The 72,089-nt window shown below is 35.3% G+C and overlaps 4 protein-coding genes and 1 long non-coding RNA gene across 12 annotated transcripts in view; 3 read left to right on the top strand and 2 right to left on the bottom strand.

Annotated features, from left to right (window-relative positions):
- Positions 1-372: 372 nt before the first annotated feature.
- LOC110710143 lies at positions 373-22,758 on the bottom strand. Of its 3 annotated transcripts, none has more exons than XM_021888398.1 (9): positions 22,438-22,758; positions 6,496-6,788; positions 5,912-6,398; positions 3,985-4,250; positions 3,654-3,857; positions 3,253-3,345; positions 2,989-3,105; positions 2,510-2,908; positions 373-708 (listed from the first exon to the last, which is right to left on the bottom strand). In XM_021888398.1, the coding sequence occupies exons 2-9, from the start codon at positions 6,685-6,687 to the stop codon at positions 676-678; spliced, it is 1,791 nt and encodes a 596-aa protein (XP_021744090.1). In that variant the 5' UTR covers positions 6,688-6,788; positions 22,438-22,758; the 3' UTR covers positions 373-675. The 3 variants fall into 3 exon arrangements, with proteins under 3 accessions (XP_021744090.1, XP_021744091.1, XP_021744089.1); XM_021888399.1 differs by having other exon boundaries at positions 2,989-3,096; positions 3,985-4,256; XM_021888397.1 differs by having other exon boundaries at positions 3,985-4,256; positions 22,438-22,757.
- Positions 22,759-33,972: 11,214 nt separating this feature from the next.
- LOC110710308 (probable serine/threonine-protein kinase tsuA) lies at positions 33,973-36,929 on the top strand. 6 transcript variants are annotated; one of them, XR_002509147.1, is made up of 4 exons: positions 33,973-34,196; positions 34,420-34,528; positions 34,944-34,992; positions 36,790-36,929. XR_002509147.1 is itself a non-coding variant. In XM_021888588.1 (4 exons), the coding sequence occupies exons 1-4, from the start codon at positions 34,033-34,035 to the stop codon at positions 36,834-36,836; spliced, it is 330 nt and encodes a 109-aa protein (XP_021744280.1). In that variant the 5' UTR covers positions 33,982-34,032; the 3' UTR covers positions 36,837-36,929. The 6 variants fall into 6 exon arrangements, 3 of the variants coding, with proteins under 3 accessions (XP_021744280.1, XP_021744281.1, XP_021744282.1); XM_021888588.1 differs by lacking the exon at positions 34,420-34,528 and adding an exon at positions 35,492-35,556 and having other exon boundaries at positions 33,982-34,196; positions 34,944-34,997; XM_021888589.1 differs by lacking the exon at positions 34,420-34,528 and adding an exon at positions 35,492-35,556 and having other exon boundaries at positions 33,983-34,196.
- A 7,603-nt stretch (positions 36,930-44,532) lies between these two features.
- On the top strand, positions 44,533-46,941 carry LOC110710459. The gene is made up of 2 exons (XR_002509163.1): positions 44,533-45,677; positions 45,771-46,941. It is a non-coding gene; the product is annotated as an uncharacterized LOC110710459 (long non-coding RNA).
- A 21,051-nt stretch (positions 46,942-67,992) lies between these two features.
- LOC110710443 (arp2/3 complex-activating protein rickA-like) lies at positions 67,993-68,421 on the top strand. The gene has a single exon (XM_021888736.1). The coding sequence runs from the start codon at positions 67,993-67,995 to the stop codon at positions 68,419-68,421; it is 429 nt and encodes a 142-aa protein (XP_021744428.1).
- Positions 68,422-70,265: 1,844 nt separating this feature from the next.
- LOC110710375 (probable disease resistance protein RXW24L) overlaps positions 70,266-72,089 on the bottom strand; it is a 4,829-nt gene continuing 3,005 nt past the window's right edge. The window contains exons 2-3 of the mRNA XM_021888667.1: positions 70,939-71,001; positions 70,266-70,750 (exon numbers count right to left, since the gene is read on the bottom strand). Of these exons, the coding sequence (XP_021744359.1) occupies positions 70,993-71,001 (9 nt within the window). The 3' untranslated portion in view covers positions 70,266-70,750; positions 70,939-70,992. The remainder of the gene's footprint in view (positions 70,751-70,938; positions 71,002-72,089) is intronic.

Consider the following 72,089-nt stretch of genomic DNA (forward strand, 5'->3'; position numbering starts at 1 on the left):
CATTAGGCATCAAAATCCGTGGCATTAGGCCTAATGCAACGGCCATGTACCGTGGCATCTGCTGGCGTTGCAGTAGGTCTAATGCAACGGCTTATGACACCTAATGCCACGGCACCACTGATCCGTGGCAATAGACCAATACCTGTTGCAACGGCATAACTTATCAGTGGCTATAGAGTACTAACTAATAATTATGATGAAATTGAACCTATTGCAACGGCATAACTTATCCGTGGCAATAGAGTACTGACTAATAATTATGATGAAATTGAACCTATTGCAACGGATGAAGCTAATTAATACAATGGTAGGAGTACGTATCTACTGCAACAGATTAATCATTGGGTTTTTTTTTTTTTTTGTTGGGGGGGGGGGATGGAATGGTAATATAATATTAATTAGTCGGTACAAATCTAAATATACTAACATAAACAAATTAAAGTATCATTTATATATAATAATTATAATGCAAAATACGTACATTACAAAATATTACTTGCCTATTTTTGATATGACATACCGTACTAATAATAAATAAAAGTTAGATAATTAATTTGATCATCCAAAATACAAATTGTCAACATATATATAAGCCGAAATATCCAAATCTTCACAAAGCCGGAACTTGAATAAGAGTCGCCAACATATATGCACCATTTGTTAGATGGCTAGTCACTATACTTCCGCTCCATTTGACTCCCCATGCACCTACACGTAAAATTGAAAAAAATAAAAGAAATATAATTAAACTAAATTATAAATTATAATAGACCAAGGCCACAATCAACATAGCTCAGATTATGGTTGTTTAAAAGATGGCAACAAAGAAATTTTTTTTTTTTACACAGAAAGGAAAATATTATTAATTTATAGTAGCAGTAGCCACATTAATTACCAAAAGATAAGCATTCCAAGTTTGAAAAACAAAATAGCACCCCGGAATATAACAAAGTACTAGCTAAATAACCAACAAGAAATAGAACTAAGTAGTAGTCAAAGGTATTCTGGAATCAAAAGCACCAGATTCATGCACTGTAGGTGAACTAATTAAGTTGCCACCATTATTTCTGGAAGGGGCACATTAGGAAAATTGTTAGAAGTGTGCACCTAAGAGAAGCTAAAAACTGTAAGTCTGTAAAGATGCCAAAATTTATACCAAGAATTTCCTTATCATTCTTCTCCCATAAAAAAAAAAAAAAAAAAAAAAAAAAAAAAAAATCAAAACGGTGCAGAAAATTAATGCCCCCGTACATTGCTTAAATTTTTTTTTATACTGCGCCTGATTATGACCAAAAACAGTAACAGGAACAACCCAGCTAACCCCCCCCCCCAAATAGCCTATGTCTGAGACTCTGAGGAACACCGTCCATGAAAACGAGTCTAGTGCCTCTCCATTAGCACAACACAAGGACACACATAAGGAGATAACACGTAGCCTTCAAGCCAAAAAATTCTCACAAGTATTAAGTTTCTTCAAACATGCGTATACAGTATACACATACCATGGCATGCTATAAAAAAGGTGGAGCTTTTTCAAGTATTAAGTTTCTTCAAACATGCGTAACCTTTCTCAAAAAGGTGGAAATAGGAAAAAGTTGAGGGTTAGGAATTGGATATAAAAGGAGCAGAAGTAAATAACCTGAAGAACTAGCTATCAAGTTTGTATGCTCCTTTCCAAGTCCCACTCATAAAAAAATCCTTCTAAACCGAAAAATCCCGTGCCACTACTTCCTATGGGATGTCATTAGCAGTCAAGGTGTTCTCAAATACCGAGGCCCCTAAGCAATTTAGCACTGAGGTTCGTAATTAGGCAATATTTTTTTAATCAGATCACTAATTTGTTGTGTAACTCTATATATTAGGACTGGATTACTTGCATCATGGTTGTAGCCCGCCTATAGTTCATAGAGATGTGAAACCCGCTAACATTTTTCTAAACAAAGAATTTCGAGCAATGGTAGCTGATTTTGGGTGGTAGAAAGGGGGTTTTGGTGCTTCTTACTTGGTTGGACAGGTATTTGTAGGGAGTTTCAGTTTGGAAGATACTTTTTGGATTAGCATGAGACTAATTAACTTTATGTAATTATGAATTATGTTTCTTACTCTGAGAAATGATGTAGTGTGTAGTTACATTCCTGTTAGTCCTAAACTTAAAACTGCAATTCTGATCCCTAAAAAAAAAAAAAAAAAAGGCGCATGAAAAAGGCGATGTTTACAGCTTTGGGGTTGTTCTGTTGGAGCTAATGACAGGGAAAACAACAATAGTAAACAGAGATGATGAGCGCAGCTATTTCAAGTAGTACGACTTCAAGTAGTATGATGAAAACAGAAAGTGCGAGTAGTAACTCAAGAATCTAACTTAAGAATCTTGTCCTTATTGATTGATAATTTAGAAATGCAGCAGGCTATAAAAAGACATCAACAACAGCAACATTTCAACAGTAGGTTCCCAGGTCACCAGCAAACAAAAAAAATCTAGAGATAAGCAATAGAAAATATTTTATGTTACCTGATTAATTGTGGCACCAGATTTAGAAGATTGCCCATTTTGGTCAACAAGAAGATGTGGCGCACTAGATGCATCCTTTGGAGCCGATGGAATCGCAAAATCAGGAATAACAAGATTGATCCCAGGGTTAGCATCCCAAAGTTGAGTCAAAATTGCAGTTGTTGCGCTTGGTGCAAGTTGTTGTACTAATTGAGATTGCATACTTTCTAAAAATTCTGTCGGGAATATGAAATCTGACTTTTTATCTTTTTTCTTCAAATCCGACTTTTTTACACCTTTTCCTTGTAAGCGTACACGGCTTTTGCGCTTAGGATCTGGAATCACTTCAGAGTAAGGGTCCTTGGAGTTACTACCATCTTGATCTTCATGTTGGGAAGACTCCAAAGCATCCATTTTAGCCTATTTAGGGAAATAAAGCCACCTACTTATTATTTATCAAAATTAAACAAATATAACATACATCTAAAATGTTAACTCACAATATTCTCTTCTATTTTTTCATGGTTGGTAAGGTATTTCCTTCCCACCGTTCTTTTTCTTGACTCCTTATAGACCCTTGTTTGAGAAGGTTCTTGCTTATCAGGATCCTGTTGTTTCTGTGGAAACATAAATACATAAAATTGAAGTGATTATTACAAATAATTAAAGGACAGGGGTGAAAATCTCATGTAGTACATGTAGTGATTGTAAAATAAAGATTATAAAGTTAATAAAATTGCCTAGAAATGAGATGAATTATTTACCAACTTATGGCGTAAAATTGCGTAAGAGTTACGGCCCATAGTGTGCATATCATCTAACAGTTGGCGATTGTCTTTGTTGATTTTACTGATTTCCTATGTGAAAACACAATCAAGATTTATAAATTTGAACCACGTAAAATATCGAATAAGTATCTATTTTCTAATATTAATACAATAGGAAAGATGGTAGCAAAAATCATGTAAATAGTTTATATCAGGCCTCATAACCCAAGAAAGACATAATCTATATCAGGCTATGAAAGTAAATAGTAGCTTGCAAAGTAAAAACAACTCCGAAAACAAAGGCGATCATAAAAACAGTAAACTGAAAGAGTGACTTTTTTTGTCATGAAACTATGTCAATATTGCACAAAACCAGCTCAAAACCATATACATAATACCTCAGCCTCTTTAGAATGCCAGTATTGCAAAAGCTCTCTAAATTGAGGTTCTGAAATTGTGTCTGGCTTATGAAACCATCGTAAAGCATCAGTGGGATATGCAGAGAAGTAGTTCCTCTTAGTAAAGCATTTATGAGCTTTCCAGCTTCCATTGATAGCCTGCATCACCCATTCTCTTCCTGCTTCAGGAACCATATATTTTTCCTAAACAAATCATGAATATAAAACATTAGTATGTAACATGTATGTAGCATATGGAGGTCCAATTATTAACGAGGAATTAATTATGTAGAAAATGAAATCCAACAAAATGAATTATAATACTACGTACTTGGACATACTCCCACATTTTGTGAAGTGTGGGTAGACTTGGAAAGTTAATATAATTTAGTGGTGCAAGTTCAGAATCCCTTGCCACAATACCCAAGAATTGCTTGAACTCCTGAACAATTTCCCGTGTAGGTCCAACTGGTTGGCCAAGTGAGTTTAAAATAATAACTTCACGCTCGTCTCTTGTTCGTGCATGAACCTTGGGTAGCATTGTTGGACCTCGATGCCTTTTTCTGTTAGGAGCTTTTTCAAGTTCTTTTTCTGGTTCTGTTTCTGTGCACATTTGTAAGAAACATGTTACAAGATAGAGGTCTGTTTTTTTCATTGAGAAGGTGTCTAGGTTGCTTGTTTTTGTGTTTTTGAAAATCTATTTTGTGGAACAGGCTCCTACTCAGTCTATACACATAATAGAATACAACTATACACAAAAATGATGGATTCCTCTGCTCAATAGACCCTGGTTCAGTGCCTGTAGACCCAAACAGTCCACAGATGTATGTCCAACATACAAAAACTTATGATTATTTGAATCTTAGAAGTTGTAGGATGCACTGTGGCAGGCTGGGAACATATGCTTTTTCCACCACAACATACAATAACTTATCGTCAAAATTATTCCCGGCAATTTTTTACTTAAAAGGTTTTTGCTAAAGCTGAAAAGACCAACATGAACACGCACTGAGCATTGAATGTTCAGTCAAATCAAGAAAAAAAATTCAAGATACTTCACAAAAATTACAATAAATCACATCATAAGAAGACAGATTTTTATTCAGGCAAAAGAAGACAAACTTAGAAAGCCAACAATCTACTAAATTTCCAAATTTGTAGTCTTCTCTATAATCACATAGAAACATGACAATAAGATCACACTCATAAACAGATAGTCATCCATCTAAATATCCAGGAAATTAATAGAAATATGACGAAGAATTGAACCGCAAGTCTCATTCCGAGCAATAACATTCCACAAGAAAAGGGCTCTGAATCAGATAATATCTGAATTCTCTTTTACAGCTACAGATTAAGTTTTAGACAAACATAGAAAAGCGGATGGAGGGGATTTTCCATCTATCATGAATTGCTTGAGGGCGATGTGTTGGTCTTTCATCTAATTGAACGTACAAAATTTAAGGCAAGCTTCTCAGATTAGTACTCAGTTACTCACTACATAGTACAAAAATATTTGAGTCCTAACGGAAAAATGCAGGTTTACCTCCTACATATGCATGTCACTCTCACTAATTTTTTATCCGAATTTCCAAAATTTACGCTAAGACAGAAGAAATACCAAAGTTAATGAGAGTGATGTGCATATCTAGGAGTTTAACTGGGAATCCCCTAAGTCTTCGCTGATAATTATAGTTCATGCTCGAATATTCTGTTTCTTGTGTCTAACATAGTTATGACATGAAAGCACATGGGCAACTATATAAATGAACTAAACACAAACAAGAGAGTGGTTTGATGGTAATTGGAATCCTGAAGTCCATGCCCTTCGTAGTTTTGTTGACCTAGTTTTGATGACTGAGCTCAAAAGGATTATACCAGAAAAAGAGGTCTGTAAAACCCCCTATTAGCTCTCCTGTAATACAAATTTGTGTATTATTATTTAACAGGCACCAATTCATTCAGTTTGTGATATGTCATCAGATTATTTCTAATTTACGCATATAATAGTAAAACCATAGTATGTTCAGAAGAAATTTAAGATTTTCAGTGGGCATCCAAATAACCAAATCTTTGGCATAAAATTAAAAAAAAATCCCCATGTAGATGGAAAACACATAAAACAGGAGGAAAAAAGAAAGGAAAAACAAGAGGAAAAAATAAAGGAAAAACAGGAGGAAAAAAGAAAGGGAAAAAAAAGCTAAGGGACTGAACAAGAAGGAGAGGTAGTTGGGGAGGAAGTAAGAGAAAAACAATACCTTGCATTCCTTCCCTTCCATAGTTAGATAGAAGGTCATCTTCTAATTCTTGAACACCTTCATGTTCATTACCAACATCATCATCATTCTCATTCAGTGCATCCGCTTCATCAAGCCACCTACTTAGTGCATCCGCATCATCATTGTCATTCTCATTAAATGCAGCGCCACAAATCCTTGTGTTTCTTGTAAGAGAATCATTCAATGACTGATAACTAGCTACAAATGCGTCATTATTTTCTTTTTGCTTTTTCCGGAACTCGAGGTACGCTGACATGGAACCAGGAGAACAGAACGCTCGTTTTGATCCCTTCTTTTCTGAGATAACTTGCTCCTTCTTTTGGATGCATTGATCTTGAACTCTAGCAACCTTAAGTGAGTGAATGTTCTGAACTTCATCAACAGCATGCTTCTTACGGCTATTCACTTCCACAACATCAGCCATAGTTTTGGGGCGAAGTGATGATTTATTTACTTGCTTTGGAACCTATAAAACAAAGGGAAAATAAAGCATTACTAATTACATGTAAACCGTGATAAACAATAAAAACAGCCTGTATAAATGAAAAAATAGAAGTACACACCTGTTTACTGGCTTTTCTTTTTCCAGAAGTGAGATTGTCAGTTTCAACCTCATTTTCACCATCATATTCCGACGTAGAGGCATCATCCTCATTTTCTGGTGTACTATTCAGCATTGCACTTGGACAAAATAATGCTTTTGTTTTGTCTTCAAGTATCTTATTAGCAAGAGATGTCGTTCCTAGGGCTTCCATTCTTTCTGCATTGTCTTTCAGTTTTTGAAGCCGTTGCAGCTCATATTCAATTCCGTAAGCTGATTTTTGGAAGCAGAAAATTTAGGTCTACTCCGTTTCATCTGGGAAAAAAAATGGAAGTATGTTAATTTTGAATGTAAATATAATAAACTGAAACGAATTACAATGTAAAATAAGCTCATTTATAACATAGAGTGAAGTATTAAAAAAATGTATGTTAATACCATCTGAAAACTCTCTAGGAGGGATTTGAATAGCATAATGCCACCCTTCTCTATTCAAATCTTCTACATAAAACACTTGATTTGCTAAGATAAAATGTTCTTCTTTAGAAACGGTCTTATTCATATTAAACGTAATGAGGTCATCATCATCCTTTTCTGAGTGAAACCATTGACATCTAAATAAGACAACACTGAAATGACCATGATAGGATATCTCAATGATTTCTGTTACTGAACCAAAATAATTAACATTTCCCACAATAGGATTTTGATCTTTGGAGCTTGCAAAGCTATGTGTAGTGGCTATTAGAGTGACGCCACTGTTTTGAGTTACGTAATTTGCATCTCTCTTTGTGGTATGAAACCTATAGTCGTTAACTGAGTACCCTGTGTGCTTTTTGGCAACATGAGAGGGACCTTTTGATAACCACAAAATATGGTCCTGGATATTATCATGGCCTTCTTTAAGAATCAAATCAACTTTCTTCCTAAACCAATCCATGAAATCTTTGCTATGGTCTTAAGCACTTTTCCATTTTCTTTTCCTTTTAGTACTTACACAAATCTTATGCTCACTATAAAAATAAAATATTTATCTTACTAAGGCGACAAAGTTAGAATGAAAACATTTAAAAATAATAATAATAATAATAATAATAATAATAATAATAATAATAATAATAATAATAATAAACCTATATTATGGTTACAAATCTTACCTTATATATTTCTCAACTTCCTCACAATCACAATTGAACAAGACATAACGATGCGCTTGTGCCCATGTAATGCGATCAATTATGTGTCCACGATTTTTTTTCATTGAGGTCCTTCCTTTTCCTTTGATAGGACGTCCTACCTTCGGGAAAAATGATTTTGAGGTATCACACTCATTAACTTCGGGTGTGGCTTTGCTTGATCGTTTCAAAAATCTAGCTATGAAAGCAACACATTCTTTAGCTTGGTATCCTTCTGCCATTGAGCCTTCTGGGCGAGCGTTGTTTTGAACATCTTGTTTCATTTCATGAAGATTCCTCTCAATTCCATACATACACCTTGAACTCACAGGTCCACCCAACTTAATTAATTTGGTCTACTAAGTGTATGGGTAAATGTTCCATTATATCAAAAAAAGCAGGTGGAAAAATCCTCTCAAGTAGGCATAGAGTTTCAACTATCTCGGATTGCAATTTTCCAAGACCTCGAGGATCAATAGTTTTACTCCATACACCTTTGAAAAAAGCACAAATTCTTATCAAAGGACTAGCAACATCTTGGGTAATATTGTCTTCACAGCAATTGGAAGATGATAATTCATCATAAAATGAGCATCGTGGCTTTTGTAGCCTGCTATTTTCCTTTCTCCAACTTGCACACAACGACTAAGGTTGGGAGCATAACCTTGAGGAAGCTTAGCATTTTTTATAACCTGGCAGAACTTACGCTTTTGCTCCAATGACATCCAAAAGCGAGATCTTGGAAATTCTTCACTACCATCTTCCAATTCTATTGGTTGGAGCTCTGGCATCAGATTAAGTTCTACCAAATCTCGACGAGCACTCACATTATCCTTGGTCTTCTGAGAAATGTCTAATAACGTCGCAATGACATTATCAAAGACATTTTTCTCAATATGCATTACATCAAGATTATGGCGATTAGAGCAATGCTTCCAATATGGCAAATCAAAAAATATGGGTTTCTTTCTCCACGGAGTCGGATCATCCACATCACGCCTTGGTTTCTTTTGCTTCTTTCCAAATGCATTTGGAAAATCACGCAACATATTCTCAATATCAATTCCATTCAATGGAATAGGTTGACATCTTTCCTCAAGTTTTCCGTCAAAATTCCTCTTATCACGATGCCAAGGGTGAGATGGATCCAAAAATTTACGATTTGACCTATACACATTCTTACCACTACAAGGCAACCATTCAGAATCTGTTTCGTAATGACATTCAGGGCATGCCAAGTATCCTTTTGTGCTCCACCTAGACAACATTGCATAACCCGGAAAATCACTCATGGTAGTCATCAATGCTACATGCATGTCAAACCTTTGATTAGTCGAAGCATCATAAGTTTCCAACCCAAACTCCCACAAATCCTTTAATTCCTTGATAAGTGGCTGCAAATATATGTCAATGTCATTGCCAGGGGAAGACGGGCCGGGAATTAGTAAGGCAAAGCATCAGATACTCGGGCTTCATAATCATCCAAGGAGGCAAGTTATAATTAATCAACATAACTGGCCATGTACTATGGACAATGCTCATTGAGTTGAATGGGCTAAATCCATCTGTGGCTAACCCAAGCCTCACATTGCGTGGGTCATCAGCAAACTTTGGATATAAAGAATCAAATTCCTTTCATGCTTGACCATCAACTGGATGATGTAAAAGATGATCATTTTCATGGCCATTAGCATGCCAAGTCATGTATCTCGCCGTCTCTTGACACATAAATAGCCGTTGAAGCCTTTTCTTTATTGGAAAATACCTAAGAATCTTTTGAGGAATCCTATACGTCTTTCCATTTTCATTTTGTATGTCATTCTCTGTGTCAGTTGATTTCCATCTTGGCGTCTCACAAACATGGCAGCTTGTTGCATTTTCATGCTCTTCCCAGTATATCATGCAATCATTTGGGCATGCATCTATTTTAGTGTAATCTAACCCTAACATTTTCAAAACACTTTTTGCTTCATTAAATGAAGCTGGTAGTTTTGCATCAGGTAACACCTCCCTTATAAGCTCCAATATATCTCCAAAAGCAGCATTAGTTAGCTTATATGATCACACTTCAAAATAAAAAGCCGAATCATGAAGGAAAGTTTTGAATGATTTTTACAACCGACATACAATTCTTCCTAGCCCTCTTCAACTAACTTATAAAACTTTTTTGCCTCGTCATTTGGCCCATTTGTAAAAGCATCACGTGCATCATGCAACAAGCCTACTATGTCATCATTAAAATCATTTGGGTTTGACCCTTCATCATTATCCAAAATAGTCTGTTCCCTTTCAATGCTAATGTTGATCCCTAACTCTGATAACTTATCCGTTTGAGGAACAAAACCATCACAAATAAGGTGATCTCTCACAACACTTTCATGACGCCAAAAACGATAGTGACAACTTTCACAAGGACAACAAATTTGATTTCCTTGAGACTTGAAAGCAAAAGCCTTTTGTACATATTCATCTACTCCCCGCTCATATTCATCACTCCATTTGGCAAACATCCACCACTCTTTAGTTCCACTATCCATACCTTAGGATAAGATTTAAGAGGGTTACTTTAATTAATTTTTCCTGTAAAAACATTTATCAAGTGTATTTCTATTGCCACTAGGAAGAAAGAGAACTACTCTAAAAATCAGAATACTTAAAACTAGTGTATTTCTATTGCCAAGGACAACTTTATCAAGTGTAATAAGCAAGGAGTATCAAAGTTATATTCATACAAATTTATGACCCACTTTACATTAATCTAGTAACAATGAAAAAGAAATGAGATATTAAAAAGAGCCAAGTGTAAATAGTAAAGAAAATTAAAAAGCCTTAAACTAATAATATTGGGGAGAATCCATATCAAAGTATAATCATTCTTCTAGTATTTTAAGAGCCACCATCAAATAAACAATACAAATCAAGATAAACCATATTTGCAGAAACTATCTGCCTTAAATAGAAAACTTAAGAGGCATTTGGGTAATTATGATTTGGTGTAGTAGTTCAATTAATATATAAAAGAGTAGCTAAAACAAAGAGTTCATATACCCTTATTTAGGGACTTCATTTCCATTCTGATAAGGCAGGCAACTTATGGGACAAAAGCTCTCCGGTCTAAACATAGAGGAGCTGCAATCTCTAGAAGAGCAACTAGAAATGAGTCTTTAAGGGGTTCGTATGAAAAAGGCAAGAAACTCATTACTTGAGAGTCTAAGTAGCTAGTTAACTTCAGTTTCAATATGAAAATTAGCTAGTTGTCTTAATTCACTGAACAATGCATCCTATTGTACTTACAACAAGGTACAACTTTGATAAGTGCATAATATACCATATTTTTGGTCCCTAATATTAGTATTATTATTGCCTTTTGTTTATTATTTTAGGAATTTATTTACTTTTATAATTTTAGTTCTTAGTTTATGTTAATATTTTATTTTATAGCTATTTTTTTTATAATTGATACTTAACATTTTGTCGTGTGTTTATGGTAGGATAAAGTGGAAGACAAAACCTACTCAACAACTTCAAATAGAGAACAAGAGAGGCCACTTATAACATTGTTTGCAAAAGAAAGGAAAAAAAAAAAAGAAAAGAACAACAACAAGTAGCACGTGATATACAACATCAAGCAGCAAAAAAGTAGAATAAAAGGATGGAAAAAGAAGAGAAGATCAGAAGAAAAATCATCAGTCTTCCGTCAAAACCGAGGCTCCAACCTCCATGCTTATCTTCAACCCTCCTCTCCGAAATTCAAGCAAAAGATGAAGAATTATCTTATACTACAATTTTATCTCTTTGAAATCGAGAAAACCTATGTTGTTCTCAATTATAAAAACCTCCAATCATCCACCCCAGGGTGACACACAAGCAGAACCACAATATTGAGAGTGGTGAGAACGAGTTTATAGTCCAAGTGTGATCAAAGAGCTACGGTGTCGAGGATTATTGGAGGCGAGTGTGCGAAATCGGCGGAGGATCAAGTGTAGCGGCTACCTTGGTGTAATACTAATTCATGAGTTTCTCCCTACTTTAATCCTTGATTATCTAGTTTGGTAGATTAGGCTTATTCTATTATACTTGTTAATTGGATGACATTTTGCCTTCGATTTTTCAAGATTTTGGTCTCACTATTAAACGTTGAGTTTATTAGTATTTTAATATTGAGTTTGGTATTTATTCAATTCATATGATCGTTGGTTTAATTTGAAGGTTTAATCTTTGTATGTGTGATAGTATACGATTACATTTATAAATCTAGCTATGAAAGCAACACATTCTTTATCTTGGTATCCTTCTGCCATTGAGCCTTCTGGGCGAGCCTTGTTTTGAACATCTTGTTTCATTTCATGAAGATTCCTCTCAATTCCATACATACACCTTGAACTCACAGGTCCACCCAACTTAATTAATTTGGTCTACTAAGTGTATGGGTAAATGTTCCATTATATCAAAAAAAGCAGGTGGAAAAATCCTCTCAAGTAGGCATAGAGTTTCAACTATCTCGGATTGCAATTTTCCAAGACCTCGAGGATCAATAGTTTTACTCCATACACCTTTGAAAAAAGCACAAATTCTTATCAAAGGACTAGCAACATCTTGGGTAATATTGTCTTCACAGCAATTGGAAGATGATAATTCATCATAAAATGAGCATCGTGGCTTTTGTAGCCTGCTATTTTCCTTTCTCCAACTTGCACACAACGACTAAGGTTGGGAGCATAACCTTGAGGAAGCTTAGCATTTTTTATAACCTGGCAGAACTTACGCTTTTGCTCCAATGACATCCAAAAGCGAGATCTTGGAAATTCTTCACTACCATCTTCCAATTCTATTGGTTGGAGCTCTGGCATCAGATTAAGTTCTACCAAATCTCGACGAGCACTCACATTATCCTTGGTCTTCTGAGAAATGTCTAATAACGTCGCAATGACATTATCAAAGACATTTTTCTCAATATGCATTACATCAAGATTATGGCGATTAGAGCAATGCTTCCAATATGGCAAATCAAAAAATATGGGTTTCTTTCTCCACGGAGTCGGATCATCCACATCACGCCTTGGTTTCTTTTGCTTCTTTCCAAATGCATTTGGAAAATCACGCAACATATTCTCAATATCAATTCCATTCAATGGAATAGGTTGACATCTTTCCTCAAGTTTTCCGTCAAAATTCCTCTTATCACGATGCCAAGGGTGAGATGGATCCAAAAATTTACGATTTGACCTATACACATTCTTACCACTACAAGGCAACCATTCAGAATCTGTTTCGTAATGACATTCAGGGCATGCCAAGTATCCTTTTGTGCTCCACCTAGACAACATTGCATAACCCGGAAAATCACTCATGGTAGTCATCAATGCTACATGCATGTCAAACCTTTGATTAGTCGAAGCATCATAAGTTTCCAACCCAAACTCCCACAAATCCTTTAATTCCTTGATAAGTGGCTGCAAATATATGTCAATGTCATTGCCAGGGGAAGACGGGCCGGGAATTAGTAAGGCAAAGCATCAGATACTCGGGCTTCATAATCATCCAAGGAGGCAAGTTATAATTAATCAACATAACTGGCCATGTACTATGGACAATGCTCATTGAGTTGAATGGGCTAAATCCATCTGTGGCTAACCCAAGCCTCACATTGCGTGGGTCATCAGCAAACTTTGGATATAAAGAATCAAATTCCTTTCATGCTTGACCATCAACTGGATGATGTAAAAGATGATCATTTTCATGGCCATTAGCATGCCAAGTCATGTATCTCGCCGTCTCTTGACACATAAATAGCCGTTGAAGCCTTTTCTTTATTGGAAAATACCTAAGAATCTTTTGAGGAATCCTATACGTCTTTCCATTTTCATTTTGTATGTCATTCTCTGTGTCAGTTGATTTCCATCTTGGCGTCTCACAAACATGGCAGCTTGTTGCATTTTCATGCTCTTCCCAGTATATCATGCAATCATTTGGGCATGCATCTATTTTAGTGTAATCTAACCCTAACATTTTCAAAACACTTTTTGCTTCATTAAATGAAGCTGGTAGTTTTGCATCAGGTAACACCTCCCTTATAAGCTCCAATATATCTCCAAAAGCAGCATTAGTTAGCTTATATGATCACACTTCAAAATAAAAAGCCGAATCATGAAGGAAAGTTTTGAATGATTTTTACAACCGACATACAATTCTTCCTAGCCCTCTTCAACTAACTTATAAAACTTTTTTGCCTCGTCATTTGGCCCATTTGTAAAAGCATCACGTGCATCATGCAACAAGCCTACTATGTCATCATTAAAATCATTTGGGTTTGACCCTTCATCATTATCCAAAATAGTCTGTTCCCTTTCAATGCTAATGTTGATCCCTAACTCTGATAACTTATCCGTTTGAGGAACAAAACCATCACAAATAAGGTGATCTCTCACAACACTTTCATGACGCCAAAAACGATAGTGACAACTTTCACAAGGACAACAAATTTGATTTCCTTGAGACTTGAAAGCAAAAGCCTTTTGTACATATTCATCTACTCCCCGCTCATATTCATCACTCCATTTGGCAAACATCCACCACTCTTTAGTTCCACTATCCATACCTTAGGATAAGATTTAAGAGGGTTACTTTAATTAATTTTTCCTGTAAAAACATTTATCAAGTGTATTTCTATTGCCACTAGGAAGAAAGAGAACTACTCTAAAAATCAGAATACTTAAAACTAGTGTATTTCTATTGCCAAGGACAACTTTATCAAGTGTAATAAGCAAGGAGTATCAAAGTTATATTCATACAAATTTATGACCCACTTTACATTAATCTAGTAACAATGAAAAAGAAATGAGATATTAAAAAGAGCCAAGTGTAAATAGTAAAGAAAATTAAAAAGCCTTAAACTAATAATATTGGGGAGAATCCATATCAAAGTATAATCATTCTTCTAGTATTTTAAGAGCCACCATCAAATAAACAATACAAATCAAGATAAACCATATTTGCAGAAACTATCTGCCTTAAATAGAAAACTTAAGAGGCATTTGGGTAATTATGATTTGGTGTAGTAGTTCAATTAATATATAAAAGAGTAGCTAAAACAAAGAGTTCATATACCCTTATTTAGGGACTTCATTTCCATTCTGATAAGGCAGGCAACTTATGGGACAAAAGCTCTCCGGTCTAAACATAGAGGAGCTGCAATCTCTAGAAGAGCAACTAGAAATGAGTCTTTAAGGGGTTCGTATGAAAAAGGCAAGAAACTCATTACTTGAGAGTCTAAGTAGCTAGTTAACTTCAGTTTCAATATGAAAATTAGCTAGTTGTCTTAATTCACTGAACAATGCATCCTATTGTACTTACAACAAGGTACAACTTTGATAAGTGCATAATATACCATATTTTTGGTCCCTAATATTAGTATTATTATTGCCTTTTGTTTATTATTTTAGGAATTTATTTACTTTTATAATTTTAGTTCTTAGTTTATGTTAATATTTTATTTTATAGCTATTTTTTTTATAATTGATACTTAACATTTTGTCGTGTGTTTATGGTAGGATAAAGTGGAAGACAAAACCTACTCAACAACTTCAAATAGAGAACAAGAGAGGCCACTTATAACATTGTTTGCAAAAGAAAGGAAAAAAAAAAGAAAAGAACAACAACAAGTAGCACGTGATATACAACATCAAGCAGCAAAAAAGTAGAATAAAAGGATGGAAAAAGAAGAGAAGATCAGAAGAAAAATCATCAGTCTTCCGTCAAAACCGAGGCTCCAACCTCCATGCTTATCTTCAACCCTCCTCTCCGAAATTCAAGCAAAAGATGAAGAATTATCTTATACTACAATTTTATCTCTTTGAAATCGAGAAAACCTATGTTGTTCTCAATTATAAAAACCTCCAATCATCCACCCCAGGGTGACACACACCACAATATTGAGAGTGGTGAGAACGAGTTTATAGTCCAAGTGTGATCGAAGAGCTACGGTGTCGAGGATTATTGGAGGCGAGTGTGCGAAATCGGCGGAGGATCAAGTGTAGCGGCTACCTTGGTGTAATAATAATTCATGAGTTTCTCCCTACTTTAATCCTTGATTATCTAGTTTGGTAGATTAGGCTTATTCTATTATACTTGTTAATTGGATGAAATTTTGCCTTCGATTTTTCATGATTTTGGTCTCACTATTAAACGTTGAGTTTATTAGTATTTTAATATTGAGTTTGGTATTTATTCAATTCATATGATCGTTGGTTTAATTTGAAGGTTTAATCTTTGTATGTGTGATAGTATACGATTACATTTATAAATCTAGCTATGAAAGCAACACATTCTTTAGCTTGGTATCCTTCTGCCATTGAGCCTTCTGGGCGAGCCTTGTTTTGAACATCTTGTTTCATTTCATGAAGATTCCTCTCAATTCCATACATACACCTTGAACTCACAGGTCCACCCAACTTAATTAATTTGGTCTACTAAGTGTATGGGTAAATGTTCCATTATATCAAAAAAAGCAGGTGGAAAAATCCTCTCAAGTAGGCATAGAGTTTCAACTATCTCGGATTGCAATTTTCCAAGACCTCGAGGATCAATAGTTTTACTCCATACACCTTTGAAAAAAGCACAAATTCTTATCAAAGGACTAGCAACATCTTAGGTAATATTGTCTTCACAGCAATTGGAAGAAGATAATTCATCATAAAATGAGCATCGTGGCTTTTGTAGCCTGCTATTTTCCTTTCTCCAACTTGCACACAACGACTAAGGTTGGGAGCATAACCTTGAGGAAGCTTAGCATTTTTTATAACCTGGCAGAACTTACGCTTTTGCTCCAATGACATCCAAAAGCGAGATCTTGGAAATTCTTCACTACCATCTTCCAATTCTATTGGTTGGAGCTCTGGCATCAGATTAAGTTCTACCAAATCTCGACGAGCACTCACATTATCCTTGGTCTTCTGAGAAATGTCTAATAACGTCGCAATGACATTATCAAAGACATTTTTCTCAATATGCATTACATCAAGATTATGGCGATTAGAGCAATGCTTCCAATATGGCAAATCAAAAAATATGGGTTTCTTTCTCCACGGAGTCGGATCATCCACATCACGCCTTGGTTTCTTTTGCTTCTTTCCAAATGCATTTGGAAAATCACGCAACATATTCTCAATATCAATTCCATTCAATGGAATAGGTTGACATCTTTCCTCAAGTTTTCCGTCAAAATTCCTCTTATCACGATGCCAAGGGTGAGATGGATCCAAAAATTTACGATTTGACCTATACACATTCTTACCACTACAAGGCAACCATTCAGAATCTGTTTCGTAATGACATTCAGGGCATGCCAAGTATCCTTTTGTGCTCCACCTAGACAACATTGCATAACCCGGAAAATCACTCATGGTAGTCATCAATGCTACATGCATGTCAAACCTTTGATTAGTCGAAGCATCATAAGTTTCCAACCCAAACTCCCACAAATCCTTTAATTCCTTGATAAGTGGCTGCAAATATATGTCAATGTCATTGCCAGGGGAAGACGGGCCGGGAATTAGTAAGGCAAAGCATCAGATACTCGGGCTTCATAATCATCCAAGGAGGCAAGTTATAATTAATCAACATAACTGGCCATGTACTATGGACAATGCTCATTGAGTTGAATGGGCTAAATCCATCTGTGGCTAACCCAAGCCTCACATTGCGTGGGTCATCAGCAAACTTTGGATATAAAGAATCAAATTCCTTTCATGCTTGACCATCAACTGGATGATGTAAAAGATGATCATTTTCATGGCCATTAGCATGCCAAGTCATGTATCTCGCCGTCTCTTGACACATAAATAGCCGTTGAAGCCTTTTCTTTATTGGAAAATACCTAAGAATCTTTTGAGGAATCCTATACGTCTTTCCATTTTCATTTTGTATGTCATTCTCTGTGTCAGTTGATTTCCATCTTGGCGTCTCACAAACATGGCAGCTTGTTGCATTTTCATGCTCTTCCCAGTATATCATGCAATCATTTGGGCATGCATCTATTTTAGTGTAATCTAACCCTAACATTTTCAAAACACTTTTTGCTTCATTAAATGAAGCTGGTAGTTTTGCATCAGGTAACACCTCCCTTATAAGCTCCAATATATCTCCAAAAGCAGCATTAGTTAGCTTATATGATCACACTTCAAAATAAAAAGCCGAATCATGAAGGAAAGTTTTGAATGATTTTTACAACCGACATACAATTCTTCCTAGCCCTCTTCAACTAACTTATAAAACTTTTTTGCCTCGTCATTTGGCCCATTTGTAAAAGCATCACGTGCATCATGCAACAAGCCTACTATGTCATCATTAAAATCATTTGGGTTTGACCCTTCATCATTATCCAAAATAGTCTGTTCCCTTTCAATGCTAATGTTGATCCCTAACTCTGATAACTTATCCGTTTGAGGAACAAAACCATCACAAATAAGGTGATCTCTCACAACACTTTCATGACGCCAAAAACGATAGTGACAACTTTCACAAGGACAACAAATTTGATTTCCTTGAGACTTGAAAGCAAAAGCCTTTTGTACATATTCATCTACTCCCCGCTCATATTCATCACTCCATTTGGCAAACATCCACCACTCTTTAGTTCCACTATCCATACCTTAGGATAAGATTTAAGAGGGTTACTTTAATTAATTTTTCCTGTAAAAACATTTATCAAGTGTATTTCTATTGCCACTAGGAAGAAAGAGAACTACTCTAAAAATCAGAATACTTAAAACTAGTGTATTTCTATTGCCAAGGACAACTTTATCAAGTGTAATAAGCAAGGAGTATCAAAGTTATATTCATACAAATTTATGACCCACTTTACATTAATCTAGTAACAATGAAAAAGAAATGAGATATTAAAAAGAGCCAAGTGTAAATAGTAAAGAAAATTAAAAAGCCTTAAACTAATAATATTGGGGAGAATCCATATCAAAGTATAATCATTCTTCTAGTATTTTAAGAGCCACCATCAAATAAACAATACAAATCAAGATAAACCATATTTGCAGAAACTATCTGCCTTAAATAGAAAACTTAAGAGGCATTTGGGTAATTATGATTTGGTGTAGTAGTTCAATTAATATATAAAAGAGTAGCTAAAACAAAGAGTTCATATACCCTTATTTAGGGACTTCATTTCCATTCTGATAAGGCAGGCAACTTATGGGACAAAAGCTCTCCGGTCTAAACATAGAGGAGCTGCAATCTCTAGAAGAGCAACTAGAAATGAGTCTTTAAGGGGTTCGTATGAAAAAGGCAAGAAACTCATTACTTGAGAGTCTAAGTAGCTAGTTAACTTCAGTTTCAATATGAAAATTAGCTAGTTGTCTTAATTCACTGAACAATGCATCCTATTGTACTTACAACAAGGTACAACTTTGATAAGTGCATAATATACCATATTTTTGGTCCCTAATATTAGTATTATTATTGCCTTTTGTTTATTATTTTAGGAATTTATTTACTTTTATAATTTTAGTTCTTAGTTTATGTTAATATTTTATTTTATAGCTATTTTTTTTATAATTGATACTTAACATTTTGTCGTGTGTTTATGGTAGGATAAAGTGGAAGACAAAACCTACTCAACAACTTCAAATAGAGAACAAGAGAGGCCACTTATAACATTGTTTGCAAAAGAAAGGAAAAAAAAAAAGAAAAGAACAACAACAAGTAGCACGTGATATACAACATCAAGCAGCAAAAAAGTAGAATAAAAGGATGGAAAAAGAAGAGAAGATCAGAAGAAAAATCATCAGTCTTCCGTCAAAACCGAGGCTCCAACCTCCATGCTTATCTTCAACCCTCCTCTCCGAAATTCAAGCAAAAGATGAAGAATTATCTTATACTACAATTTTATCTCTTTGAAATCGAGAAAACCTATGTTGTTCTCAATTATAAAAACCTCCAATCATCCACCCCAGGGTGACACACAAGCAGAACCACAATATTGAGAGTGGTGAGAACGAGTTTATAGTCCAAGTGTGATCGAAGAGCTACGGTGTCGAGGATTATTGGAGGCGAGTGTGCGAAATCGGCGGAGGATCAAGTGTAGCGGCTACCTTGGTGTAATCCTAATTCATGAGTTTCTCCCTACTTTAATCCTTGATTATCTAGTTTGGTAGATTAGGCTTATTCTATTATACTTGTTAATTGGATGAAATTTTGCCTTCGATTTTTCATGATTTTGGTCTCACTATTAAACGTTGAGTTTATTAGTATTTTAATATTGAGTTTGGTATTTATTCAATTCATATGATCGTTGGTTTAATTTGAAGGTTTAATCTTTGTATGTGTGATAGTATACGATTACATTTATAAAGTAATTAAACTAGCTAGTTATTGTTAGACGCGGCGTTTGATGGTAATTAGAGTATACAACATAATTTAATTAGTATGAGCGGCTCATGATAATTGTTTTAAGTGTATGAATTGATCGATAAAAGTTGTTTATTGGGTTGGTAATATTTTAGCAAGATTCTAGTAGTTCTAGTGAGCAGAATAATGGATAATCCGCTGCGGGAATCCGGCAACCTAAATGCTAAATAGAGTATTGAATGAGACTAAAGGAATGGAAATAAGAGGTTAATTTGTGTCCAATTTATCAATGATCGAACCTCAACTATGTCGGATACTTGTTTGTCACTTGTAAATATTAGACTTATTCTAGTCTAGTTCGTATTAGTTTTATTAGTTTAGTACTCTCCTTAAACAAACCCCCCAATCCTATGTACATATGTGAATAAATGTATAGTATGCAAGTTTCCGTAATATATCTAGTTAAACCTTGTTTTAGGAGTTGAAAAGTCTCCTCGTGGGATCGACCCTTGCTTACCTTTTTTTTTTTCTTTAAAATTCATGGTTGGACTTGATTAAGTATACTAGTTAATCTGTGAATATAGTTATATAATTATTTTGAAGTTTTGTATTTAGATGATGCAAGTTTATTGGATTGTCTAATGTTAACTAATATTACCTATAGAATTATCTTTATGACAGAATATATGTGAATGTGCTGGGAGACAATAATACTATACGTGTAAGTAAGCTAAGCTCTCATGATCCTTTAATAAGTTGACTAATGTTCAGTGCTACCATAATTAATAGACTACTCTTGCAATTTACCAGCTCTTACCCACGGTACAAATTAATTAATCCACCTTAAATGATTTTTTTTCCCAAGTGTCTGTTCTTCGCGGCAACTCAAATCTTCTTTTGCCATATTGAAGAAAATTTGAAACTCCCATCCTGTTTCAATCTGTATACAATATATAAGTTTTGTCGGAATATGTTTCATGACTTTAGAACTATGACAAGTGATATATCTTTAAAGATACTATTATAAATAATTATATCTGCACAAGCCTGAAAGCTACCATATATGTCTTTTCCTTTATCATTCTAGCTTGATTCATCACCTTACACAAGTGACTTATTGCTGCTATTATTGTGAGAATTATAATTCAAAGAAGCATGTGCTTAATTAATTTTATAGGTGATTTTTGCTGACAGATGCTAAGAGATATGTGTCTAAGGTCGAATTAACACTCAAATGAATTGACTAATGGTAGTTAGTGGGGTTGCTTACACTATGTGTGGGTTGATTGTTTTAGATTAGCACTCACAATTGAGATACTTAATTTTACCACATATTTATTTGATGAATTTTTATATACCTTGCTGATTCTGGTAATCGGTTCCACAGGTTTTGGTAACAATATTATGTGATTTGTATGCATCTGCACGAATAAATTTTTGTGGCTGTAATTTCTCTGAAGTTTGTATTTTCAGTTGAGTTCCTATAATGGTATTGTTTGTTCTCAGGCCCAATATTTATTTTTGCAAGCATTAATCTGGTCTGATAACTCTAATAAAAGAACTTAAAAAAAAAAACTGAAACAAGTATGCTATATAACTTACACGAACAACCAGCACCCCGAAACACCTAGGGAAAAATTACGACGTACAGTACGAGTGCAACCACTTTTATGCAACGTAAACAAACCCAGACTCAATAATACTAAACAGAGGCATCAACAAAAAGTACAGAACATCAGAACCAACCAGGAGACTAATTTTATGCAGACATGCAACAGGATTACTGCAACAAGCTTTGGATCAAAAATGTAATTCAATCTCAGCATACTCATGGATATTACCATAGTCATAACATAAATGTTATGACAAATTATTTTGCTCCACAGGATTCGAAAGCCCAGAAAAGCGAACATCAAAGCAGATATTACACATTAGATCACATTAAACGAAGATAAGAATGCTTTCGTATAAAAATTTCATACTATGCTGCATAAATAAACCAAAAAACTCTTAGAAAGAAATTCTTACTATAAAAACATATTATACTTACAACAGGGTAGTAAAGACTACTAGCCAAATAGGGTTGACTTGTTTGATATTGCAAAACGAAATCAGCCAAAAAAAAGAACAAGTCTTACCCCATTAACCAAATCAGCCACCCCAAATCATTATATCTTCTTAATATCCATTTATATGAAATTCTCCCAAAAAACCCCATTAGACTACTCCAATACAATCAATATTCAGTACTTCTAGGTTTCAAAAAAAATAAAATAAAAAAATCAATTTTGCTAAACAAAATCCATTAGCCGTTTAATTCTAAGAGTTAATAGAGCAGAAACTTCATCTTCCATGGCATCAAATACAAATTTCCAAACACAAAAGCAAAAACTTCAAATTTAATTAACCCAAAACGATAATTTGTTGAATACCTTGAAGAGAATTTCGAGAAATCAGCTCAAGGAAGGGACATGCAAGATGAAATTGAGGCCGCCTGTGCCGCTATCAGCCACCACCGCCGGAGTGCCGCCTTCGTGATTTCTTTGCTTATTTTCCTCTTACAATTTTGGAGTATTTTTTTTCGTGATTTTCGTCTCAAAATTTGAAGTATTTTTGGAGAATTGAATTTATGAGATCTGAGAAGATGGGGAAAATGGTGAGAAATTGACAATTGGGAAAATGGAGAAAAAGGGGTATTGAAAGGTACTGTATGTACTTCTGTACAAGAGAATTAAGAATAGAGGGAAGCAAATTCTTACACGTGTTGTTCAAAATATTTGGTGAAAAAAATAGAGGGAAGAAATGCGCGCTTCATTCTATATTTTCATAATGATACAGCACATGCCGTTGCAATAGCTCTCATTTATGTTAAAATAGCTAGGCTATTGCAACGGTTCTTTACAGCCGTGGCAATAGCTATACCTCTAAGAACATTAGTGTTAAATCCGTGGCAATAGCCTACTCTATTGCAACGGTAATTAGAATACCGTTGCATTAGCCTTTATTAGGCCGTTGCATTTGGTCAAAAATGTAGTAGTGCTCGAAGATGTTTCTGAAGGTAAGGTAAAGCGTTGACCGGCTGTAACAGGTAGACGAAAATCAATCAGCTGCTTGTGAGATGCACAGACTGTTGATCGGATGTACCCACTTGGGAAGCAAGGGAATTTGCTGGAAAAGTACCTGAACGGTTCTTGGAAGTTCTATTTGTTGGGTGCATGGGCGAATGACCGGCTGTAACCACTTGAAAAAGAAGAGGCAGTTCTGGAAGATTCCCAGGCGGTTAAGAGGTTCTCTTGTTTGCGAGTTGCACAGACGGTATACCGGCTATGTCAAGCGGAAATAGCAGGAAATTTTGTGAAGTTAAAGGCAGACGGAATCAGAGTTTCTCTCTAAAGTCTTCTCTTTCTCTCTCTAAGATTTTTTCAAACAAGTCCTAAAATGAGAGGGGGAAGGAGGGGAACCTTACTTATAAAGGGGTTGGGAATAGGGGCATCCCTATAACTTCCCCAGAAGATGAATAGTTAGAGACTGTTCACCCATCCGCCTGTGACACTTGTCACAAACGTGGCATGTCACATGGCCCCTGTGAGGGGAAAATGATTTGGGTAAAAATACCCATGCCATGTTGCCCAATCAGAATGGGACACGTGTCACCTCATGACACACCCAATAAAAGCCACTCACAAATTGACACATGGCACTCGAACTTAGCAAGGTAAAACGACGACCTTTAAGGCCCAATTCCCGAGACAGCCCATCAATCCTAGGTTTTCATAACCTACGATAGTGGCATGAATCCCAAGACTCTATAAATAGGGAGATGTTCTCACCTAGGGAATACACATTCACTTTCACAATCAGTTGCGAAATAGAAGAGAGAGAATTTACTCAGAAACCGAGGCAGTCAATGATTGTTGGATAATTAATTCTCGCATCAGAGAATATTCTCAATCTCGGAATCCGAGAATATACTACTTTACTTTCCCCCACTTTTTACATTCTCCGAACACGTTCTAACTTGATCGTCGGAGGTGGAACTCCACCCAACCGGAGTCTCCGTTGTTATGCAGGTACAGGCGTCCGAAGTCCAGTCTTGGTGTTGTAACTTTCCCGAGGGACATAGAAAACCCTGAAACACTGAGTGTGCATAAGAATGATTTTAATTTATTCATCTATCATATATAAATTTGCATAATAGACATAAATAAATGCATATAAAAAAAATAATAGTATGAGGCACGTAAGTGTACCACCCTATAAGATAAACTATAATTCTCATTTTTAATATAGATTTTGGTACTAATTTTATATGTGTTTAGCCAACCATCATAGGGTTACTCGGTTAGTGTTATAGGGGTTACCCAGTTAGTGTTATAGTTGTTGCTTTGTCAGTGTTGTACTTTGTTATTTAAGGGTTACTAGATAATGTTAGGTTTTACAGTAATTCAACAACAAGAACTACTTAAGAATGTGGGAACAAAACCTAAAAATGATGTATAATTTCAACTTAATTATAAAACAACCAATACTAATCAAAGTATTACAACCAAAGCACCAAAAGATTAATGTATTACAGAAATTACAAAGAAAAACACTAATGTGAAAGATACTAAACTTGCCTCAATTCCAAGCCTTTAAAGATGATCATGAACATGAGAATACCGATAACCACTTGAGTCTCAAACCTTGATACTCTGTATTAGGCGTGTATACACTTTCCTAAAGAGGTTAATTTCCCCCAAAACGGTGCTTGGGTTCAATCCGGAAATCCTCTTTGAGATACAAAAGACAGCACTTCGTTCTTAGCACAAAGAATCGAAATATAGATGATAAATTTACAAATTTGGCTAAATTGATAGATATTTCAACAAGAGTTTGCAAGATTCTTGAGAGAAAAGTGTGGAGAATCCTTGGAGAAGAAAATATAACTGAAGATATCTTTTTTAGGAAAAACTAACTCCCTTTAATAAGAGGAAATAACCGCACGAAAATCGCAGACAAGGGAAGCAGCGCGGGCGCGATTCACGACGGCGCGGGCGCGCCTCCCCGATTCTGCCAAATCCTGCCTTGATCCAGAGAGTTGACGCGATTTTGTCGCGCTTTCAACGCGGGTCGCGCCTACTTGGCGCGGGCGCGCCACTTCAAAATTAAAATTTCTTCACTGGATCCAGCAAGTCAGCGCGATTTTATCACGCCTTGATCGCGGTTCACGCCCTATATAAGAGACGCACAATCCTTACAGATTCATACACTCTAAATTACTAACTGATAAGTATAATAAGACTCTATTCACTTCATCTTAAAGATATAATATTTGGAAAAAATAATTTCATTTAGTATAAATAAGTTCTATTTGGTATTTTTAATTTCAGTTTAGGAAAATGCAATTACTTTAAAGAAGAAATATAATAAAGAAACAATAAAAAAAAATTATCAACAAAAAAATTTCAATTCAATAAAATTAATTTTAGTTCAGTAAAAATAATTTAAGTTCAACAAAAATAATTTTAGTTTAGTAAAAATAGTTTCATTTTAGCAAATATAAGGTGAAGTGAACAGAGCTTAGAAGTTTCTCTATCAATATAATAGGGGTTAGTTAGTTAGTGTCATAGGGGTTACTCTGTTTTTTTTACAAGCGGTCACACGGTGTGACCATCCGCACACAAAATATGTTGTAGATTTTGTATATGTCGTCACGAGTGATATGTAAGAATGATATGCATTTTATTTTTCTTCTCTTATATGCTTGTATATTTAATTTTTTTTATTTACTATTATATATATGCACTAAAAATATAAAATGATTACATATAATTCAAAAAAGACGGATAATCAAATAATTGACAAGCCTAAACATCATTCCGAGGTTAAAGTTTTAGAAAAAAAAATAAATTATACTTCGTACTAAGCTTTAAGTTAGTGGCTTTGCAAATTTTTTAGACGGGTAAATTTTTGATTGTAGAAGGTGCGATAGGTGTGAGGTGATGATCAGGTGAATTCATCATGTAATAAATAAAGGTAGTAAGTGATGGGACCAAAAATCCTATCTTTAAAAATTTGATGTTAAACTTTAAGTGTTTTTAGAAGCCGTAGAGGAGAAAAAAGATACGAAAATATAAGTGATATACGAAGTACAATATATAATGATCATGTTATTATAATGGTAAACTTTTCCAAGAATATATTGAGTTAAGAGAACGGAGATAGTCATTTACAAGGCAAATTTTTATATGTGGCTAGCCAAACCATGTGGCAGGGGTTACTCGAGTTACTCAATCAGGGGTTACTTGAGGGGTTCAGTCAGGGGCTACTTGAGGCGTTCGGTCTGGGGTTACTTGAGGGGTTCGGTCAGGGGTTAGTTACTCGGTCATGGGTTACTTAAGGGGTTACTCGGTCAGGGTTTACTCGGTCATGAGTTACTCGATTAGGATTTACTTGAGGGGTTCGGTCAGGGGTTACTTGAGGGGTTCGCTCAGGGGTTAGTTACTCGGTCATGAGTTACTCGGTCAGGGGTTACTCGAGGGGTTACTCGAGTTACTCGTTCAGGGGTTTAATTTACTCGAGGTCAGGGGGGTTCGGTCAGGGGTTACGAGTTACTCGGTTAGGGATTACTTGAGGGGTTACTCGGTCTGGGTTACTTGAGGGGTTACTCGGTCAGAAGTAACTAAAGTAATCCCTGACTAAATAACTCGAGTCATCCCGGCCACACGGTGTGACCAGCCACGCAAAAAATTCCCCATTTAAAAATGAGGTGACCAGTGGCTCAAGTAAAAATGAGGGGAAAAATATGACTTAATGTGGGTATTAATTGTCAGTTCATTGAGCTGAATTATTTTTCAAATCTTTCCATACAATTTAAGAATTAAAAAAAAAGGGTTGTTTTCAAGTAATACTTTGTATGTCAATATTTTGAGGGTTAAAAATATATGATTAAGACATATTTATAAGTAAATTCATTATTACTCATTAAATCATATTATTTTAAAATTTTGTGAAATAAATAAGAGTATCAAGATTTGTAAGCCGTGCATCGCACGAGTGCTATACTAGTTTCAACTATACGCTGATGCAGCCTTACTTTAAAGAAAATTTACATGACAACTTATATTACAATATTATTGAAAACATAAATTTATAAAAATAGAATAGAAGTAAGGGTGAAATACATATTTTAGGGTAACACTAATCTAACTAAGAGTTAATTTACATAATAGAGATATGCTTTTGACCCAAATCACGACTTTTCAAACAGAATTCGTTTACATGAAACTGAAACAATTTAAACTACTTATATGACACTTGTATAATCATAATACAAATTGAAAAATTACTTCCTCCTAAACCTACTTTAGAAGTCCAAAAAAAAAAAAAAAACCTACTTTAAAATATAACTAGGTTAGTCCCGTACGATAATATATATATATATGTATATATATATATATGTATATATATATATTTATATATATATATATATATATATATATATATATATATATATATAATGTAATTATTTGTATGTAATATGTATTTAAGAAAAACATAATGAATCGTGTGCCTTCTCATTAGATAGATTGAGCTATAACGAATAATATGTTATTATATACGGAGTATTATAATCATGTATTATACTATTTGCTTCGTAATTTAAATAAAACTTAAAACTTATTTCTAAGATGTTAGCATTAATTACTGGTTTATCTTTCATTATTATTATTATTATTTTTTTTTTTGAAGAACTAATAAAGAATGGAAACCCCAAAAACATACATACTATAAATGTTTAGAGTAGGAGGAGATAAAAAGTTTCTAGAAAAATGAAATACTCCAACCACTAATTTTTAATTAATTTTTAATCCATGGAAAAATTGTGTAATCAGTCCATTTTATCATAAATTTTCTTAGGATATATCTAATTAATCTACTGATTCCAAACCTTTAATTATCTTGAAAAAAAAATATTGTTACCTAAAGTTTTGGAGGGAAATTTTTTTATGAGAAGTTGACACTTGTATAGTGATGATGTCAACGGTTATTATTTTAGTTACTTTTATAAATGAACTAATAAAGAATGGAAACCCCAAAAATATACAATACTATAAATGTATAGAGTAGAAGGAGATAAAAAGTTTCTAGAAAAATGAAATAGTCCAACCACTAATTTTTAATCCATGGAAAAATTGTGTAATCAGTCCATTTTATCATAATTTTTTTTAAGATATATATATATATATATATATATATATATATATATATATTAAAATTCAATGGGAAGACATGAGCCCGCCACGTGTCATCATGAATAAGCAGATGATATGGCGCCATGTCATACAATTACTATAGTTCATTAAAAAAAATAATGAATTGTTAGCATTAATGTTCAAACCTATGGCCCCATGCTTATTAAACTTTAATTTCAACCACTGCTCCAATGACACTAGGGGTGAAAGTTCGGTATTCGGTTTGGATTTTGAACCAAACCGAATCCAAACCGAATTAATTCGGTTTTGAAATTTTCAAACCGAATCCAAACCGAACTAGATTTGAAACCGATCCAATCCAAACCGAAATTTAAAAACCTAATTCGGTTCCAAACCGAAAATCGAACTTTTAAGGGGATTTTTCCAGATTGTTGAAGAAAAATATTTTTTCAAAAAAACAGTCAAATTTACAATGAATAGATCTAAAAAAATAATAATAATAAAAAGAAGTAATACACTAACACAACTATAATAATTTTATAAATTGTATTGATTACAAGACTAACATCTACAACTATAGATTATATAAAGGATAATTAAAAAAATCAAGGATAACCCAGAAAATTTATGGTGGTGGTGATTGATGAGCGACGATGAACACAAGCGGCGACGAACACGAATAGCGGTAGAATAAGGTGACAAATCGTGACTGAAGGAGTGATGGAGGTGGTGACCGGACTGAGGAAGGTGGTATCGTGGTGATGACAAACACCGGAACACAAGCTGCTTTTAGAAATCGTGACTAGATCGAGGGAGCACAAACACGAACTGTCGAACTGATGAAGGTGGTTGTGAGATACGTACTGAGGAAGGTAGTTGTCGGAGTTAGTGAGGAGGTGGCCGGAGTGAGTGAGGTGTTGAGAGAGGAATGGAGGATAAGGGTTTTGGTGAGGAATAGTGGAAGGCCGCAGAAATGAGAACTGACTAAGTGAGAAGAGTGAAAGAAGGGAAGTAAAAAATTAGGGTTTTGCTTTATATATGTAGGGGATATCCGGATATATGGGCTGAGAATCTTTGGGCTTTAAAACTTCGGTTTGGATTTCGGTTTTCGGTTTTTGAAAGCCCCAAACCGAATCCAAACCGAAATATTTCGGTTTCAATTTTTTGAAACCGATCCAAACCGAAAACCGAAAAAAACCAAACCGAATTTCTAATTCGGTTTGGTTTGGTTCGGTTTTCGGTTTTTGTCCATATCACTTTCACCCCTAAATGACACATCTCATATCTACAATGTTTTATTAAAAAGAGTTAATCATATTCATAAACTTGAAGTCGAACAAAGCACATTAATAATTTTAAATACTAGATATTGGATAATATATTTTGATGTTCAATAATCATTGAAAAAATATATTTAAATAGTACGAGTACTGAACTAAATGTTGTTGGAATAAAGTAAGGGAATTCAAGGCATCAGGTTCAGCCGCCCGATCGGACGCGTGTTGGCCTGTTGGACTCCAACGGTTTGATCTTTGGATTCCCTCACTTAATTTCTTGTGTAATCCTTATAACCCCAAATTTAAGAGGATATTTAAGATGATTAATTACCACCATTATTCTCTTGATAAGTAACTCTCATAACCCCCCATTTAAGAGGATGTATAAGGTGATTATTCACCTCCCTTGATGCTTGGGATTCTTCTTCTATGTTCTTTCATGTTTCTCTATAAATAGAAGAAGACTTTTTTTTTTCTGATTTTTACACTTGAAGAATACATCAAGCACAATAGTCAAAACACATTCTCTATTGGGCATAAGTTACTTGACTGTACTCATACCTTCCACCCAAAAGTGTCTTTGTGTGGAAGTGGTGTGTCAACCTTAGGAAACATGCCGGCGAATACAATTGAGCACCTTGATTGCGCCAGAAATTCGTCTTCAAGTTAGTGATTTGCATCACGACGCACCGATATTGTTCCATTGTCTGTGAGATTACCTTTTTTATCTTACTTAAATATTTTTATACTATTTGTACTAGATTACTCCTTTATTAACAACAAATGTAACTAATTTAATCTATATTTGTATTTTATCACATAATTTTTATTATAAAACTTCATTTATAATATACATATAATGACCCGGGGCATTACTCAGGCTAAAAAATAATTGATCTACTAATTCCAAACCTTTATTTATCTTGAAAAAAATGTTGTTACCTAAAGTTTTGAAGGAAATTTTTGTATGAAAAGTTGACACTTATATAGTGATGATGTCAATGATTATTACTTTAGTTATTTTTATAGATTCACAAAATATCAATTGGTTTGAATAGTACGGGGACAGGATGATCATTTCTAGAGAATCATTCTAAACTTGAAACTGATAAGTTCCATGATTTGACAGTTTCAAACTCAAGGTTCTTTTCTTTTCTTGCCTTGAACGTAGAGGTGTTTTCACTATCATTAATTTTCTAAGGACTAATAATTTCCTTTAAGATTCAATGAATTAAATGTATTACGTGAAAATTGCTCAATATTTAACATGATATATGACTTACAAAGACTTTATATTATGTAATATTAACATGATAACTTGGGCTTACAAGTGACATAGGGCCGGTCTATAGTGGGAACCCCACCAAATTAAAACTTGTACTTTGCATGTGCTATATGCCCCACAATTTCATGTATTTCAAAGTCACCAATTGATATACGAACTACGAAGTAACTTCCAAGTGAGGGTGTTTACTTGTAAATTTGTAATATTTCGTGGAAGAAACCTTAGAATGAAAGGATTATCGTTGAGAGTTTGTTATATATACTCGGGTGTACTGTACACTTATGGATATTTTGTGTTCATTTTGATGATTGTTTTTTATTTAATCATCAAATGAAAAGCAAAACTAACTTTAGATTAGTTTGGTGTACGGTGCAGTTGAGTGTATATAACACATTCTAATTGTCGTTAGTTAATTGATAATGACTTTATGATGATGAAGAATTGAAGATGAACCTTCTATATCTATACATAAGTATATGTTTGAAATTTTGACTTCAACTCAAATGTTAGAAAAAAGGAAGCGGAGTTCACATTTATGTCCACTTAATAAGGGTATACCTAGATTTATAAATAATAGACAATATATAGTTATGTGATATCTTGTTAAATTCATTTTGATTTATATTTTCACAATATCAACTTTTTTATATTTTTTTGTATGTATAATTAGAGATAATAAAAGGTTAAAGTTATGCATTGGTAAGCATAAAAGTCAAAACGTTGTAACTAAAAGAGAACAGAAGTACTCCATTTGTTTTTATTTAAGTGTCTCGCTTTGATCAGAACACCTACCAATGTAGAAGTACTAATGATATCTTTTGATAGGCTTGTCGTGTGCCTCTAAAAAATAAACCTAACTAGATTACTAACTATGTAGACGGACAAATAAGGATCGGATCCCAAGAAACTATGGTTTAACTAATTATAACGACTCAAGTAATTACTAACCAAGAAACCAATTAAAATAATGAGAATACTAAATTAATTAATTAAAATAGCACAATTAATCTAACTAATAACAGTAATCATTTTATAAAGCATCCAAGATCAAGTATCACCACGAATATAATCAATGCATAGTCGTTTTACCCCTAACATATAGTTTAATTGACAAGAGAAAAAGTAATACCTAGATAATACTAAGTCTCTCTCGAGTTATCAATGACTTCCTTAATCACAATCAAGCTTACTCTCGTGGAATCATGCAAATTAGAGACATTAAGCACATTACTTAATTAGCTTCTTAATCATTCATTCAACTACTCCCGTGATTAACTTCAAACCCTTAATTGATTTATTCAAATCCGTTAAAATCCAACTCTCGTTACGATAAAAACAATGGATAAATAACAATACCAATATCTCTAATCTAATATTGGCATAAGCACAATTAATTAAGCATGTCAACTACAATTATTAATAGAGAATTTAAAGAATTAATTCATGCATCAATCATATTCGGGTTTCGCTAGATCTTAGAATAAGGAAATTATTCACTAATAATTAAAAAAACAATAACAAGAATTAAGGAAAATATAATTAACAATCAAAGGAATTAAAATGATTAAGGAAATACCGAATCTTAATTATATTACGAGAGATAAACGAAGAATCTTGAGTGCATAATCTTAAATTACAATGAAAATAAAATCTAGGGAGAAAACTAGGGTTCTAATATAATAAATCATGAAATAATAATGCTAAAAAGTATTTATAATAAAGCTAAAAGATAGGATAAAATAAGGAAAGAAATCGAATTAAAACCAACTATGTTCGTCAGGCATGGGCGTGTCACACAAGTAGGACATGCCCGCGCCTAAGATCAGAAACTCTAGCTCTTAAATTTCAAATTATTTTGTTTTAACCAACCCTATCACTTCCATTATGAAACAATACTTTCTTCTATTTTTCCTAAATTTCCATGCCTGGATAGAGCAACTAATAAAATATGGAAAGAGTATCGTTTTTTGATTTAATGAAAAACAAATATTATTTCACTATCAAACATTTAAAGTATTGAATATGATTCTCCTAATCATTTTTTTAAATATTAAAATTTCAAATACTTTAAGAAAAAACCGTCGGCACGAAGTACAACTAGCAACTCGAGGATACGCACGAAAAAATAAGGACATTGTTTAACAACCCTCTTTCATAATTAAGACTAATTGCGCCAATGTTTCCCAAGTTTAAATTAAGGCCCCATTTGGTTTGGTGTAAAATGTTTTCATGGAAAAAAATTTCCCTATTTTTTTCTCATTTTCATTTTTTTTGTTTGTGAAGGGGCGGAAAATAATTTTTCCAGTGGTGGAAAGTGTAACCTTAATGATGAAAATATTTTCTTTAATTATGAAACAAGGGAAGTCACATTTTTCTTCACACCTTTTTCTTTTTTCTATTTTTTCCTTTTTACTCCTTTATCCTCACATTTCCATCGTTATTATTAATTTCTCTATAACTTTTCTTGCAAAAACTTTCATATGTGGCTGGCCACACGGTGAGGCCAGCCACATCTTTTTTTAAAAGAATGGTCAAGGTTACTTAGTCAGGGGTTACTCAATTAGTCAGAGGTAGTTACTTACTCGATCTGGGGGTTACTCGGTCAGTCAGGGATTACTTGGTCAGGGTTACTCGGTCGATCAGAGGTTACTCGATTGGTCATGGGTTATTCGGTCGATTAGGTATTACCTGATCAGGGGTTACTCGTGTGTTAGCTAGCCACACACAAAAGTTGCTGCTTTTCTTGATGAAACCAAATAAAAGAAAATTCAAAAAAAAAAAATAAAAAAAAATAAAAAAAAATAACAAAGGAAAAATTGCAATTGTGATTTTCCTTGAAAAATATATTTTCCGTAAAAATTAATCTTTCATTGAACAAATCAAACGGAGTCTTAAGATTTATTAGTAATTTGTTGCCAGTATAAAGTACTCCCTTCGTATCATAATACAATGCCTCTTTTCCTTATTGGTTAAACCAAAATATAATGTCGCTTTTTATTTAAAGGTTGTACTTTTTGACACACATTACCCTCCTTTTGATGAGTTATTAGTTTTTTTTCTTTTTTTTTTTTCGTACTTTTAACATTAATTTCCAACACTATTTCTCATTACCTTTTCAATTATTCTCAAATATATATATACATATATATATATATATATATGAGTTGGATCCCAATAACCTTAAGCTGAAAACTAAAAACATAACATCTTAACCGTAGATTGTTGCTCCATCAAATCTTACGGTCGAGATTTTTTCCCCCAATTTTCATGCAAAATGTCTACAATTTCTCTCTCCTCCTTCATTTACACGTTATTTTCTTCCTCCTCTACCTTCTCTCTCCTAATTTCTGCCAATTTCATGCTACTTCTTCAAATCCAGCTTCAATTACTTTGATATTCAGCAATTTCTTAGCTCTACGATCTACTATCAAGTGCGTTATTCGTATTAATTTGTTTTTTTTAGTAATTTCGCTATTTTAGCTTGATTATGCTTTTTGAAATTTTGTGATTTGATTTTTGCGATTTGATTTATGCGGTTTTCGGATTTGATTTCATGAATTTCGCATGAATTTCAATGTAAATTGTTTATAAACTTGAATAAAACCAAGTCAAATTGAGCGATTTGAGTATAAATTTGGCAAATACAAAACCTAGATTGATCAAGAACAAATCGAAGAAAAATATCCTTTAAATTCACGCTCAATTCTCCGACCTCAATTGCCGGAAATAATTGCTGATGAAGTCTTCATCACAATGCTTGAAGGTTTTTCTCTCAATCTTCCTCTCTAAATAACTTATTTCAAATAATACTCTTGAGCTTTTCTGTAATAGATATTTTGCTGAATTTTTTTTATTAGAATGCTTATTAATATCAATGAAGCACTAGAATTGTATATATGAATCGTGTAAGCCACTTGATTGATTCATTTCAAAGCTTATTTTTAGGTTTTTGTTGATATTTTGTGCTGAATTTTGAACATTAGTTGATGTTGGTTGTTATGTTCGATTTGTGTAAGTAGCTAGATTAATAATTAGGTGAGAGCACTAGAACTGAAGTACCCTGTGATGCTTGACAGATTTCTGCTTGAAGTGAATGAATAGGTTTATGATTGTTTTTGCTAGTCAAATATTCAGGTGAGAGCACTGCATTACTTGCATTCTAACCGAATTATTCACAGGGACATGAAGCCGAAAAATATTCTTATTGGTTCAGGCTCCATTGTTAAGGTCAGGTATTCAGGAGCTATCTGTTTACTTCATTTTTTGTATGATATTTATTACTTTTGGCTCTTTGGCTATCCATAATTTCCACCCTCATTTTCTTTTGGTAATAGTTATATTTATTGTTGAAGAATCATTATTTTCTACGCTTTCATAGTTTATATTTATATTTTCATAATCAAATGGAAATGACTATAACTCCATAGTTGTCCAAATTGAAGACAAAGATTTACTACTTGCTCATAATGTACTTGTTTGGAATGTCTAAGTAATTTTTTGTGCCTTTTATTGTCATTCCATTTCATGTTAAAGGTCAATTGAAAACAATTCATAATTTTATTAGCTGTAAGCATAGGGGTAAGGCTTCAGACATCTAGTCCCTTTACCTTGGGGGTGATCACTTTTGTTTAGGCGATTGGGTAACATTTGATGTTCAGTAATGATTGTATTGCCAATTTCCTTTCTGAACTTTGCATTATCTTATATTTTTTCATCTTTACTCCAGCTTTGTGATTTTGGTTTTGCTCGTGCCATGTCAATTAACCATGTTTTTACTTCACTCCATCAAAGGTCAGCTTTGTGATTTGTTTGCTTTGCTAGTCAGTGGCGGAGCCAGGATTTGTAATCCGGGGGGACAATTTTTAGATGTTTAATAATTGACAATAATTATAAGAAAAAAGAAATTGATCACATAAATTGTTTAATATATATTTGAAATCGCTTATGAGATATGACAATTATTCTTATATGGTGAAAGAGGAGTTGTTAAAAAATTAATTGCATATTAAGAAATTTATTAACCAAATTTTTTTTTTTTATGCTGGTAAACCCCAATTTTAAGGTATGTAATCCTTAATAATCGATAAATATGATTTATCAAATGATAAGCATTTACACAAATTGATAGTAGATGTAAAGGGATTTGGGTTACATTTAAAAAAAAAAATAATAATAAATAAATAAACTTTCTTTGACTAAAAATAAAATTGGAAACTTAGTTCCAAACAAGCTATAAAAAAAATAGAATTTAGGCACACATAATTAGAGAGATAAAAAAATACGGAGACATGTGTTCATTACAAATAGTTTAATAACACATTAGTAATCACTATCAACAAGGCGATACTTGATTAAACAGTTAAATGAGAGTAATTAGAGGTTTGAAGACTTATAATACTTTGTATATATAAATTACATACTATATAATGAAATTTAAAAACCAGTAAAAAAAAAATGGCAAAATCCAAAAACAAGAAAAAGAAGTTAAATAGGAGCACTTTGTATAAACTATAAAATGAAATAAAAATAAAGTCCAAAAATAGCAAAAAGAAACAAAAAAAATGATCGGGTAAAGAATCGAACCTAGGATCAAAGAGAAATACAAGCTTTACTCAAGCCCATCAACCACCAGACCAAATGTTGTCTTTGTTATATAAGGTATACATGTAAGGTATTTATTCTTATTTACAGCATTTATTTAAGCTAACATAAATTAAATTTTTTTTTGGAAAAATGGGGGGACAACCGTCCCCCCTTGTTCCTACATGGCTCCGCCCCTGTTGCTAGTAATCTAATTTCCAAGTTCATTATGGTTGATGCAAATACTTTTTTCTTGTATTTCTGTGGACTTAATTTCTGTTTATGCTCTTCAGATGATTTTCTTTTACATTGTCAAAACCCTTTTTAACTCTCCATCAGGTCCAAAGAATGCAAAAAGAAAAGTAGTTAGACAAGTTGGTCTTTTATTCACAAATTATTTTACTGCTAACACTTTTGCTCACTTTATGCATCTGACTGTTTCAGGTACTCCATTGTACATGGCTCCTGAGCTTGTTCGCGAACAGCCATAGAATCACACAGTTGACTTGTTGTCAAAATTGATATAATTACCTTATTTTTGTATATAGTGATGGAGTGACCTCTGGGTTATATATATATATATATATATATATATATATATATATATATATATATATATATATATATATATATATATATATATAGAAATAGGATCATATGAGACCACACACCTTATGTGAGAACACTATTATATGTGAGGACTCATTATAACCATTGGATCAATTGCATCCAACGGTCACAATACAATCCCGGTTTAAACAAAACCATTTTATTTCAAAACAATTTATGCGTTATTTCTCTCTCCTCCTTCCTCTTTCACGCGCAATTTCTCTTTCCTCATTCAATTTCATCCGGTTTTCTACTCTCTTTCTCTCTGAAATACCATCACAACTTCTCCAATCTTCATCAATTGTTCGTCAATGTAAGTTTATTGTTTATTTTTTTGTTGTTTTTCAATTAATTTTAGGTTACATTCATTGTTTATCTTTGTTTTGATTTTCGTTTTATTTGTGCTAATTTCATCTCACTAATTTTAGGTTACTTTGTGTCGATTATGTTTTAGTTTGTTTTTTTTGTTGATTTTAGTTTTATTTTCGGTTTTTGAGTAATTATCAAGTTCATTTTAGTTTTATTTTTCCTGAATTTAGGTTTTAACATGTATTCTTGTTTTGGTTGTGTATTTTCGAAATTACGTTGTGGTTTTGTTGCGATTTCTGCTCGATTTGTTGCGATTATGTTGCGGTTTTGGTTTGGTTTGGTTGTGAGTACTGTTAAAGCTAGTATAAAGCTTCCTTCGAACATTTAAGGTAATCCAAACACAAAAACCCCTGTTTTACTTGTGAATTCTGATTCGAAAAATTTGCAACAGGAATTGAGGATGCACGTAAACTGTTCGATAAAATGTCTAAGCGAAAAGCTAAATGTTTGGAGCTTTGGACCCCCAAGTTTGGTTTTTTCAATTGATTACAAAAAAAAAAAAAAAAAAAAAAAAATTCTGAATTTTGCTATAATTTGTTCATAGGTAAACATTGCGATTATGTTCTAGTTAGTATATAAAATCCAGTTGATTGTGGGCTTATATTAGTGATTATGAGCTATGTACCTTAAGATTGAGGTGAATGTCATAATATAATTCCAGTATTAGGGAAGTATGTTACTATATACTATTTTATTATCCCCATCCATGATCAATTGCTTTTGGAATTATCTATATATCTTGCTTACAAATTGATTTAAGTTGAACAATTATTGCTTTTTGTATTTTCTAAAAGTAGATAGAAAATTAGTAAAAGTAAACCAATTAGTCTCAAAAGTATTATGTTTATCAATTGTTAAAATTTTATTTAGAAATTATCGACTTTTGTTTCCGGGAACCTTGTACACTTAGAAAGTCTTATTTTTCTAATGAGGCTTCTACAACCAGTTTTGCTCCAACTAGTGCTTCATAAATTCAGATCCTCTTTACAGGTTTTGCTTCAACTAGTTGTGCTTATTATTGTGCTAATGAGAGTCGTATTTATGAAATTGCTACTAGTTGGAACTCTTATTTTGCTATTATTTATAATATGTTGCTTCAGTTTTGCTCTATAATAGTTGGAAGCAAGTGATTTGTCTGGTAGTTCTTTGGAGAATAGTCCTCATAGTTTTAGAGACAATCAAACTCAAGCTAACAGCACAAATGAGGGCAATGAATGTACCAAATGATCCTCAAATTGAGGTCCTTGATGGTGCTCAAGTACAAAATGAGCTTGCAAATGAGATCCTAAATAATGCTCAACAGGATTAGTCTGCAAACGAGATCCTTGTTGGGACTTGTGAACAAAGTGATGTTGAAGGAAATGTTGATGTCGGTCCATCTACTGATGTAAATTAATTGAGAGAAGGTAGTGAATGCACTAATTTACATCAACTGGAAGTTCAAGCTGAAATCACGCTAGAACTCGCCTCATATGGGGAAAATAGATCAGAGACAGTTACTAGTGGGCCTGCTGTAGGTTCTTCAAAAGAAAGCTACTTGCTGATGAATTCTCAGGATCCTTCAAGAGGTGGAAGTGAGGAGCTTACTGATTTAGAAGAAGCCCATGAAATGTCTCATCATTTTAACACTCACAAAGAAGATATTAACTTACTTAGTGAATTAGATGATGAAGTCCTTGTATCTGAAAAGGTAAATGGTCAAAGTATGCGTATATGTGCTTCTTCATTTATTTGTCTTTATAAATCAAGTTTTAATTATCTTATTGTTGGCTTAATAAAGAACAAAAAATTGCCAATATTATTAGCTTGAAGGGAGGCACTATAGGGTGTATTGTAGTTGTTACTACTTGAAATGGCAAAGCCAGGACTACACTCTAGAAAGACGTTGTTTTCATTTTTTGTGTAGCATCAGATGTATATGTAGGTGTCAGCTTAATGAAACTAAATACTAGTAAAAAAAATTTGTTCATTTGTCAAATGAGCAAATAATTTTTTGCTCATTTATCAAATGAGCAAATAATTTTTTGCTAATCTATCAAATGAGCAAAAATGTGCAAATAATTTTTGCTCATTTATCAAATGAGCAAAAAATTCAATGCTCTTTTGTCAAATGAGCAAACTATTTAATGCTCATTTGTCAAATGAGCAAATGATTCTTGCTCATTTTATCAAATTAATGCTCATTTGTGAGTGTGTTTGAATGTTTTAAATACGTTAGCCTACTAGCTCAAGGGTAGAGCATTGTGCAAATGCACAAAAGATGTGGGTTCGAATCCCACGTAGGTTCATTTATGTAATGTGGAGACACAAGTTTGTAGTGTGAGCAAAGAAATGAGCAAACTACACTCAATTGGTCTAGAAACTCGAAAACCTAAAAGGGGTATATTTGGGGATATTAGAGAAAAATAATGGGTTGTTTTGAGGATTTGAGGAAGGTTTTAAATTGATATGCCATGTTTAAACATTACAATTTCAGTTGCATATCCCCTGTTACAAGATTGGAGTTCCTACTCTTATTCCTCCAAGATTATCAAAATGGGGTTGCTGCAAGATTTGAGGCTCATGTAAAGGAATTAGTAGATAATCTAAAAAGTACTTCACTTGAAACTGTAAGAGAAGCTACATTAGAGCTCAGGATTGCAGGCTTAGAGGGTTCTTCAGCATTTGAGAAACCTACAAGCAGCTTATAATGCCAGGCAGGCAGATTGTATACCTGAAATACTGCAAATGTCGTCTGTGATAACTTCTATTTATGAATTAGCTGAGGGATACATACATATTAATTAAGTTCTTCTGAGTGGTTTAATCTTCTGTGGATATATAAAGAAAAAGTATTGAACAAAGCATAGTTGAGCAGAAAAGGAGAGATGATCAAGTTTTTTTTGAAGGTTTTTTTTTATATAGTTATTTATAAATACAGCCTATGTAGGATTCAAACCTACATCATCTATGCATTTGGATAGTGCTCTACCACTTGAGCTAATAGGTTTTTGATATAGATCAACACCCTCTCATAGAAGCAGAGGAAAACAATCACATGTAGAAACTGAAATGCCTCCATTGTTTGCTTCCTCTCTGTTCCGGATGTCCATCCAATCTCTGATTCCAGTCCATAACTTCCTTGAGCCACGGTCCATTAATACTTTCGGAAATCGTCTTCAGAGAATACAAAAGCCACCATAGCTCACAAATTACCCAACACATGCTCACCCAACACAACTACTACTAGGAAGTATTATAAAGTAAATTAGTAACAAGTGAATATGCACCCCATTAAACACACTTACACACACTCTCAATAATTAGAACTGAAATCAGATTCTTAAATAAGAATGTATACGGCCAGGAGCAAACACACACTTACACCTACACTCTTACACTCTCTCTCTCTCTCTCTCACACACACACACAATAATTTCATAATCTAAAATTAGAACTGAAATCAGAACCGCAAGCAGAAAGATGAGGGGGCAGGGGATAGGTTTGTGGAGGGAAGTGGAAGAAGGGAGTGTGGTTGGTGTGCAGGAAACAGACCAAGAAGAAGGGGGTGAGGCTTGTGCACAGGCAATCAGACCAAGGAACTCAATGCTCATTTGTGAAATAAGCAAACAATTCTTTGATCTTTTGTCAAATGAGCAAATAATTGAATGCTCATTTGTCAAATGAGCAAATAACTCAATGCTCATTTGTGAAATTAGCAACTAAGTCTTTGCTCATTTGACAAATGAGCAACTAATTATTTGCTCATTTGATAAATGAGCAACTAACTTATTATCGTTGCTCATCACATATTATCAAAACAAGCAGCTAAAGAAACTTATACATCACATATTATCAAAACAACTTTTGTTTTTAGCACTCATTTTACATGGAAAACATCTAATTCTACCAACTACATTCTCCTTAAGTCGAGAAATCATTTGATCAGCATTTATAGTCCCTTGTTCAATTCCATATGATAGCGTTCCTCAAACGACAAATAATTACCAAGCATTTTCTAACAAGCATTTTATCAAACACCTTGTATGCACTATCACGATATTCAAAACATACTCATTGATAATTACCAATTGTTCAATTAGTTGATCAATCTCTACCCTGACAATGAAATCACCCTTAGGCCCAACCAAGTCTTCGACACCATACTTCTTCCTCCCGCGGACTTGCAAGTCCAGCTCGTCCACAACCTCCTCGATGGTGTCAAGGATCTTGTCTACAGGCACAATTGAAAAGCTTATTGAAAATTTTAATGAAAATCCTAAATTGAGAACACTCAAAGTAAAAAAACCGAGCAAAAATTATAAAGTCAAACTCAGATAACCAAAATTAAGAACATTCATATTCAAAAATTTCCAGAATACTAAAATCGAAATTAAAAAATGTGAAACCCAAATTTTTGTAATCAAAATCGCACAATCCTTGATTTAAAATTCAAATTAAAGCATAGACAACAATGAAAATCAAAATCAAATTAACTTACAGTGCCTTAATAATTGATGCAATTCGAAATTTTCAGAGCAGTAAAATCGAAATTGAAAAGTTGAACAAACCTTGATAATTATCGAGCCTTCAAATTCTTTAATCGAAGTTATTCGTACTTGTGAAGAAGAAGATGAAATCAAAATTGTCAAGCCTTCAAATGGATTAATCATTCGCCATTGATAATTATGGAGCTTGGTTGTGCAGAGAGAAAAAATGAGAAAGTTGAAGCAGTTAAGCGTGCTTTGTCTTTTAATCTCGGCAGTTGAATTTCATATAATCTAATGGCTAGTATTGGTTCTCACATAGATAAAGGTTCTCACATAAAGGGTGGTTCTTACCGGATCCCGACTATATATATATATATATATATATATATATATATATATATATATATATATATATATATATATATATATTCTTTCTCCATATCTAACCCCACATGCACATATTTACTTTTATCATTAGTTTTAAGAAATTCATAAATTTTTATTCCCACTTAAAAACCCAAAGAAACCTTATAATATGAGACGGAAGGAGTATATGAGAACATAGGAGTATTTCCTCATCATTCATCAAGGTAAATTTAGCAATTGTTATCAGTTTTGTCGCACAGTATACTGCTGTCAGCCTTAGATCTCACTGTAAGTTCGCTTCCTGAAATCATTCCCTTTCTCTACATTTACTATACTAGTACAATTATACTTGTACATTTTTTTGTTTAATTTTTAGGAATAATCTTATTTTTCAGCTTAAATATATTAGTTTGATTTTTATTTCTCTTAATATTAATCATATTTGTAGATTGAACCTTTGTCCTCGATTTTACAATTTTTCCTAAGAAATTATAGTGTGTGATTTTGTTTTAATTCTAATTTATATTGTTTTATTGATTGTTGATTTATATGAATATGATTAGGAATACTATTTGTAAAACTTGTAATAGGTTTATAATATTTTGCCCTGTCATATACAATCTTCGCTTCTATTATTAGTTTAGTTTAGTGGTTTTCTGTAAGTTCATATAAAAAAATAGAAATAAAAAAATTCATGATATCATCAACATTGGGTTGATTTTGAATAAATTGAAAAGAAAGAAATTTATAATCAATTAGTATAAAAAAGATCACAATAAATTAAACATATTTGAAGTCTTAAATTCTGTTTAGGGTTCTTTAGAATTTTAGATTAAACCCAATTTGCTTATGAAATTGGGCATAAATTTAGTAAACAATGCAATGTCAAAATTACTTAGGATAGTGAAAGTCAATGAAAGAGGAAATAGAAAATTTTGGGAAATAAAATCTAGCTATATAGTACTTCGTATTTGCTCATTTGCACAATGAAAAAACATGTTTTACTCATCTGCACAAATGATCTGATTTAGCTTTAAAAGAATAAGAGAGAGAACAGAGAAAATTGGTTGGAGTCAAAGAAAGAAGAAACAATTTTTTTGGGGATCTTTGATTTGTCTTTCTATAGATTTGCTCGTTTACACAAACGAGCGATATCCCATTTTGTATGAGTAATTTTATATATAGACAATATTTTGGTGCCGAATTTAACAAAATCTTACATGACTATGTTTGAAATATATTATTACACTGTAGTTAGAACTGAGAATTCATAATCAATTTTCTACCCGAATTCAAAACTCACAACATTTTTGTAATGGAGGTAGTATATGTCAAGGGTCTTGGTGGCTTATGTTGCTACATCCTCCAATTTTGAGCATGTCAATGGCGAATAAGGCTTGAAGTTCTAGATAGCAACTACAGGGGGGGGAGGGAATTGTAGTATAGGTAAAGTAGTAGACTTTTTGCGGAATTTAAACGATGTAAAACTAAAGAGAGAAATGATATGGGTTTTTCTGAATATTCATTATGTAAATCAAACTCTTTCACAAGTGAATAATAAACCCAGTCCAAGTTTCACAATAACGGAATTTGTTCCCAACTCTCTCAGAAGTTTTGACTCTAAAACTTCCTTTACCTCACAAGTTACAACTCTCACCAATACCCCAAGATCCCAATTACAATATGCAATACAAGACCTAATGTACTAGAGAATATAAGAAGTAATTTGGAACTCTCTTCACGCTATTAAATAAATTGCTCACTGGAATATCTTTGCTCAAGAATTCTACCTTGCTGAGATTGATTGCATGATTATTTATAGAGTGCAAGCTTAGTCATTAACTTCCCACCATAAGCACTTACACATGCCATCACTCCCACTAACACATGCTAACATGTTGTGGAGTAAACATGACAAGTGGTGATCATGGGAAGTCTCCTAAGCTTGCTCACCAATCCACAATGATCTCAACAAACTCCTAATTTCTAGGTGTGAAAAACCGGATGGAAGAGTATGATAAAAACGGTTATTTGACTTATTCAAAAAAGATAGTTTGTTTAAAAAATATTTTATAAATTACTTTATTTAAAAGACAATAATATAAAGTAGATATTTTTGTTAAAAAGATAATAACTAAATTAGATTAATTTATTCATTAAAAACGATAGACAAATAAAAAGATAGTAAATTAATTTGATTAATTTATTTATTAAAATATAAAATATCCTTTTTACTATTAAACAAACTTCTTAAAACAGTGTTTATCATATTCCTTCAAAACTAATTCCAATTGAATGTTATTTATTTTAATCTTAATAATAACGTGCCTCACTGAGTTCCAAACCAACTTATATTCCAAGTACTTACAAATAATCTAGAATGTGATTTTGATCGTTGTACTTGCGTGAATGCTACTCCGCATTCCTGAATTTGTGTTCCTACTCCGCAACAATCCTTGTTGCATGAACCTTTCATTTACCAAAGATTTAAAACACACATTAGTCGAGTTTGTTAGTTTGTTCATCAAAACCATAAGAGTCAACAATAAGGCTGATATAATGTGGCCTTCATTTCTTTCAAAAACAGAAACACCATGGCTTTTGTATGCAAATGAAGTTTCTACTGATGAACAGATCCACACTTTTTACTCTTTATCATCCACCTCAACCTGTAATACCGAATCTTACAGTGAAAGCATTCCTCAATTGCGCGGCAAACACATATGTGCCTCATCTTATGGTTGGTTTGTTCTACAGTATAAAGTCCAAGATAACTTGTTCTCTATCTTCAATCTTGAAACTTTGCAGACAATCCCTCCATTAACAGCCACACCAGATAACGACTTCAGTAATGTCAAGTGCGCTCTTTCATCTTCCCCTGACTGTTATGACTGTCTGCTGCTCTTGTTTCATACTGGTGCTTCTGTAATGTTTTTCTGCCACCCTGCACACCCTGATGACAAGTGGTCCTCACAGAAACTTGAGCCTGAATGTGATGCCTTAAAAATAATCCAATTGATTACTGTCAACCGATACATATAAGGTGTTAGCAGAGAAGGAATGTTATTCTATGTGGTGGATGAAATTAAGTCACTCACCTTGGTCCCTTTGCAAATTTTACTACCCGTTATTCACTTGCGATGTCACTGTCACTTTATAAACATGTTGGAATCATGTGGCCGTCATTATAGTGTTTATCTATGCATGGCCATTGGTTCGCGTAAACGACTCATGGCCGTGAAATTTTTGAACTGGACCTGCAGAAGAAGATGTGGGTTGAGGTCAAGTGTCTGGATGGTCGTACCTTTTTAATAGGGCTAGGTAATAATTGCACCTGGTGTTGGGGTAACACAAAAGGAGGAATTGTATATACGTTCTTAAGTGCGGAGATGAACTAGGTACCACAGAAACATTGTTGTATAACCTCCTTAATCAAACTTGTACTATCATACCTTCCTGCACAAGCTTCATTGACATTAGGAGGTTCCTTGCTTGGGTGATTCCCCCAAAACAGCAAAGGTTGGTTAGTGGTGACGATTGCATTCTGCATTTTTTTTAGCTGACTTTATGTTTCTAACTTCTTTATTTATGATCTCCATTTGTTGATGACAGACCTGCTACGTTATTGGCAAAACAAGAGTTTCAAGAGAGTGTCGAAAAGGTATACGAGGTCTCCAATGTAGGAGTTTGTCTTTGCAAAGCCCAAAAGTTACTGCATTACAGTGAAACGCAAGAGGCTTATTCAGTAAGCTTCCTTCTCATGTACTGGAATTAATTTGAAACTGTATGCATTTGTTTGAATACTGGAACTTCCGTGTCAGCTGTAAGATTTTTTATGCAGCATGTCCTGTATCTCAAAGGAGAACATTTCCTTTTTTTATGCTCCTAAAGAATTATGGTGGGTTGTTCACAATAATCGACCCTTGTTGACTTGATTCACGCTCCTGCAGCAACATTCTCCCATCATCTGTTGGTCCATTTACCTTAGAATTCTTTAAAAATGGATGGCTACTCTACGTAGTTGGTAAAGAGTCCATTGAATTCCTCAACCCTTTTACAAGGGTAAGGGGTGTTTATCCGCCTTTTCAACCAATAGAAATTCTCTTTTCTCTTAAGAGTATTGCATTTTCAACCTCTCCGACTTGCCCTGAGTGTGTGACAATTGGAATTTATCATTATGCCTACTTTATATCTTTCATATACCTTCAATCTGGCGATAAGGAATGGAAAACTTTTAGAACTATACAAAGGGATGATATTGAGTTCCGTCCCAATTCAAGCTCTCCCATCTTTCTTGAGGGCGCATTCGATTATTTGAATGTTTGTGGATTTCTTGGAGTATTTGGATTGCAGGGTGGACAACCAACATGGTAAGTTTATCACAGTCCTCCTACTCTTGGTAATAACTTCTACTTGAGTTGTTTAGTTGAGTGCAATGAAGAAATTTACTCAGTATTCATTGGGAAACTTGGGAAGTCGATTCAAGTCTTTAGGTTCGATGACATTGAGAAGAATTGGATTGAAATTGATGATTTGGGAGATCACATTTTGTTTATTAGTCGTGCATCATCTTTTTCCGTAATGACAAGAGATCCTAAGTTGAGAAATAGGATCTATCTCCCAAGGCTTGAAGGCAATAATATTGTCTTCTACTCTCTAAAAAATAGAAAATATCACATCTTGAGCCATGATGATGCTAGTGAAATCGGTGCTTCGATGGAAGATTTACGTTTTACTAAAGAGTCTTATTGGAGTTGTTGGTTATAGTTTTCTTTTTTCATACAACTTGATGTGTTATTTTTTGTACGTTCTTTTCACGTTCTGGCATTTGATAAAATTCATAATCCCTACTTTGACTAGCTTTTGTGATTTATAATTATGATTATAGATAGTCATGTTGGATCTTCCTCACAAACTTTTCTCTCTACTTAGATATGATATCATCTTCTATGCCTTGGGCAGCCAACACCGCCTTAATCAGCTTCTTCTTCATGAACTGAATTTTATATTATTGTCTATAATCAAGCCGTCAGCTTTATGAAAAATAGTGTAGTACTCTACTACTCTTCTTTGCAATAGATTGTGTATAAAATGCTTTACTTTGGTCTTGTTTGACAATGAGAAATTATCTGTTAGCTTAGCTTTTAGCTAATTGTATATTTTATGAGTTAATTCGACTAGCTATCTATATCAGTTGTTTGTGTATATATGTTTGGTAATGTTTAATTTGGCAATTAATTCTTAGCTGATAGCTACTTTATCATGTTAAAAGATCAACAAAGATACATGCATAATTATTTATTATTGGTTTGAGCCAACTTTTATGTTATTCTAAATTAGAATACAAAAAAGGTACCCTAAATTTAAAAGGCTACTCAGGCACAAATCATAAAGACATAAATCATCAAAGCCTATAGGAAATATTGTCTAAAGCTATCCTAAAGGTAAGGTCATTTGTGAACAATTACCCGTTGTTTTTTTTTTTTTTTTTTTTTTTTTTTTTTTTTTTTTTTTTTTTTTTTGGAACTACCCGCTGAATACGTTTGGGTAGCACTATTCATCAACGTTTTCCGTCCAATTAAGACATTACTGTAGCCCACTTTTTCACTTTTCCCACCTAATTAACTCTCCCCAATTACCTTCTCTTCTCCTCTCTCCTCCCTAATTAATTTTCTTCATCAATTAAAACTTGCATCAATCCATTTAAAAAATTTTCATCATCAAGTAACAACCCTCTGCCACTCAAGTATTTCTTCATCAATCCATTTGAAAAATTTGCATCCTCTTCTACGAGATGAACAATTAAACTAATATGCAACCACCGAACATAAGTAGTGAATAATGAAGAATTTTACACGCACTAACCTAGAGAGTTTTGAGAAATCTATAAAGCAAATCAACCAATGGAATCTCATAATAAAATATAGCAAATCTTACATATTACACAATCATCGAACCAAAATGTTACTTATAGCTGAAAACATATATATGCCGTAATTAATTTGGGGTGATTTATTAAAAGTGTAAAAATATGAGTTGAGCATGCAAAATATATCCACTGCATACCAAATAAGATATAGTAAACAAATACTCACCTAACACAATACTCACTCAGTAAAATGTTTCTCCAAGAGGTTTAGACCGTTTAATGTATGTATCATTTCCGTGGATAGTTAATTTATAAGGATAAATATATTGAATACATATCAGTTACAATCTATACTATATATTAAAAGGCGTTTCTAAACAAGTTTAGGTGCCACGTGGCACTTATGCTTTCACTACAAGAAAAATACCTTTTCGTAGCGATTATTTTAATATTTCATATCAATTGTAATTGCTACAAAAATAAATCCCAACGAATGGTTATTCGATACAATATCCGCCGTTACCATAGCCTTTAGTAGTGTTTTTCACTTTCGCTTGGATGATCCTCATTAATCGATACGGAAAACTACATTCAATCATGGTGATTATTTTAGCGATTATAATCGCTACAAATGTTGAACTCATTTTCTACCAAAAAAAAAAAAAAAATCCCTACGTATGCTCTATACAAGATTCGAACATGCAACCTCAAGCTATAATATTAAATGTTTTTCCAATAAGCTATGTCATATTTTATGTTCTCTTTGTCAAACAAAATTGTAAACTTTAGTGTAAAAAAGGCTTTTCGTATCAATTTTTGGGTTTTAGTGGCGATTGTAAATGATACACTTTTCCATAATTTTATAAATGTGCAGAATAAAGGTGAATAAATATTATTATGTTTTTCGTATCGATTTCATATGGGTTTAATATGTCTTACGAGCAGAGACTTACTGACGTAGTATACTGGCAGTTATTGCCCCTGATCTTCTCTTTCCAGGACGACACTTACCGATATTGTGATGACTGCTAGGTACAACTCTAGTTTCTCGTGCTCTTTACGCTTTGATAGTAGTGGGGGTGTCATCAGATATGTCTTTAAGTCTTGTAACGCCTTTTCATGCTGCTCGGTCCACTCGAATCCCTAGTTTTTCCTTAGGACGTCGTAGAACAGGTGACATTTGTCCGACGACCTAGATATGAAGCGGTTCATTGGTACAACGCGACCTGTGAGCTTCTGCGTCTCTTTGACGTTCTTCGGGGACTGAATATTGATCACAGCTTTGATCTGGTCTGGGCTAGCCTCTATTCCTCCTTTTATCACGATGTAACCTAAGAATTTACATGCGGACACTCCAAAGGAACATTTAGTAGGGTTAAGTTACATACCGTATTGGCGTAGGACGTCAAAGGATTGTTTCAGGTGTGTAATTAAAAGGAATGGTGTCCTTCCAACAAGTGTATTATTCCGGTAGAGGGTTCAAAATTATTCGAAAGCTAATTTTTCAGTAAGGTCAAGTGATCGGAATGCCTAGGTGGAGGCCGCTTCTAATCAGTAATATTAATGTACAATTAATATTACAACTTAATCTTGACTGAACCCTTCGGGTCGAACCCAATCGAACAACCGATCCGAGATGACGAATCAATCCGAAGGATTTGATGAGTCGTCAGAGATTTACGAGCAATGATGTTGGATATCGAGCTTAGAGCGTCGAGACCGAGCGTCGCAAGTCGAGACAAATTTAGAATTCGACGAGACGTGAAATCAATCAAGTTACAAGTTCGAATTAGGCCGTAGCCTCGCATTGGCCTAGCCATGTGAGCGCTAGGCTATCTCGAGCTAGCATGCGCATCGCAATGCTAGCCGCAAGCCTAGCATGCTAGGCGTGCTAGGGCCACGCATGCTAGCTAGCCTATCGCAAGCATCGCAGCCTTGCATGCGTGCTAGCATGCCAAGCGCCCAGCCATCGCTAGCCTAGCAAACATCGCAAGACTAGGCCTTGCTAGCATGCTAGGCGCTGGCGAACATCTAGCTAAGCAAGCATCGCAAGGCTAGGCCTTACTAGCATGCTAGGCACTGGCGCATAGCTAGCCAAGCAAGCATCGCAAGGCTAGGCGCTGGCGCACAGCTAGCCAAGCAAGCATCGCAAGGCCTATCATGCTAGGCGCTGGCGCACTGCTAGCCAAGCAAGCATCGCAAGGCTAGGCCTTGCTAGCATGATAGGCGCTGGCGCACAACTAGCCAAGCATGCATCGCAAGGCTAAGCCTTGCTAGCATGATAGGCGCTGGCAGCAGCACCATCGCATGCAACACGCACCAACCAACAACGTGCTAGGGATGTTGGGTTGTGCGTGTGTACTAGCAAGCAGCAGCATGCTGTGCCTCGCCTAGCAGCAGCGCCCAGCATGCATGGCTTGCTACAGCACGCATGCATGGCTGGCTGCGCATGCTTGCGGTTGGCTATGCGTGTGTGCTTGTTGGCTGGATAGGCTGCCCAGCCTTGGTGCTAGGCGCAAGCTGGCACCCTTGGTAGCCAAGGCAAGCTGCCAGCCAGCCACTTGGCATAGTGGTCCAGTTTTGCTAAGAGGGGACCAATGCTTGGTCATTGCCTTGGGGAGTAAGGTGGGTTGAACCCTTCCCTTGTTGGTCCTCGCCTTCTCCCTCTCCTCTTACTGCCACTTGTAACTTGGTGATTGAATTGCAATTTTATTTTTGATTTGATTAAACTAAAATGGGAAAATTGCAAATCTCCCACATTGATTGAGAATGGGAAATCAAGGTTCATTTCCCTATAAATACCAAGGTTTTGGGATTTGGGAAGAACACTTGAGTGGAACTAAAAAGACATCTCCTTAAAAAAGTGAGAAAACCTTAAGTTTGTAAAACTCTAGTTTATTTTGGTCAAGTCCCGATATAACCTTCGGGACTAGGACTGTTTGGGTCGGGTTCGTGGGTACAAGCCGTTGAAGACCTTCGCATTTGTGTGGTTCAAGTTTTGAAGTAAGAATTTGGGATTCGAGCGAAGCACGCGCCAAGGGTATGAATGTCTTTTGCTTCTCTCTCTTAATTGTTGTTTAATTTGTGATTACATGCTTAGTTGCCTTAATTAGTGGGCGGGTCTTGGGCGGGTTTCTCTTCCACGTAGAGTCGGACTCTACGAAACTCAACAGCGGTATCGGAGCCGCGCTCACTTTAATTTTTGTAACTAATAAATAATTAAGGTGATTAAAAATGGATTTAAATTTCTGGTTGTGCTTTCTAATTGGATTAGAAGCTCTTTTTAATTAGTTTTAATCTCGTTAATTTTTCTAATTTTGGCTGACGAACCCAAATTTCGACTCAAAAACTTTTACCTATTTCTTTAGGTAATCTATTATTAACAACTTCTTCCCAACCCGCGTCCCAATCGCCCCCCTAGAGGAATATGTGCTTCTAAAAGATCTTTCATACTGTGCCCAATCCCAAAGTTTGTTCTATACATATAGTGATTTTTGGGTGGAATCGATGTTCTAAATCGTTTTGACCCTTTTAGAGTTGTTTAGAAGCCAAAATCCATCAAGAAACATGTTTTTCGAGGGGTTTTTTTAGTTTTGACGAAATTTTTTAAATCTTTTAACCTTGATTAATTATTGCATGTTGAAGGTAGATTAAATGTATGGTTGTATCCCTAATCTATTGCAATTATAAACCTCATTAATCATGTTTATGAAGCCATAATTGGTGCTTAATTTGGTATGTTCATTTTTCACATAAACTTGTTTTTTTCACATTGTTGCAAATTAATTGCTTCAAGTGTGAATGTTTATGGTGAACTTGTAGTTTTTGAAACCCCAAAATATTTCAAAGATCCAATCTTTAATTGTTTATTTGGTTGGAACTTTGATTGCTAAATTCCATGTTGAACTAATTTTTGGATTTAATCATTTTTGTGTTGATTAAAGGTCTTAAAGTTCAAAACTTTTGATTGATTTTTGATTAATCTTTACATTGGAAGATATAATTTTTCATTTATACACAAGTTAAAGTTGAGAAATTTACATTGGATGAACAAGTTTATTTTTCCAACCCCATTATTTTTGTCAAATCTCATTATTAATTTATATTTTCCTGAATTAATTATGAGTGTAGCCGTTTAATTTTTGTAGCATAAAGAAAGACCTTAATTGTTTTAAGAATGGTTCTTGAATAATTTAGGCTTGTGCACCACTAAAAATTGAATGTAATTAAGTTGAACTTGTTTTATTTTCATTTTTCCCTAAATTGATTCAAAAATAAATTTAGAATTAATTTTATGTCACACGTATAACGGGATTAAAATCCCGAGAAAAGGCACGCAAATCGAGGCAAAAACACCTAAGCGCCACCAAGGCTAGCCGGGCTGCTCACGCATCCCACATGTGGCTGCCTTAGGTGCGCATAAGGGTGCTCCACCTCGAATTGTTGTTGCTGCTGTGTGGCTGGGCTTGTGTGCGTTGTTGTGTGCTTGGTGTGTGGTGGATAGCTGCTGGCCATGCTTGTGCGTGCTGCTAGGGAGCGAGGCAGCAAGCCCCAGCAAGCCAGCCATTCGCCAGCAAGCAGCCATCGTGCGTAGCATGCACAACAAGCTGCTAGTGCCAGCAAGCGTGGCATGCGTTGCTGGGCAAGCATGCCAACATCTAGCACATGCAGCCGCATCTCCCAAGCGCTACTAGGCAGCCATGGTGCGCATCCCACGATTTTTTGGTAAGTCGATTTCTTGCTTTAATTGGGCTATCGGGTTTTGCAAATTTTTTGCCGTTTTAATTTTATTAAATTATTTTAACGAGGCTAGGTGTTAGAATCCAACTCCTTTTGATGTATTAGATTCCATTTAAGTGCTTTCCTAGAGTTTAGGTTATGTTTTCTTAGCTTGAGGTCCCATTATTGTGTTACTGTCAGATCAGTGTTCACTAGGGATTCTCCTTGTATGTCATTTAAAGCTCTTTAGAGGGCGAATGATTAATGAAATCTTGAAGCCTTCTACCAAGTGTTGCCTTGCTTTTATGCTTGTTTGTTGTTAGACCTTTATAGATATTGTGTCTTACTTGCATATTAGCTCCCCTCCAACCCAACTTGATGCGCTAAGGACTCGTGGTTCGGACCCGCTTGTGCCCGCTTTGAAGTATCGGCCGTCACAAGCCCCGACCACCCGCACTCCGTCGCCCAGATAGACGTGAGTGCTCCTGAGATTCTATTGCCCGCTTGTGTTGCTTTGTGCTCACAAGCCCCTCTTCCGCTCAAGGCTAGCGTTCTTGCCGCCAAAAGGCTAGAGCGCGCCGCACGTTTCGGGGTCCAAACTCCCGGACCGTGACAGTTGGTATCAGAGCCGAGGCTCAAACCTCGTCGCAAGCAACCCGTGTAGGCACCAAGGAGGGCTACACGAAGATGGAATTCGTAGAAGAAAGGCTCGCTTGGCTCGAGGAGAAGGAGGACAAATGGGCCGAGCTCCAAGTCATTGTACACGAGCAAGCCGAGCAAATTGTGAAATTGATTGCTGACAGAGATGCCCTCCGCGAACAATTGCAATTTGTTCAAGGAAAAGCCAACGAAGCACTTGAGAAATGTGCTACCTTAACGCGCGCTGTGGGCAGAGACGCACTGGGTGTTGGTGCGGCAAAGATAAAGCCGCCCAAACCTCGCGACTACAGTGGCGCTAGAGATGCGAAAGAAGTTGATAACTTCCTCTTCGACATGGAGCAGTACTTCCGAATATGTCAACTAAGTGACGATCAGAAGGTGGATACTGCCATCATGTACTTGTCCGAAGATGCTAAGCTGTGGTGGCGCACCAAGCACGCAGACATCGAAGCAGGAAGGATCAAGATTGATACATGGGCGGAGTTCAAAGAGGAACTCAAAGAACAATTTTACCCCGTCAACACAGCGTTTGTTGCACGGATGAAGTTGCAAGAGTGCCGCCAGAAGGGTTCTCTTCGCAACTATGTTAAGGAATACTCGGCGATAATGTTGGACATCACAGACATGAATGAGAAAGATCGTGTGTTCAACTTTGTCAACGGGCTAAAGGAATAGGCACAACGAGAGATTTTGAGGCAGAATATTGATACCCTCGCTGTTGCTATGTGTGCTGCTGAGAGATTGATGGATTACTCAGTCGGGAAGGGTCGTTAATCCGAGAAGGATTCAAGTGGGACGTCAACACGCTCTAACAGTCCGTCTCCAAGCTCTCCAAAGGGTACAGAGAACGGCTCACGAGTATCGTCCAACACCATTAATACATATCATAGAAGAAGTGGAGGAGGTGATGCCCAGAGACAAACATCTACCCCCTCCCACAACTCAGGAAACTCGAGGGCCGGCGCATCCTTGGAAAACACAAGGGCAATAAACTGCATACTTTGTCGAGGTCCACACAAATGGTGGGATTGCGAGCATAAAGAAGAACTTGACAAGATCCAAAAGAGATTGTCATCCATGTCTGTTCAGGAGGCCACAAAAGAGACTAGCAGCGATGAGGAGCCCACATATAGGATGGGTTCCATACGACGCCTGAGTGCTATGAGAATGATAGCACCTCAAGAAGAACCAGAAGTCCGATATCTTTCGGCAATGCGAGTGATGGAGCCGGAGAAGAAGGCAACATCGAAGAAACAAGCTCGCACCAGAAACTTAGAGAAGCGGGAGATGAAGCCCATGGAGTTGGCAACATCCCAGATACACACCCGCCAAAACCAAAATCAGTCACAAGGTTCGAAGCAAAGAGCGACGAGCCCAGAGACACCAAAGAGACACCAAAGAAGAACCTCCCAAGAGGGAGGAAAAACAGTGGTTGAGCAAACAACGCAGGGCGCGTGCAAGGGATTACAAAGAAAATGGTCACCCAAGAGGCACCAGCCACAATTTGAAGCTTTCCACCACTGTCTCAAGGAAGCAGCTCCCCAACAGATGATGGTGGAAGCAGCTGTCCCCCTTAATTCAACAGATTCCACTCCCAGAAGGAAATTTATAGATGAAGCTCTCAACAAGATGTTCAAGCCGAGCGACTCCAGAGACAAGCTCCTCGTCAACAAAGAAGATCCAGCTCAAGAGTCAGATAAGATTCCAGAAGATAGCCCCACCAACGGCGCATCCGAAACTTGAGATAGTTTAGGGTTTTCTAATTTTGATTGTAACTTTTGTAAGTCGAAGAGGTCGTCGACAGCTTAAGTGGGGGAGGATGTTAGAATCCAACTCCTTTTGATGTATTAGATTCCATTTAAGTGCTTTCCTAGAGTTTAGGTTATGTTTTCTTAGCTTGAGGTCCCATTATTGTGTTACTGTCAGATCAGTGTTCACTAGGGATTCTCCTTGTATGTCATTTAAAGCTCTTTAGAGGGCGAATGATTAATGAAATCTTGAAGCCTTCTACCAAGTGTTGCCTTGCTTTTATGCTTGTTTGTTGTTAGACCTTTATAGATATTGTGTCTTACTTGCATATTAGCTCCCCTCCAACCCAACTTGATGCGCTAAGGACTCGTGGTTCGGACCCGCTTGTGCCCGCTTTGAAGTATCGGCCGTCACAAGCCCCGACCACCCGCACTCCGTCGCCCAGATAGACGTGAGTGCTCCTGAGATTCTATTGCCCGCTTGTGTTGCTTTGTGCTCACAAGCCCCTCTTCCGCTCAAGGCTAGCGTTCTTGCCGCCAAAAGGCTAGAGCGCGCCGCACGTTTCGGGGTCCAAACTCCCGGACCGTGACACTAGGCCTCGGTTTTTTCCGGCTTTTGCAAAATTTTAATTTTGACAAATTTTGGGTTAACCAGATTAATTAATTGGATTAATTAAGTTGGATGCGGTATTTAGTGGGAGATTCGTTATTTGCATGAACTAATTGCGTCTTAATCACATAAAATGTAAAACAACTTTGACTAGTTGTAATTACGCGCGTTAATTGGATTAACCACCTAAGTTAGTTACTAGTTCGCGCCCGTTATGCATTGTCACTTGTTTTTCGATGTAAAATGCATGGGCCATTCACATATAGTAAATGGATGAATGGAAGGTATATTGTTTCACAGGTTTCGTGCAAAAGGCATCTAGTGGGGCCCGATTAGGATAGTAAATACGGACTGCGATCCGTTATGTATTTTTGTAAATCCAAATACGGTCTGCGTATCATTGTGTATTTTTGTACCTTAATATTTAGATTAATCCTAGTCAAAGTAGCTAGTAATTTTATTTTGGCGGGGATGTCTCAAGACGACGTTTCTATGAAGACGAGCCAAGATGAAGACTCTTGAAGTTTTGAAGATTTTAAGGGGTCATGCTAGTTGCCAAATGCATCTTATTTCATGTTTTCTATATATAATTGTTCTTATATATGTGAATGATATGTTAGGTGCATGTTTAGGATTTCAAATGTTGCGATGATTAATTAAGTTCTCTTAAATCAACCAACATAGAAACCCTAGGTCCCTAAAATATTGAGCTAAAATATGACATTCCAAGAACAACACTTACCGAACTAATGCGCGTATGTGATGGGCTACGCCAAAGCGACATCACTACTTCCCTAGGAACGTAAGGTATACTAGGTATACAAGTTGTCTTGGTTAAGCTCAACGATATCAGTAAAGAGTCCTTAGATGTCATGGCAATATAGATAAAATGTCAAGGAAGCATTAAATGCGACATTTTATCGAACTAAGAGTAGCTTGGAGGTATTAGCAATTAGATTGCTTACCCTAAAATATTAAGTGTTAAGACAAGCCAAAGCATGCTTAACTACTTTTTGATTTTTGGGATCTTGGAATCATTTTATTCTCGCCTAAAAGGGACTAATGTTAATGCGTGGATAAAATGCTCAATAAGATTGAAAATTTGCATGAACGCTTTAAATTTCAAACTTATTGGTTTATAAATGGTTTTTCACTTCAAATTCTTTCAATTGTAGAAACATGTCTGCAAGTAACTCAAACAAAAACTCTATGTGCCCGGAACTCCCCGACAAGTTGGCTTTTAGCCTTAACTTGGTCAACTTCAAGGAATGGGAGAAGGAAATCAGGAAATCAGGAAAACAGGAAAACTCTTTGAAATTGTTCCTTGGACTACAATCTTGATACTCCCATTCCAAGCTTCTTCTCTAAGGGAATCATGAGCGATGAGCCTCATGATAAATGGTCTTCCTATTGCAAGAAAGTCACACATCTAATGGCTAATTCCATCCCGGAAGATTAGAAGGAAAAGCTCTCCTTCTATTTTTCGGATATTTTCCTCAAATCATTGGAGGATGCTGTCAATATAAGAGTTACCAAGAGTGACAATGACAACTATGATGGATTCGTGTTTGATTTGACTAGGTCACTCTCAAACATGAAGATAAAGCCATCGGATGTGGGTTGTCTTTCTAAGGAAAGGCGCCGGCTTTGGTCAAGGGTCTACAACACCAAATTGAGACCCGGCATGCCCCTCCGTCCTCATGTGCTTGGAATGACTAGGTTTTTCAAACACATGCAGCTTCTCGGAATCTCATTGGAGGATGAGATGGTGGGGCATATCTTGCTTGCTTCACTCCACTCGGGCTGTGATGCACTTAGAGTGCATATAGCTGCGGGAAAGGAGACACGCTCTTTAAAAGAGGTGGTGAAATTGCTTAGCCGAGCCACATCCTATGGAGTGACCGAGAGGCCCTTGAGAGCAAGGAAGAGGGAGTTCAAGAACAAGGCAAGGATGCGATGCTTCTATTGTGGTGGGCAAGGCCACTACAAGAGGGAATGCAAGCTCTTCCGAAAGGAGGAGGAGGAGAGGAATGTGGCATCTGCCTCAGGTATCTTCATTAAGACTTGTGTTTAAAGTTATTCATAGGTATTGGATACCATGTGTAACGCACTTCATGTTTCCTTTTCAGGAACCAAGTGAGAGGGCATCACAAGTGAGAGGGTATTGGATACCATGTGCATCGACAAGAGGACGACAAAGATGGTCTTTTGATCGTGCTTGTAGGCACATACATTTTGTTTATGACTTGTAATTAAACAATGGTTGTTTCTTATGCTTTTGAACATACTTTTGATCTATGGTGTTGGACACCAAGTTATTTTGATCACAAGACTTAATTAATGGTTGGTTTGTTAAAATGTCTAGTTTATATGTTCTATAAAATTGCATATGTTTAGACAAATTTATGATACCGCCAAAAGGGCTATGATAGGCGTGTCGCGTACCTAACAAAATATAACCTAACTGACCACTACTATGTAGCAGGGAAAGCAAGGGTCGAATCCCAAGAGACTAAGGTTCAAAAATAATTAAATAGACTCAAATTCCTACTAAGCAAGTATCAATAATGATCGATTAACTAAAGAACTAATGTATGGAAAATTCGAAAATAAACTAAAGAATATGAAGAAATCAAGTAATTAAAACATCCAAGATCTAGTATCACCACAATTACGCTTGATGCAATTATATTTCTGCCCCTAACATACGATTCCAATTGAACGGGGAAAAGTAAACCCTAATAAATACCAAGGACCTCTCTCGAGTATCAATGGCATCCCTAACATACAATCAAGCCTATTCTCATGGTATCATGCATATCAGAGACATTAAACACATTACTCTCACTTCCCAATTATCAAACCCAACTACTCTCGTGTTGAATATCAAACCCTAAATTGATCTACTCAAATCCGTTTAAACCCAACTCTCGCTGTGATAGAAACAATGGAATAATCACAATAATAAGATTACGTCAAACCTAGTATTGGCATAATCACAATCAATTTAGCATAACAATTGTATAAGTCATTAGAGAATTTAAAGATTTAATTCATGCATCAATCATAATTGGGCTACCCTAGATCTTGGAATAGGGAATCTACTCACACATATTGAAAGAAACAATAACAAAAATAATTGAAGAAAACATAATTAAGAAACAAGAGATTAAAAGAAAATTACCGAATCTTGAATTGAATTGAAGGCGGAAAGTGTAAATCTTGAATCTTGAATCACAAAAAGTAAAGAAAATAAAATAGAGAGAACTAGTTCTTAATAACGTAAAAATAAAAGGCTAGAATAAAACTTAATGAAGAAATAAAACACTACTTAAAATATATATATAGCCCTAGAAAGATAAGAAGATAACAAAGTTTCTTAGCGCATAATCCTCCCAGGAGGCACGGACGTGCCCCTCAATAGGCACGGACGTGTCTTTGTGCGAGTGAAATCTTCCTTGGCACATTCCTTTCAATTTCCCACTTTTCCTTCCAATTTCTATGCTAAATTGATTGGATTATGCCAGTACTAGGTTAGAAGTAATATTAGTATTGTGATAATGTGCCACCCAAATGGGAGATGCTATCTGCGACGAATTCACCCAGAATGTTAAAAATTAAAATTGTCAAACCCCGACCCCTTGGTCGGGTAATGATACAGAACAAGCGGCACACAGGCCGAAGAAAGTTGACATATAAGAAAAACAGGAGTTTAAGCAGTTGGAGGAGGACGTTCAGTGTCGGCAGCCGCTCCTTTTGGATCCTAAACCGACAGTTGTTCTTTCTCGGCATCCGCCTCCACTTGCGGCTGCTCTTCTTCGGCATCCGCTTCCTACTTCTCCTCCTTGTCATCCTCTTCCTGGTCCGACTCCCTGGAAGTGGAGTCAGACGCCTCATCCTCCGCATCTTCCTCGCCGTCTGCCTGCTCCATGATCTTCTTGTTGTATTGATCAGTATAGACGGTGAATTGGCTCTCCCATTTTTCATAGCCAGACTCTGGGAAGAGAGCCGCCCAGGTCATCTTCATGATGGCGCTGCAGTCGTCCATCATATCCTGAACAATGGCCATCTTCTCCTCGCCAACTTTTTCATTAAGCTTTTGGGTGACGTCAGCCTCTTGACTCTGCAGGCGGCCCTTGAGTTTATTTACCCGGGCGCGGAGTCCCTCGGCTTCCTTGTCCGCCTCCTTGAGAGGCGCCATCTCAGCTTTGAGGTCCTTCACAAACTTCTCTAGCTTCAAGATCTTCTTCCGGGCCGCCTCTAAGTCCTTCTTGACCTGCAAAGTGGCTTCAAGAATCTCGTTTTGAGCTATCTAGAACATAGCTTTATCAGAATCAGTGGCGGCCATGGCCTTCGCAGCTTTTACCTCTTTGTTCTTTTCGGAGATGGGTTTGCGGAGACCATACACTCGCAACATATACTACACTCGGCCAAAAACAGCCGTCAGTTGCAGGCGACCAGGCAAATATGAAAACAACAAAAAAGAAGAACTTTTTACTAAGTATACCTCGGCCAGGAGAACCAAGATGGCTTCAAGATTAAGGGTGTCGACTCCCTTAACAGACTCCCTATCCTCAACAAGGATGGCCTTCAGCATGGACTTGGCCATCTGAACCAGGTCCGGCTCTTGAGGGGCATCTACAAAGTAGACCCTGATTAATACGCGCCTTAAAAACAGAAAACAAGCCGACTGATTTCAGAGGAGTCGGTTGCTTTTTGAAACTTGGGAGATTTGAACAAATTATACCTCTTGCCGCCTCTTTTTCTCTTGGAGGTCGGCTACTCCCGGGGGCAGCCGCAGTTCTTCCCCCACTTTGGGGAGTCCTTCCTTGCCTTTCGGCCGCATGTCTCCTGGCGTTTCCAGGAGTCGACACATCCCCAGTCGTCTGTTTCCTGACCTTGGAGTCCAGCTGGGAACAGGAGGAAGGTCTGGCTACGTCGCTCTGCAGCACAAGTAATTGAGTCATAAAAAGGCGACAAATATAAAAAGAAATTGTGCCAAGGTAAAGTAACTCACCCTTGGCGCCTGTTTGGAAGGCGACTCCTCAGTGGATCGCTTTCCCAGAATGGTCGCGCGGATTTGGGCGACTACTTTCTTGGAGGCCGAGATTTTTTCCTTAGCTTTATCTGCAAAAGATAAATCAAATGGTTAGACACTGAATCAGCCAAGTCTTTCAAGACACTCTAAAAGGCGGTTCACTACCTCTCGGCATCTCCTCGTTAAGGCCGCAGGCGGCCAGATATGTCCCATCGTATAACCAGTTGTACTTTAGGATGTAATTTTGAGGGATGAACTCCCTCACCCCAGTCTCGGGGTTCGCCTGAATATCAACTTTGAAGAGCCCTCGGTCTAGGATCTCTTCTTTTGCTCTTTGAGGAACAGGCGATAGATCAGATCCTCCTATCAGGTAAGGTGGATCCCTGTTCCACCTATTAAACTTCTTGTTCTTGACCTTGTCAGAGTGGGAGACTATGTAGAAGGTGTTCCTCCAATCCTTCCACTTGTTCTCATTCCCCATGGTCATCATGTAGCCCTTGTGGCTAGTCAGCTGGAACCAGCCGGTCCCGCTTATTTTTCGGGTCCGACTGAGATAGTTCATGTGAGCGAATGCTTCGAAGTTAGGCTCTACTTCATGTATCTCACAGCCGGAAACATAGACTAAAATATTGAACCATGAGTTTGGGGCCAATTGCTAGACTCTCAGCTGGTACCCATCTAAAATCCTCTCTACAGCCGGATGTAGAAGAAATCTTAAATCAACTTTAATAGCCGCCTCATAGCAGCCAAAACACTCGTCCCTGTAGCTGGACTTCTCTAGCCAAACTACCGTATCCTCGGCATCCGGCACTGTAAGAATATAACCATGACCCATTACATGGTCAGCCCTAAAACTACCAATCTTTTCAGACATGACCCTGCGCCTACCTTTGGGGACGTGGCAATAGTAAGGGGCATACATGTCTCTTTGGCTTGCAGCCGGCTCTGCCCATTTCTCTCCTTTTTCCGCTTCATGACTCTCTCTCGCTGTATGTAGCCGAGAGTGCTTCTCCTCAGAGTCGTCAGAGTACCGACTGGAGGTGTTGGGCTCAGAGTCATCGCTCGAGCTCTCGGGCAAAGCAGCCGCCTGCGCGAATAGATCAATGATAAGAGGGTCATTCTATACCTCCTCTGATTCTGCCAAAATAGAATTACTTGGGGTGCTTGGGACGCCTGGTGGCACCTCTTAGATCTCGCTAATAGGCGCATAAAATGAAGAGCCGTTTGAATTTGTTATCCTGGCCATTCTCTTTGTTCTGGCCATGGTGTCCAGCACAGGCACATAGACATTCGGACTTGGTGCAGTTCGCAAAGGGTGGTCCAGCATGGGGCAGTCAGCACTCCTAGTTATAGATTCAACCGTCCCCTGTGACCGGCTGATCATTAACCTAGGTCGTGCCGTGTGCTTTTGGACTACCATTTTTTAAAAAAGAAAAACAAAGAGAAAGTGAAAAAGAGAACAGGCGGTTACCTTTGAGTAGAGAAGTCTAAACTTTTGAAAAATCGGGCGGCTGAAAAAGAAGGCGATCTGAAAGCAAGCGTCAGTTGTCCAAAATGTCAGAGCAAAAGTCCAAAGTTCTGTCTGAAAATGTTTCTAGAATGTCCAAATGATTTGGACATCCCCTATTTATAGGGGGAATTTCAAGGGTAAAAAAAAATAAAATAAAAAAAAAAATAACGGTAAAAACCGTTAGCCAATCATAGCGTGACACCTGTCACAGGCGCCACGTGGCATGCAACGTCACCCCTGTGAGGGGCAAATGATTAGGGGATTTTTTCCCGGCACGTGGACCAATCAAGCCCTGCCACGTGTCATCCACGTGGATCAATCAGAGTCCGCCACGTGTCACCTCGTGAGAGTTCCAAGGTGGACCAATCAGGCCACGACACGTGGCAGACAGATAGCCAACCAGGAAACTGGCCTCTAACGGCCCAAATTCCTAGGCAAAGCCCAGTCAGTCCTAGGTTTACTGAAACCTAACTCTTGGCACGTTTTCCAACACCCTATAAAAGGGAGATGTTTCCCCTTCGGGAACACAACAAAAAATCAACTCACATACACATTAACTCACAATCAGAGAAAGTCAAACACCTGACACCTCGAACCGAGCAATTACACATTGCAGATACTCTCTTGGAATCCAAGAGAGACCTTTACTTTCCGCACTTTACTCCTCAAACACGTTCTAACTTGATTTTCGGAGGAAGAACTCCCACCCACAGGAGTCTCCGTTGTTTTGCAGGTGCAGGCGTCCAGAGGTCAGCCTTGGAATTGTAACTCTCCAGCAGGACATCCAAAAACCCCAAAACAATAAGTATATTACTCATTATGGCTATCGGAACCTCTTTTTCCTCGACCATGAGTATTGTTAGTTCTCTTATTTGAGTACTAGTCCGCTTTGATGTTGTCAAATGTCTGCCGTACAAGGGGATTATAAAGGCAACAGTTGGGCCGCTAGGGCCTCTTAGTAAGGGAAGCTGACAATGCAAGACTGGAAATGTCCCCCTATTAACAGTAGGGAACATGTCTTTGTTGTTAAAAAGATCTCTCGAAGAACGAGACTGTGAAAATGCATGGCCATGCTCAAATGGATTTTAGAAATCATCTGGTTATTGATAGTCGAACTCGGAAATCGAGAAACACTTCTGGACGTAATAAGAATGACAAAGAATCTTACCTTATAGTTCATGAAGAGACATTAAGTGACATAGGAAATAGGCTATACACAATTAGCACACTTGTCTGGAAGGACAAGTAGGAGATTGAAAGGTGTATTATTCTGATAGATGGTTCAGAATTAATTAGAAAGCTAATTATTCAGTTAGGTCAAGTGATCGGAATGCCTAGCTGGAGGCCGCTTCCGATCAGTAATATTAATAATTAATTAATATTACAGCTTAATCTTGACTGAACCCTTCGGGTCACACCCAATCGTGTAACCGAACCGAAGCGACGAATTAATCCGAAGGATTAAATGAGTTGTTTTTACGAACAAAGACGTCGGATTCCGAGCTTAGAGCGTCGAAATCGAGCGTCGTAAGTCGAGTCGAATTTAGGAAACGACGAGACGGAAAAATCAGTCAAACGACAAGTCACAATGTATAGCCCTAGCCTCGGAATGGCCGAGCCATTCGAGGGCTAGGGTAATACGGCTAGCAAGGCTGCCATGCATGTGAGTATCACCACGACACCACCCTAGCTACCTAACAGAACTTAACAAAATCTACAGAACAGTCCTCTCACAAGTTAGTCAACCCATCTACAAAAGTCGACGCTTGAGAGTAAGGGAGAGGTAAGCGATTTTCCCCTTCTAATAAAATGTAGATAGTGAGATTCGAAGTTATAATTTCAAATTACAAGATTAGTCCTCCACTATCACCACGACACCACCCTAGCAAACTTGGTCCTTTAATTACCAATTATTAAATTTATACTCCGCAGCATTATATTATCCAAATACGAGTTGAACGGTTGACCCCAAGTCGTCTTTCCATTGACAAACAACACGCTATTAAAGGTACCAAAACATCTTTTAATTATTTGTCATCTCCTTAATTTTATTGTTTATAAAATAAATCTTCTCCTTAATTAGTGTTATTAGGTAGGACGTATACTAGTTCACCATGTATGACTTAATATGATTGTATGAATACCCTGATCTGAGGTAAAAAAAAAGATTAGTACTTGAGGATTATGTTTTTTTCCTTATCTTTTTGCTGTTTGTGTGATATAATATAAGCAATATGTCATACGAAGTAGGTTACGTAGTATAAACGAAGGTTACAAGTTTACAACTTGTATGTATTTAATAATTTTTATTAAGAACTGATTTACTATTTGTATGACCTATTCTTATCCTGATTTATTTTAATGGGTTTTTCCATAAAGTAACCCTCTTAATTTCACTTTTCTACGTTGTGCTTGTACCTCTTTATATAGCACTTTTCACGCTGTAACCCGTAAAGTACATTTAGTTTCCATACAGTAACCTTGCCGTTAACAAATTCCGTTAGTGGGGTCCAATTTTCACTTATTAATATTTTTTTATCGACTTGCATGTTGAAAAATATTCCGTTAAAGGTTTTGGGGGCTATTTTAGTCCTTAAGGGTCTAAATTGAGCTTAGATATAGCAAAAAAAGTAACGTAAATGCCTCGTTTTGCGTATTCAAAACGTAAACACGCAAATTGAGACATTTTTTAATATGCAAACGAGGCATTTATGTTTTTTTTTTTGCTAAATCTGAGCTCAATTGGATTCTTAAGGGCCTAAATAGCCTCCAAAATCTTTAACGAAACATTTTTCAACACGCAAATCGATAAAAAAATATTAATAAGTGGAAAGTGACCTCCACTAACGCAACTTGTTAACGGGGGGATAACGGCAAGTTTATTGTATGGAAACTAAATGTACTTTGCGGGTTACAGTGTGAAAAGTGCTATATTAAGTGGTACAACGTAAAAAAGTGAAACTAAGAGAATTACTGTATAGAAAAACCCTATTTTAATTTCATTAACTAACTAAAAAAGTAATACAAAGTGAAAGTGTTGATTGGCTTTCCAAATTCTATTAATTATTCGTGTATACATAGATTCATTTAGAGTCCTATAAAAATAATTAAAAAATAATAAAAATACAAGTAATAGCTGCCTAAGGCCAATGTATATAGGCTTCATTTTAATTTGTTCATCTTACAAGAAAAAAGAGATTTTATATATAAATATTATTCAACAAAAATTAGCGCAAAATAAGTAAAATTAGGTGTACTAAATTATAATTAGATTAATTTAAATTTGTAAAAGCCAATTTTACTTACAAGTATTAAAAATAAGTTTCAATTCTTGAATATTCAATTTGAAACTAATACTCCATAATATAATACTCACTTCAATAATTCCAATTGTATTACAAAAATAATTAGAGGCCAGCAGATTGCAATGATGTCCAAGCTAGGATAGTAATTATTTAAAATTCCAAAAGGCTCCTATTTCTAATGTGGCATGCATGTTGAGATTATTACATTGCTAATATTTTAGTTGTTACAATTATATAATTTCTAAGAAACATCCCACTTCCCAGGACATGTACAAATTTCTACAACTCCTAGATTATATGAACTAGATTTACACCCATATAATGTATGGGTTTTACTCATAGTTAAATTTAATATTAAATAGGAATAACAAAATATTAATACATAATATTATTATCTTTTTAATCTTATACAATTAAGGTTCACACATATACAAACAAATTTTAAATCTTCCAGATTTCCATCATCCTTTATAAATTAATCGTTGATCGTGTCACTTGATAAGTTGTGTAATTAAACCTGCCCCCTTGAATTGCAAAACTAACACTATATGAGTTATGACTGACTTCTTACTTATGATCACTATTCATGGTATTCAAGAATTTCATGGTGTTCAAATTCTAAACTATGCTTCGTTGCCTGCAAAAGTTTTACGTTTATTTGTATGGAACATTAGATAAGTTTATGTAGGATTGAAAAAATATTTGATTTAAAGTGGTGATAAAGTTTATTAGATATGATAAATTTTATGCACGTAAAACTTAATCTTTTAGCCGAATAAATGATAAATGATGAACATTTTTTTTTTCTGGAAAAAGAGAAAGGATATATTTTTAATTTCAAAGATTTTTTTTTTTTTTGTTTTTTTTTTGTATCTAATTCAAAACTGATATTTTTTATAATTCAATGTGATTTCATATTTTTTTTTATTATTATTATTTTAAAAAAATATACTTTATTATAGTCACTTCTCTTATTTCATTAATTTTTTTTTTATCTAATCCAGTTTTTTTTTTTATCAATTGAACGTGAATTTCATTATTCATTATAATCACTTCTCATATTTCATTAATTTTTTTTTATCTAATCCAATTTTTTTAAAAAAAATCAATTGAACTGTGAATTTCATTTTTTAAGTTTAATAATATTGTTGTATATATACGAAATAAAATGAATTGTTTCTTTTGTCTTAAATAAAATTTTCAATTTTAAAAGATAATATTTTATTTTTATAATAAATTTTAATCTTTAATTTTAATCCTACGTAGCGCTTTAAAATAATAATCCTGCATAATCCTATACGTAACGCTCTAAAAATACTAATCCTGCATGGCGCTCTAATAATTTTAAGAAAATTAAAATCCTACGTGACTCTCTAAAATCTTGGGGAAAAAACTCCCTCTTATATATATAACTAGTTTTGTGCCCGGACGATGCCCATATTGTATAATAAATTTTAGAATAAACTTTTTAGCTTGAATGTTAAATACGATCCTATAATTTCTTTTGATAATGCATAATATTTAGACATACGATATCATATCGTTTATTTATACAATAGTGTAGCTTTTATAGTTTTGTTTGTAAATGGATACCTATGTTATAGTTGAATTGAAACTATTTTTACTAAATTTAAATTATTTTTACTGAAGTGAAAGTATTTTTACCAAATTAAAATTATTTTTACTAATTAAAAGTTATTTTTGTACTAATTCTGTATTATTTTTTTAAATAAATTAAATATATAATAAATGGATTTTATTTTAAAGAACTTTTCAAAACGAATTTTATGATGAAAATAGAACCGAGTTATAGAATGATATTAAAAGTTATGATTAATTTTGTATATAAGAAATATTAGAAGTATATAGACAATAAAACTCTTTACAATATTTTTATCTTATAAAATCTATCTAAAATTCGCTTACTTAGCATCATATTTGTCACAATAATACCTATTTGTCACCTACGTGGCTCGACACTTAGCAAAAAACTGAAATACCAAGTGTCATTGTCTCGTAATCTGACTGCGAGACCGGCCTTATTTATTAGTGATCTGATATTATATTAGATATCCAAACAATTACCTAATACCCAAAAGAACATTAATTAAACATCAATATGACTTGAACTTTAATGTAAAATATAAGAAATAATAAATTGATCAATTCACACTATATATTTTATTAGTCATGACTTGACGTTATTCACACTATATATTTCATGTAAAATTTATTAGTCATGACTTGACTTTATTCACACTATATATATATATTTTGGAAGTTAAACATCCTAACAAATCACAAACACACCCAAAACATCTTCTCAATTAATTCTGCTCCTTCAGTCCTTAGAGCCTTTTTTACGTGAAACAAAAATGATTTCAACAATTCAAAATTTGTACGTCCATTTTTTTGCACTTCTCCTTTTATTCATAATTTCATGCAAAGCCACAAAAGAATTAACTTCAAACACACCATTACCAAACCCAAGCATTAAGTGTGACACTTGCCCTGAATACCTTCCTCCACCACCTCCTCCGCTTCCCGAATGTCCACCACCTCCACCTCCACCGTGTGATCCATCACCACCACCGCCGCCACCTCAGATGGAGCCACCATGCATCCCTTGCATGCTTCAGCAAACACCTTCGCCGCCACCACCAAGTTACTACAACTACATTCCAAGCAGCAATTTATATGTGACAGGGTATACCTACTCAGGTGGTCCAAAAGTTAAGGATGTTATGAGTGATTTTATGATGCTTGGTATACTTACACTATTGGAGGTGATCATACTTGCATGATAATAAGTATGCGTCATTTTATATATCTATTTAGCCTTTTGAGTAAGGTGTAATAGTATAATTTGCAATTCCCTATACACTAGAATTATATATCTATACACTAGAATTATAATCATTTCTTATCATGTTTTTTTTCATCTTCTCTTTTATAAAATCTTGGATGTGTTGGGTTCTTGTTTACATACCCCAACTAACCCTGGCCTTCCTGGAAGTGCCTAAAGTTAATTTTATTATGTTATAAAAGCATATCCTTTGTAACAAGAAAAAAAATTGTAATTAAAGCTTGTCTTTTAGAGCAAGAAAAAGAAAATTATTCGGTTTATTACGCAATTATAGAATCTATGTTTTTCCTACCCTAATTTTAAGAGTATTTACAATCATTTTAAAATATTTATTGTACGATCGCCTTATTTATAATTTTTTGAGTTTATATATACGACTTTATGTTCAAGCAAATATTGAAGGAATTTGTTTGATCATGGCATGCATAACGATATCCATATTTACAAAAACTAGGACAGCAACAAAAGAAGATCAGATGGTACATTTCAAAAGTTCTAAGCTAGTTGGCTTTGAAGAGTAGATATATAAGGAGGATGAAAATTCTGTGCTGCTACTGCAGTCCAAGCTCTGCTTGAAAGTCTAACTGGCTTCTACAAGAGAGGGGATGAATTGTAGAATATTTGAAGTTTAAAATTTTTTGCGGTATTTAACTAATAAGAACAATAAAGAGAGATAATATGGGCTTTTGAAAATTTCCACTATTAATTAAACTCTTTACACGTGAAAATTAAAACCCGTAACAAGTTCCACAAGTTTGGAACTTGTTCCCAACTTTCACAGAAGACTTCGTCTATGAAGTTTCCTTAACCTCACCGTTACAAAAACTCACAATCCCAAACCCCAAGTACTCGATTACAAATTGTAATTACAAATACCTAGTACACTCAAGAATACAAGAACAACTAAGAACTCTCTTACGTTATTTTGTTTACTGGAATTATTGAAGATCAAGAGGTGTATTTTACAATGAATAGCTTCGTGGTTTATATAGAGAAATTTGATCTCAACTTCCACACTGTCCACTAGCATGTCATCGCCCACTATCTAGTAATGGAGAAACGTGACAGTGGACTAGGTAATGGAAGTTTCTCAAACTTCTCCTCAACCCCCACGTAATAATCAGTTTTGCTAAAATATAGTTCTTGAAAAACAGTTTACTGAGATATTCATGCAAAAAGAAGCGTTATCTTTGACTTCTTCAAATTAGGCTGTTTTAAAAGATTTTCTTAAAACGATTATTTTGAAAAAGATATTTAAAATATTTATTTATTTAAAAACAAATAGGATAATAAACTTAAGTTAATTATCTTTATTCGAAATATTTATTTAGATAATATTAATTTGAAAATATCTTTTCCAAAAATAAATCTACCTATTTGAAAACAATTTTATCATCAACCTTTTAAAACAATTTTATTCCAGTAACATTATTTATAACGTAAGTCATCGAGTTCCTAACTGACGTATATTTTGAGTGCTTACATTTCATAACTAGATCGTAAGATATTGCATGAGGCCTTTTGATGCTACTTCGCATCCTTTGTATTAAGTTCCTACTTCGGAACGAACTTTGCTTGAACCCTTTATTCACCAAAGACTTAAAAACTCTTGTTAGTCAAGTTTGTCAGTTTGTCCATCAAAACCAAAAGGGTCAACACTACTTATTACTCAACTTCTTCCATTGAGTAAGGAAATAAATAAATAATATAAAGTGGACCAACAAATTTATTTAGGCAATCCTGCATTACATTCTGCTGCAAAACAAAGCTGCAGCACAGTTTAGATTACTAAAAGCTTTGATTAACTGGTACAAGTACAATTGTAATGAGAACGTACTCGTATTGTTAAATGAAGAAGTGATGAATACTGGCAAACTATTTTAATGCAAGAATCTATACTCTGATACCAACTTAGCAAGGCATATGTACATATATCCTTCCTGAGTTACATTATATTGCAAATCGATATTGGGATGTAATCTCCTCTTAGATTTTATTCGGACAAACTTTCATTTTTGGGTGCGGCTTATACCCATTTTACAAACTCAGATCATCAATGTGCTTGGTGCACATACTAGAAAGAAATATAATAAACGTCAAACATTCCAAGTACATCTAACACAAATTCAGTACCATCAAAGTCCAACAGAACAATATCACTTCTGATAACTCCTCAACATTCGAGCTGCTTTGGGATTCAAATGCCTGCTCCAAGCCTCCAAGGACCCCAATAGCAGGAAATTCTTAAACTCTGGTTCTCTAAAACCCTGTTATATTACTATATGTTATTGCAGCTTTTAAAATTCTCGATAAGTTTTGAAATAAGCTCAAATCTGTAAATTGATCGATCATATTCAAGTCTAATTTTACAACTTTCAGAAACCTTATATGTTGTATGTTGTGAATACTGTATAAAAGTTCTGCCTAATGATAGAAAATTTGGTAGGAATTTTACCTTGTTTTGATATCAACTGACCCAACTTTTTAATCTTCTTACGCTCCAGAGTACTCAAAAGCCCTTTATGAACAATAAACAGAAACACAAGTTTTAATTGTTTTCATTATAAAAAGTCTAGGATGTACGTAATTCTAACTGCTTTATGCAATAAAAATGCCAAAAATCCACTCTTAACTCTTAACTGCCATTGCAAAAGACAAATACAGCTCAATCATAAATTTTGAGTACATAAAAGGCCAATATCAACAATGACTAATAATTCCCCTGACTAGCAAAATAATGACCAATTCAGTACATGAAATACAACATGAGTTATGTATCAAATTTTGCTGTGATTTATTACAAGCCTCGAATTAGAATATCTAGTATTACAATAAAATTCAAGCCAAAATGGAACAATAATATGGTAACAGCCCAAATTTTACTGTTTAAAAACTTCAAATGCTCAAAGATGTTATATAATGAGAGTTGATGAAAAAAAGGCACCTTCGTGATTATTCAGAAATGATGATGGATGGTATGTGTTTAATCTTATGCCAATCCTCCCCATTAGGACTTTGACATCTTTCCTTCAAGCCTTCCTTACAATAATTCAGATCTAGTAGCTTGAGAGAGGTTAAATTCTGCATTGTGTCTGGTAATGATTGGAATTCGCTACAACACCTAACCCGAAGGGACTTAAGAGAAGATAAGCAGCCTATCCATTCTGGCAAGTCCTTCAATTCCCAACAACATTCAATTGTGAGGTCTTGGAGGGTGGTCAAGTACTGCATCCCGCTAGGAAGAATGGTCATGCTTTCAACTTTCCATAACTCTAAGAAACGGAGGCTCTGATGAAGGGATTCCCCAAGGCATGCCATCTTCTCCATTGCTGTCATCCTCCTCGGAGAAGGTTAAAACCGGACATTCAATTATTGACAGAGATTCTAGGACAGTGAGGTACTCTAACCCTTCAGAAACACTCCTCAAGTTGTCACAACCTCTGATTTTAAGCCTACGCAAAGAAGAAGAGCAGCTTCTGAATGCCTCCTTAACTTCAGATAATCTCTCCACTCTTTTATCCCATGTAATGCTGATGCCTGTGACAGAGCTCATTGACAGTGACTTAAGATAGCCAATATTCTCAAAAACATCCACCGTTCTCAATG

This window comes from Chenopodium quinoa, unplaced genomic scaffold (assembly GCF_001683475.1).
Source record: "Chenopodium quinoa cultivar QQ74 unplaced genomic scaffold, ASM168347v1, whole genome shotgun sequence".
Lineage (NCBI taxonomy): Eukaryota > Viridiplantae > Streptophyta > Magnoliopsida > Caryophyllales > Amaranthaceae > Chenopodium > Chenopodium quinoa.

What these genes read in the sequence shown, in the direction of transcription:
- LOC110710143 (XM_021888397.1), bottom strand. Translation starts at nt 6,687, where the DNA reads ATGGAAGCCCTAGGAACGACATCTCTTGCTAATAAGATACTTGAAGAC. An exon ending in AAAGAAAAGCCAGTAAACAG is followed by an intron (nt 6,399 to 6,495) that starts GTGTGTACTTCT and finishes TTTGTTTTATAG; the next exon opens with GTTCCAAAGCAAGTAAATAA. An exon ending in CTGGTGCCACAATTAATCAG is followed by an intron (nt 709 to 2,509) that starts GTAACATAAAAT and finishes TTTTACGTGTAG; the next exon opens with GTGCATGGGGAGTCAAATGG.
- LOC110710443 (XM_021888736.1), top strand. Translation starts at nt 67,993, where the DNA reads ATGATTTCAACAATTCAAAATTTGTACGTCCATTTTTTTGCACTTCTC.
- LOC110710308 (XM_021888588.1), top strand. Translation starts at nt 34,033, where the DNA reads ATGCAAAATGTCTACAATTTCTCTCTCCTCCTTCATTTACACGTTATT. An exon ending in GCTCTACGATCTACTATCAA is followed by an intron (nt 34,197 to 34,943) that starts GTGCGTTATTCG and finishes AATTATTCACAG; the next exon opens with GGACATGAAGCCGAAAAATA. An exon ending in TTTACTTCACTCCATCAAAG is followed by an intron (nt 35,557 to 36,789) that starts GTCAGCTTTGTG and finishes TGACTGTTTCAG; the next exon opens with GTACTCCATTGTACATGGCT.